The sequence below is a fragment of the Eleutherodactylus coqui genome, chromosome 6, assembly GCF_035609145.1.
Source record: "Eleutherodactylus coqui strain aEleCoq1 chromosome 6, aEleCoq1.hap1, whole genome shotgun sequence".
Classification (NCBI taxonomy): domain Eukaryota; kingdom Metazoa; phylum Chordata; class Amphibia; order Anura; family Eleutherodactylidae; genus Eleutherodactylus; species Eleutherodactylus coqui.
The window spans coordinates 31789825-31861913 of NC_089842.1; the positions used below are offsets into that span (position 1 = coordinate 31789825).

The 72089-nt window shown below is 44.4% G+C and overlaps 1 protein-coding gene across 1 annotated transcript; it reads left to right on the forward strand.

The window, feature by feature from the left end:
- Positions 1-12125: 12125 nt before the first annotated feature.
- LOC136632010 (phospholipase A2 inhibitor and Ly6/PLAUR domain-containing protein-like) lies at positions 12126-23108 on the forward strand. The gene is made up of 5 exons (XM_066606544.1): positions 12126-12190; positions 13096-13209; positions 19141-19287; positions 22237-22377; positions 22815-23108. Exons 1-5 carry the CDS (start codon positions 12139-12141, stop codon positions 23000-23002), a joined length of 642 nt encoding a protein of 213 aa, XP_066462641.1. The 5' UTR covers positions 12126-12138; the 3' UTR covers positions 23003-23108.
- The last annotated feature ends 48981 nt before the right edge of the window (positions 23109-72089 follow it).

The window sequence follows — 72089 nt, forward strand, 5'->3', positions numbered from 1 at the left end:
AAATTGTAAGCAGAGCATTTTGGGCCACAGAAAAATTGGCAGTTCAGTGTGATGACATGATGTTTCAGGAGGAGGAGTAGGAGGACTAATATCCGAGAGGGATTGACAAAGCTAATTCCCCCTTTTTTTACGGTGATAGATAATGCTTTTTCTTGCGGTTGCAGCGAAAAGAATCTTTAGGTTCCGCTGCTCTCTGCCGCTGGAGAAGAGAAGTCTTGGGAAATCCAGGCTTTGTTCATCTTTATGAGTGTAAGCATGTCTGCACTGGCAGTTGACAGGTGGGAATGCTTATCCGTTATGATTCCCCCAGCTGCACTAAACATCCTTTCCGACAAGATGCTAACGGCAGGGCAAGCAAGCACCTCCAGGGCGTACAGCACAATTTCGTGCCACGTATCTAGCTTTGACACCCAATAGTTGTATGAAGCAGAGGCGTCACGGAGGACAGTGGTACGATCGGCTACATACTCCCTCACCATCTTTTTACAGTGCTCCCTCCGACTCAGCCTTGACTTGGGAGTGGTGACACAGTCTTGCTGGGGAGCCATAAATCTGGCAAAGGCCTTGGAGAGTGTTTCCCTGCCTGCGCTGAACATGCTGCCTAATCTCCGCGCCTCCCCTGCTACCTAGCCCTCAGAACTGCGCCTTCTGCCACTAGCGCTGTCAGATGGGAAGCTTAGCATCACTTTTTCCACCAGGGCCCTGTGGTATTGCATCACTCCCGTACCCCCTTCCTCTTCGGGAGTGAGAGTGGAAAGCTTCTCCTTATACCGTGGGTCGAGAAGGGTGTACACTCAGAAATCCGTAGTGGCCAGAATGCGTGTAACGCGAGGGTCACAAGAAAGGCAGCCTAACATGAAGTCAGCCATGTGTGCCAGGGTACCAATATGCAAGACATGGCTGTCCACACTAGGAAGATGACTTTCAGGATCCTCCTCCTCCTCCTGTCCCTCTTCCACAGCCCATACACGCTGAACAGATGAGAGGCAAGCAGCATGGGTACCCTCTGCAGTGTGCCCAGCTGTCTCTTCCCCCTCCTCCTCCTGCTCCTCTGCTTCCTCCTCCTCCAAAACGCGCTGAGATATAGACATGAGGGTGGTCTGGCTATCAAGCGACATACTCTCATCCCCTGTCTCCTGTTCCAACCGCAACCGCACGAAGGCTTGCCGCGAGGGGGTGCTTTGGGATGCATTTTCTGCCATCCATGAAAGGAGCTGCTCACACTGCTCTGTTTGTAATAAAGGTCAACGACGTGGACCCATAAATTGTGATATGAAGCTGAGGACCCGAGAAACTTGCCTCTCTCCTAATCCAGGCTGTGATTCACCTGGACCAGGAACTCGGCCTGTGCCCACACCATCAAAAGAAGGAGCTTTGGGGTTTTTGCACGGAGAATACGGACTGTATAGTGTATATAACTTTCCCTATAGAAGTGGCTGTTGCCCCAAACACTGCGTCTAATTCACTGCAGACAGAGAACGGTATAAATGAGGTAGTTTGCAGCAGGCTAGGAATAATTGGAGTAGACTTTCACGAGGAGAATGGTATTGTACGGCACTGCAGCCAGAAAAAAGTATTACTGAAAGGCTGCAAACAGGCCTAGCTGCGTTATACAAAAATGGAAGCACTACTAGTACTACTACTCCCACCAGGCCCCAAGTAAAATGCACGCGGTCAGATGTAGCCCTAAGAAGGACCGTTGGGGTTCTTGAAGACAGGACCTCTGCTAACACTTTCCCTATGTTAGCAGCAGCACTTTCCCTATACTTTGTATAATAGACTGCAGACTGAGAACGCTATAGCTGAAATGGCCTGCACAGCTGGAGATGAAAAAAAAATAAAATTGTGCACTACTGGTCCCAGCCAGCCACAACAGTAATGCACACTATAAAGAGTAGCCCTAAGAAGGACCATTGGGGTTCTTGAAGACAGGACCTACGCTAACACTTTCCCTATATCAGCAGCCGCACTTTCCCTAATCTCTGCCAGCGTGTGTCTAAGGTGAGCAGCGGGCGGGACCGCTTTAAGTACTCGGCGGTCACTTGATCTCACCAGCCACTCACTGCTGGGGGGTGAGATAGGGCTGGCACGTCACAGGAGGAAGTGGTAATGCCTTCACCGCATGTCTATTGGCTAGAAAATGGCGCTAAAGATGCGGGGAAGAAAATGGAATTGACTCGAGTACCGCGTGGTGCTCGTCTCGAGTAACGAGCCTCTAGAGTTCCCTAATGCTCGAACGAGCATCAAGCTCGGACGAGTGTGCTCGCTCATCTCTATTTATTACCCACCACCAAGCTGAATTCTCATTATGTTTTAAAAACCCATTATTGGTATTTGACCTCTGCTTATTTCTCCTGGATCGCAGGCATTGTGCGCTGCATCCTATATATTGCAGGCCACATGAGCATTCTAATAAATGAATAACATAGATTGTGGAACAAGTCATGAAGGATCTAATAGGGAATATTTTGTTTGTTTGGTTACTCTTGGACTCACTCTCTTATTTTTTTCATATTTCAACAGGACTTGCATGTCCCTATTCCGTATCTGTAGGACCCCACTAAATCGGGAATAAATAGAATTGTGTGCTCTAACTGTTTTTTATTACTATTTTTAAACTTGCTGGGGCAAAGAAGTTTTTAGCTTATGTGCTCTCTTGAAAGTTATTCTGGGGTTTTCTGGAATCTTGTCTTTTAAAAAAAGAGTCTTGTAGAAGGACATCTTAATGTTTTTGTTTCAGATTTTTCCTGACAATGGAATAGGATGGACTAAATGTAGTGATGAAATTATGATGAAAGATCTGGGAGTCATCTTTTTGCCCTTTTATATGCCCCTTTTACCAGGGATTTAGGATAACCTTAATCTTTTAATCTGGTCTTGATGAAAGAGCTCTGCTTTTGAAAATAGTCTTTACTGCAATTTCATCTTAATCAGTGAAATTGTCTAAACGGAATATTACTTTTTCATTTTTTTATTTTGGGCACTTTTATAGTGCAGTAAGCACTTTTTAGAAAAATGTTTTTATAAAAATTCTGTCATGTTTGTGAGTTAAGGTGAGGTCCAAATAGTCAAGAGGGGATTAAGAATTATGCTCAATGAATGTCAGGTTCCAATGATTCTCAAAACTTTGAGAACTCATCAGAAGATCAAATCCTATATAAATAATTCATCAATGTTCCATTTATACAGGATAATATTTACTTACCACTAGTGTGTGGATATTATATATGTTTTCTTAAATTCACCAAACGTAATTTTGCGAAGTCGCATCCCCGTTGCAGTCCCTTTAATTTATCTGAATAATTGAGAATCAAAACAAAAGTAATTATTAGGGTGGGCTCACACGAGCTTGTTTTTGTGTGTACTTAGGTGCGTACATACGTGTGGACCTAGTACGAGCAAAAACACGCGTAAACACAGCTGCTTGCTTGTTGTCAATGGAGCCGCGACTGCTGCCAGCGGCTCCATTGAAAACAATGCTCTGCTGGCCCACTGAATTCTTTTTCAGGGAAGGGCTTTACATATAAGCCCTTCCCTGAAAAAGAAACATTTTAGTGTATTAAAAAAAAAAAGTTAAAAAAAAAAAACTTACCTCTCCGCCGTTGCCATGTCCCGCAGGGTTGCAGAACACATCTGCCGTGTGCGGCAGATGTTTCCTGCAAGAACGCAAGAAAAAATAATTCCCTGCTGCACCTGCCACATCTGTGACAGATGCAGAGAAATTCTAAATCCCTGCGGGGAATAAAGGATTCCCTACTGCAGCTGTCACACATGACAGCTGCAGTGGAGAATCCAGCTGCCAGCACCCCTGAAATGTTTTTTCAGGAAAAGGCTTTAAATATAAGCCCTTACCTGAAAACAAGGAAAAGTGTTAAAAAAAAACTCCCAAAAAAACATACTCACTTTGGCTGCCGGGCTCGGACTTGTCTTCTCCTGGCTGTCTCCGGCTATTTAGATCTCAGCTATCAGCAGGCGGGGATTTAAAAAGTCACTTTATAAGCCCTTCCCTGAAAAGCCTTTTAAAATAGTGTTAAAAAATTTTAAAAAAAAGAATACTCACCTGCTGGAGCTCAGCGGCGACTTCAGCCACTATCCCTGGCTTATATGTAAAGCCCTTTCCTGAAAAAGATGGCAGGGGTGACGGCAGACCATTGTTTTCAATGGAGCCGCCGGCAGCAGCCGCAGGTCCATTGAAAACAATGCGTGCATTCCCTAAAAACACGCTCATGTGAACCCACCCTTAGTCAGGATGAACCTACTGGGGAAACATGGTATATACACATACTGAATATATACAAAAACATATTTAACTAGAGATGAGCGAGCACCAAAATGCTCAAGTGCTCGTTGCTTGAGTCAAACTTTCCGTGATGCTCGAGAGTTCGTTTCGAGTAACGAACACCATTGAAGTTAATGGGAGACTCAAGCATTTTTGTATATGACCCATGCTCCGCTAAGGTTTTCATTTGTGAAAATCTGGAAAACCCAAGAAAGTGATGGAAACGACACAGAAAGGGATAGGGCAGGCAAGGGCAACATGCAGGGCTGCAACTCAGGTCTCACTATTAAGCCACAACAGCGGCAAGAGTGCCCCCCCCCTAACAATTTTTACTTCAGACAAACCCTCATTAGCAAGGCACACCTTAGCTAAGCACCACACTACCTCCAACCAAGCACAATCACTGCCTGCGGGACACACCGCTGCCTCTTCTCCTGGGTTACATGCTGCCCACCCCACCCCCCCTCCCCCCACACGACCCTGCGTCCACAGCGCACACAAAAGTGTCCCTGCGCAGCCTTCAGCTGCCCTCATGCCACACGCTGGCTTCATAGCCACACCACCCTCATGTCTATTTATAAGTGCGTCTGCCATGAGGAGGAACCGGATGCACACACTGCAGAGGGTTGGCAGGGCCAGGCAGCGACCCTCTTTGAAAGTGGGGGCGATAGCCCACAATGCTGTTGAGAATTGATAATAGATTGACGTTCGATCTTCATTCCAATCCTGTGCCACCTCCGTCAGGAGCTGCAAACGTGGACATAAAAGGGGCTGAGCGGCCAGCCCAGCACTTCTACACATCTCCACAATGCAGCAATACTCTGTGTGGGAAGTATGTGAGCGGGCCCTGGGTCAGCCTGTGTCCCAGCAAACACCTTGTGTGGCCCAAGGTGCTGCGAGTGACATAGCAATGGGGAATCCATGTGTCCACACACTACTCATTCTGTTTGGGTGTCGGATACATCATCGACAACGCAAGGGGTAAACCAACTGCACTTTGCACCCAACCCAAGTCTGCCAGTGTTTTGGGGACAGACAAGTACAACTCCGCTATGGGAAGTCTGTGTGCACCCACAGCATGGGTGGCTAGCAGGAACCACAGACGGTACATAAAGAAATCCCATTGCAGTGCCCCGGAAAGCTGAGGTTACATGAGAGAAAATACATGTTGGCTTCGGCCCACGCTCCATGCCCTAGTCAGTCTGTTTTTTTTTTAAAGTACCAGGCAGGTACTCATAAAGATGAACAAAGCCTGGATTTCCCCAGACTTCTCTTCTCTATCGGCGGAGAGCAGCGGAACCTAAAGATTCTTTTCGCTGCAACCGCAGATAAAAGCACTCCTCTCTATCACCGGGAAAACAGGGCATTTCTTTTTGTCAATCTGTCTCTGACATTAGTCCTCCACCTGCTACTTCTCCTCCAGAAACAACATTTTTCTGCGGCCCAAAAGGCTCATCTACATCTACCAATGTTTTTACAATTTTTCAAAGTTTCAAAAGTATTGATACTTTAACATGAACCAATTCTTTCAACAGGGCTGCCTACAGGCTCTGTTACAAATTAAGCAACAGTGAGCTGTATCTTTCAAAAAATATTTATGGGTTTCACCTGCCCTCTCGGTTGATACATTTTTCAGAGGTACACTTGTACTCTTGGTACACTTATCTTTCGGGCCCATGCCTACACACTTATCCTACCAAATTTCCCAGCCTTCGCCAACTCTCATGGTACCCCAATGTTTCAGAGGTTGGCCTATACTATTACTACAGAAATTTTACAGTAACCGCGTTGGTGAGGGCACGATTGATGTTGCGGGAGACGTGCTGGTGTAGGGCTGGGACGGCACACCGTGAAAAATAGTGGCGACTCGGGACCGAGTAGCGTGGGACCACCACCGCCATCATGTTTTTGAAAGCCTCCGTTTCCACAAGCCTGTACGGCAGCATCTCCAGGCTGATCAATTTGGCAATGTGCACCTTTAAAGCTTGATCGTGCGGGTGCATGGCGACGTATTTGCGCTTTCGCTCCAACGCTTGCGCTAGCGACAGCTGGACGCTGCGCTGAGAGACATTGCTGGATGGGGCCGAGGACAGCGGAGATGAGGGTGTGGGTGCAGGCCGGGAGGCCCTCGTGCCTGTGTCCTGAGAGGGAGATTGGATCTGAGTGGCAGGTTGAGGCACAGGGGGAGAGACAGTGGTGCGACCCGGAGGCGGTGAACGGCCCTCGTCCCACCTTGTGGGGTGCTTGGCCATCATATGCCTGCGCATGCTGGTGGTGGTGGTGAGGCTGGTAGTGGTGGCTCCCCGGCTGATCTTCGCGCGACACAGGTTGCACATCACTGTTCGTCAGTCATCCGCACTCTCACTGAAAAACATCCACACCTTTGAACACCTTGGCCTCTGCACGGTGGCTTGGCGCGAGGGGTGCTTTGGGAAACAGTTGGGGGATTCTTCGCTCTGGCCCTGCCTCTACCCCTGGCCACCCCACTGCCTCTTCCAACCTGTCCTGCTGCTGCATTTGCCTCCCCCTCTGAAGACCTGTCCTCAGTTGGCTTAGCAAACCAGGTGGGGTCAGTCACTTCATCGTCCAGCGGCTCTTCCTCCGAATCCTCTGCGCGCTCCTTCCTCAGACTTACTGCCCTTACTACTACCTCACTGACAGACAACTTTGTCTCATCATCATCTTCCTCCTCACCCACTGAAAGCTCTTGGCACAGTTGCCAGAAGTCCCCAGCCTCATCACCCGGACCCCGGGAACTTTCCAAAGGTTGGGCATCAGTCACGACAAACTCCTCAGGTGAGCGAGGAACCATTTTTTCCCAATCAAAGCAGGGGCACGAGAACAATTCCGAGGAGTCTGTCTGCTCATCAGAATGTGACATTTTCATGGAGTGAGGAGGCTGGGAGGAAGGAGGAACAGCAGCGAGAGGATTCAGAGTTGCAGCAGTGGACGGCGTAGAAGACAGGGTGGTCAATACATTGCTGGATGCATTTTCTGCCATCCACGACAGTGCCTGCTCACACTGTTTTGTTTGTAATAAAGGTCTACCACGTGGACCCATAAATTGTGATATGAAGCTGGGGACCCCAGAAACTTGCCTCTCTCCTAATCCCGCGATTCGCCTGGACCAGGAACTCGGCCTGTGCCCACACCCTAACTTAGACATCCGCGTCCTCGCCTGCGTCCACGTCCACGTCCTGGAGCCCTACCCCTCAGCATGGTGGATTACGAATAGAGCAGACACAGAGCGGTGTAAATAATTCTGAAATTATTGGCGTACAGTTGAAGGCTGACAGCGGTTTTGTAACACTAACTCCAGGCAGAAGCAAAAAATACGGAAGGCTGCAAAGTAGCCTAGCTGTGCAATACTGATGCACTGCAACTCCCACAAGACACCCAGTCAATTTCAGATGGTCAGGGGTAGCCCAACGAAGGAGCTTTTCTTGTAATGTTTTTGAAAAAGAATGCAGGCTATATAGCGTGTATATGACTTTCACTCTATCAGGGGCTGTCGCCGTACGCTGTGCGAGAAGTCGACGGCAGGCACAGAGCGGTGTAAATAATTATGGAATTATTGGCGTACAGTTGGAGGCTGACAGCGGTTATGTAACGTAAACTGCAGCCAGAAAAAAATTATACAGAAGGCTGGAAAATGGTCTGACTCTGCAATAGTGATGCACTACAACTCCCACCAGACAACCTGTAAAATGCACACGGTCAGGGGTAGCCCAACCAAGGAGCTTTTATTGTAATTTTTTGTAAAAAGAATACAGGCTATATAGCGTGTATATGACTTTCCCTCTATCAGTGGCTGTCGCCGTACGCTGTGCCTGAAGGTGACGGCAGACACAGAGCGGTGTAAAAAATTAGGTAATTATTAGCGTACAGTTGGAGGCTGACAGCTGTTATGTAACGCAAACTGCAGCCAGAAAAAATATATACGCAAGGCTGCAAAAAGGCCCAGCTGCGTAATAGTGAAGCACTACAACTCCCAGCAGTGACGCAGTAAAATGCAGACGGTCACAGGTAGCCCTAAGAAGGACCGTTGGGGTTCTTGTAGACAGAATTCTATACTACCACTGTCCCTGCCTCACCAGTACTGCCCCTATACTCTGTATAATTGACTGCAGACTGAGAACACTATAGCTGTAATAGCCTGCAGAGCCCGAGATGAAAAAAAAAATTGGTGCAAAACTGCTCCCAGCAGCCACAACAGTAATGCACATGGTCAGATGTGGCCCTAAGAAGGATCGTTGGGGTTCTTGAAGATGCTAACACTATTCCTGAATGAGCAACAGCACCTTCCCTAATCAATGCCAGCGTGTGTCTGAGGCGAGCCGCGGGCGGGACCGCTTTAAGTACTCGGCTGTCACTTGATCTCACCAGCCACTCACTGCAGGGGGGTGGGATAGGGCTGGAATGTCACAGGAGGAAGTGGTAATGCCTTCCCTGCATGTCTATGGGCCAGAAAATGGCGCTAAACATGCAGGGAAGGAAATGGAATTGACTTGAGTACTGCGTGGTGCTCGTCTCGAGTAACGAGTATCTCGAACACCCTAATACTCGAACGAGCATCAAGCTCGGACGAGTATGCTCGCTCATCTCTAATTTTAACCATTTAAGTCATGAAACTGAGATTATTAACTTGTATGTCACTGCATACATTTTGCCTTGTATCTCTTAAAAATCTCCTAATAAAAAATTATTGTTCAAAAAACAAAACAAATACACACATATACTGTGTATCACACATAATATATACATCTTGTACATAGAGTGGTTAGATATATCAATGACAAGAGGTAAATCAGATCCATATAGCAACGTAATACTCATTGAGGGACAATTAAGAACATGCATTTTTCATAGCAGAAAACCTCGTGGCATAATTTGAGTAAAGCCATGCCTTCCAACCATCTTGAAATCCACAGAACAGTATGGGGATTTTAGAGCTGTCCTGCTGTGTTGGGAGGCATAAGAAATGAATTGCCCTGCACTATGATCTATCACCAGCCCTTCACCCAGCTGGCAGTAACCATCTTCTTTCTTCATCTCTCAGGACTCAGCTGTCACACAGTACTATTGTCAGGACTCGAACCGGGAACCTTCTGTACTCCAAGCAGTAGCCTATCTACAAAAGATTTATCAAGGACTTCTCAAAAGTCATCTTTCCCATCACCTTCCTAACAAAGAAAGCACATGTTTTTCTGATCCCCGGAGGCACAAAATTCTTTGTAGTAACTTAAGACTCTGTTTACTACAGCACTGGTACTGATCCACCCAAGACCACAATTGCCTTATTTCGTGGAGGTGGATGCTTCCGACTCCGCTGTGGGAGCTATCCTATTACAATGAATCAGAGATAAGATGCAACTGCATGCTTGTGCATTTCTATCCAACATCTTATCACCCAAGGATAAAAATTATGATGTTGGGAACAAGGAGCCTCTGGCCTTTCCTAAGTCATTCTTCTATAGTCGTGAAACTCTCTTTCAACAGTGGACTTTGGAGGCAAGAACACCAACTTTATGATCCCAAGTCTGGTCGACTCTTAAGTCCTCAAACTGGTCCACATTTTCAAGCTGACCAGTCACATTGAGGTCACAAGGAATTTGAAACTCCTGCTTTGTTCCTTCTGGTGGCCTCACTGCTGGAAGAATTTGAAGAGATATGTAACCTCTTGTGAGGTATGTGCTCAGAACAAGACAACACAAGCTCGACCTCTGGGTTTTCCATCCATGCCATAGGGATCTATATTGATATACTTTATAGTTGACCTGCCCCCCCTAGAAAGGAATGACTACCATCTTGGTTGTTGTGGAATGACAGATGGCTCACTTCATCCCCATAAATAAGATTCCTACTGCCAAGCACACAGTTGATGACCTGGGAAGTTTTTTGACTACATGGAATTCTTGATGATATCATCTCGGACAGAGGAATTCAGTTTTCTCGAAGTTCTGGAAACACTTTTGCATGGCCCTGTGAATCTATCCTTTCATACTTAGTCCAACTGCCAGGCCGAGAGAACTAACCAGACCCTGGAGCAGTATCTCCGCTGCTTCACCTCCCATCTTCAGAATGACTGGGTGGATTATCTACCAACAGCGGAGTTCATGTATAACAATGCCTAACATAGTTCTACCACCCATAGCTAATTCTATGCAACTACAGAAGGCACCCCGTTTTCATCCCTAGCCTTCCTGCCAACACTCCTATCCTGATGGTCCACCACAAATTGGCAGCATTGGCAGATACTTATAAGTAATTAAAGGAGGCCTTGTGGGAAGCTCAGGAGGCCTACAAAGAAGTGGCAGACTGACATCGTCAAGCGGCTCCCCTTTTCTGGGTTGGAGAGAAGGTATGGTTATCCAACTGAAATCTGAAAACCCACTTACCTTCCACCAAATTTGGGCAAAGGTTTATTGGACCTTTTCCAATTACAGAGAGGGTCGACCAGATGGCTTTCTACTTGAAGTTCCCGGGCAGCCTGAAAATCCACCCAGTTTTCCATGTGTCCCTACTGAGGCCTTTCCAGCAGACAGCAACTGCCTCCCCCTCCTGTGAAGGTCCAAGGGCATGACTACGTCATTGAAAGGAATTTGGACTCCTGAACATACCACGGAAAACTGCAGTACGTTGTGCAGTGGAAGAAATATGGGCCAGAGGAAAACTCGTGGTAGCCAGAAGAAAACATACTTGCACCTCGGCTCACAGTGGACTTCCACTGAAGGTACCAGGGAATGCCAGCCGCTGGGATATCTTGAACAGTAGCCCTTCTTATTGAGCCATCAGCTCTTTGGACAGTTCCCCTGCATACCTGTTGCCTTTTTCCCAGATTCTGTTAACCCAGCCCATGTCCTAGCTCCATTCAGTTCTTGATTAGACATCCTATAAAAGCCTGGCCCTGCCGCTGTATCAGCACATGATTAATATTCTTGACAGCACAGTCTAATCCAGCTCCATGTTACCAGCTTCTCCACTATTTCTGCAATACCTCCTGATACTGACTTCTGGCTTCCTCTCTGACCACGTTACCCGCCTGATGCCTCTGTACTGCAAACCGAGGCCTCCCATTGCTGACCTTTGGCTTTCCATTTGACTATATTATGCACCTCCTTCCCTTCCCGATAACGATTCCTGGCTATCCTGACTACTAATCTGTGGCTTCTATCCAGTGCTGGTAAGATGTAAGTCATTCTGTGCATGGTACTTACACAGCATTACTTGATTCTGCCCCCTCCTGACTGCTGAGTTTTCCTCTGGACTCCTGTGTCCTGCTCCAGGTGAAGATCCCTTTTATAAGGGCTGATAAATCATTCAGATTCCCACATCCAGTAGAAATTTTAATGATTATCATTCAGTTTAAATGCATGCCCTGACTGAATGAAAATTTGTTCGCTTCTTGTTCATCGTTTATGCATGCAGAAAACTGAATGACAGATTGGCCTGTATAAAAAGGCAGTCATTCCTTCTGGCTGGCCAGAGCCACCCCCAGCCAGCTCTGCTTCTATTCACTGGGTGATGATCGTTACTATGTAAATGCCCAGGAACAATTATGGCTGCGACAACCTGTTGGGCATCTACGCCAGACAGGTCGTTCTGTGTAAAGGGGTTTTTAGATGCCTCTTAGTTTTTATCTGTATAATAGAGAACCAGTATAAGATTTACTGGAGATACATTCTTTATTATCAAGATAACGGCATGATGGGAGATAACTTGTAACTTTCCTATACCAGTGAGCAAGTTTTCATTTCTTTGAAACTACTAAGCTCTTCCTGTGTCCCACCCCGAAAAAAACAGATAAATCAGGAGGCTCACCCAAGGTTTTCATTTCTCGAGAAAATCTATGCTGAACGATGATTTCTCTGATTGGATTTCTGAGCCTCTTCTCGGCTCTTACAGCAACAAGTAGGTTGAATTATTTGCCTTTGTATTTGCTCTATTTCTGTGGATTTCTCAATCACACTCCCATTAGTGCTGCGGGTCATAATTCCACCTCTGTTCCTTTTTTGGAGTAATGTAATTAAATTTGAAACAAGCATGTTTGTTTTTCCTCAGTGTTTTCAATGCATTTAAAGAAAAAAAGCAGAAAGAAAACTGAAAGTTTTTAGTCCGCTTCTACTCTATTAGGTTTCCGTGTTTCAATGGAACAAATGGCACAAAATGAACTAATAGAAAGGAAGAAAACTGAAAGCCTTACGTATTTTTTGAAAACCCCTTGAAATCAAAGGAGAAAAAACAAATGTTTATTTCCATTTTAATTCTGTACCTCTGCTCCAAAAAATGGAACAAAGAGATGGAATTACAACTGATAAATGGAAGTGTAACTACACCCTTAGGGTACACGCACACGGGCATTAAAAAAGTTGTGGCTAAGATTCTCTAGCACAACTCTGATCAGACATCCCGTCCGTGTGCTGTCTGATGTGTGGGACAATGATATTCTCATCTGAAAATCAGACAATATTAGGACATGCTGCATATACACATTCAAATGAATGGACGCTGTTCCTGTCCCATTTTCGGACTGCTTTTTGGATCCGAAAATCTTCCAGAAATATCCGTGTGCACATACCTTTAATAATGATAGAAAATAATAAATAGCAGGAATTGTGGCGGTAATAAGACATACTAATACTTCTACTATAGCAGTATAAGTCTGTGTGACAGATGTTACCTCTCCTGTTCATACTGGGAGATGAGCTTTTAGACATCTGTCTCCGATGCCGCTGATCTCAGTTACTTTGCAGCAGAAAACAAGAGTGTAATAAGTGATTAATGTGCTGACTGTGTGCTGTGTGACATCTCTCTAGGTTCTGCTCTCTTGTGTACAAAGTGTTCATCTACATCCTCAACCTGCTCAGGCAGCAGCGTAACTTGTCCGGATGGATTTATGTGTGGGTCTGAATATACACGAGTATTTGGCGGTGAGTTATATGACTAACGCTTTCATGACCAGGGCTATTTGGGTCTTGGTGATCAGAGTAAAATTTCACACACTGGAATGCCGAATTTTATATAGAACTTTTAATAGAGTTTCTTAGTCTACAAATCTCTCACTATATACATATATATCTATAAATTATCGGGCAGGACGCTAAGTACTTTCTAGTTTTTCAAAACTGGAGTAGTTATCTTGTTATTCTGTAGGTTATCCATAATTATAAACAGAAAATACAAAAGTATAGAGAAAATACTTTATTGTGCAAACACATCAATTAAAAGCACTTAACCCCTTAGTGATGAAGCCTGTTTGCACCTTAATGACCAGCTAATTTTTCAATTCTTTTCATCGTTGGATTCCTAGAGCCAGAACTTTTTAAATTCTCCATTGATATAGCCACAAGTTGTATTTAATGTATTGTATAACATTTATTCATTGTTTAGGGGGAATTGGGGAAAAAAATGAAATTTCATTTTTAAGGCCTTCAGTGTGCAAAATACATAAAGATATAGCATTATTCTCTGGTCGGCACGATTTCGGCAAAAACAAGTTTATACAGTTTTTTTTTTATGATTTGCTATTTTTATATAGAAAAAGAAAACATTTTTTGCCTTTCTGTCGCCGCATTCCAAGAGCCATAGCATTTTTATTTTTTCGTTGACAGAACTCTATGAGGGCTTGCCTTTTGCTGGATGAACTCTAGTCTTTATTTATCCGATTTTTGGGAACATATAACATTGTATTTGCTGCTTATTTCATTTTTGCTAGAGAATATAATAACAAAATCTGCAATTTCGACATACTTTTTATTTTTAACCGCATTGATCATGGAGTATAAATAATACTTCTGTGGGTCACTACAATTATGCCATTACCAAATTGATATAGCTTTTCTTTCACTTTTTCCCACTTAAAATATATATCTTTTTATCGCTGGAATTAACCCCTTAAGAACTCAGCCTTTTATTTTTTTACCATTTTCGTTTTTTCCTAGCCCCTTCATAACTCTTATTTGTTTATCTGAAAGTAGAGGAGAAAACCGCTGCGCCCAGAGTGTCCCAAACTATATTACAGCCCCAAGGCAAGGTAAAGTGTAGACCGGGTTGCTATGAGAGGTACCAGAACTTGAGGACAAAATTGGAAACTTATAGATGAAATAAATAATAGTTTATTAAACGTATACAAGACAGAGTGCAACGTCTTTCGGAGCCCGTATGCTCCTTTATCAAGTACAAAGCTACAATTTAGTGAAGCAAGGAATGAAACATAAATAAACAATAAAAGAGAAGACAGCAGAAACATGAAAATAAAAATGAAGTATGCCGTTAGCAATAGATATGACAGGATAGTCACGCTAAAAATACTGAAAAAAAAGAAGTTAGAATATATACATCATAAGGGCAGCTTCAGACAAACGTATATCGGCTGGGTTTTCACGCCCAGCCAATATACAGTGTCCCTCTGTGCAGGGGGAGGAGGCTGGAAGAGCCGGGAGCAGTGCTCTGAGCTCCCACACCCTGCCACTATTTGCAATGGGAGGGGGCGGGACAGGGCGAAGCTAAGTCCCAGACTTTGCTCCTCCCCCCTCCTATTGCAAATAGTGATGAGGGTTGGAAAGGGGGAGGGAGCTCAGCGCACCATATAGCCAAAAATGATGTCCATCATTGGCACATAGGCTAAGATACTGATCTGAAGACAAAAACAATTGCAGTGCCTGACAGACTGATTGAAAGTGACATAATTACAAACACGCAGAAGGAAATGATAATGGTTACAATTATATAGCGAACACCCAACAGTGAAAGAGCTTCTTTAGTTGAATCCATCTTCTGGATAGGCCAGACGTTGTCAGTAGCAAATGGGGGGGGGGGGGGGGACGTGGGGCGCTGGCTTCACTCCCACTGAAATTAATGGGAGCACCATGCTTCTATTGCACTTCCTGTTTCTCGTTTTGGATAAGACTGGATATCTGGCTTGATCAGTAACAAGAGCAGGAAGTGTAAATAGTACCACAGCGCTCCCATTGATTTCAATGGGACTGAAGACAATGCTCCCACTTCCTCTACTGTCTAAAGGATAGGTCATCAGTTGGAAAAATGGCAAAAAAACCCCCTAAGGACACTCTTTTGAAGTGTTTTGAAAGGGGTGTAGTTATGTATCAAAGTTTTTAATCTTTGCATAAAGTTTAACAACTTTCTAATAGACTTTGGAACAGAAATATTAAGACCGGAGCTCCATGTTGCCTGTCTTAATTGGCAGATCAGTGCAGGAAGATGCACCAAATGTATTAAGAGGCACAAGCAGTCTTGAACACAGAGGATCCTGGGCCATCCATGAGTCCCAAACTGACATCTATGCTAGGTCATAGGTGGAGCACATTTCTGCTATAATTTACAGCATTTTTAATTATTATAAAAATAAAAAATATGAAGTTAGAAAATCCTTCTTCCAGTAAGTAATTAAAATATCATATACTACATGGTTAACGCCATCAAAAATTGTGCCTTTTTTGTCACTTTGTCTCCAAGAAAAAAATATAATTAAAAGTTATTAAAAAACCCTATGCACTCTAAATTGATACCAATGCAAACTATAGATCACGCTGATGTTAGTCACAGTGGCATGGCTGCTCCTCTCCTATGGAAGAATGTTGCCTGGCTCGTGCGTTGCACAATGGTAAATTTAGCAGCTCTTATTTGGTGCTACCTGCGGAGTCAAACAGGGTACAGTGGTGAAAAATAAGTTACAAAAAGTGGACAACTGAACAAAAATAAGGGTAGAAACTCTTTACCATGGGAGCATGTAGTGTGGTACTTCAGTGCAGATCTTATGTTGGTGGGAAGGGACTCCAGTATTCAGGTTGTAACATAAACCATAACCAAATTTATTTTCAGTGAGAAGAGATTGGATTGCAGATTGACTTGCTTCAAACATTTTGCATAATATGATTTTAGAATCAACAGTTACAGTTGCAGACATTGATTAATTATGAATGTTTTTCAGGAGATTGGTACAAATAAACATTATCTATAGAATTTGTTTTTTCTTTCACCTTTTCTCCCTGGCTGTGCCTAGGACTGGCTGACTCCTCCTTCCTTGGCTTGGAATTCCTTTTTCTCTCCTCTCTCACTCCTCTTCTGACTTTACTAACAATTCTTGTTAATGAGTACTTCAACTTTAGCTATTTTCTCCTTCCCTCCACACTGGCTGATCCTAGATGTTGTCTCTTGACGCTTCTCGACTCTGCCATAGACCAGAATCAGCCCTAGACTGACTGTTGCTCAGCGCACTCCTCCTATTTATACTGTCACTAATTCAACTTGTATAGGGGCCTATTCTACCAATTCCAGGCTATCTTCTCTCGCTAAACCTGGCTAACCACTCCACAGACTGTTCCTAAGTGACCTAAACTCACTAAAGGCTGGAGAACCTTGTCAATATGCAATGTGCGACAAGAAGGAGGAAGTCTGCAATCTCTGAGTGGTTTCTAAGGGGTGGCTTAGGAGTCGAGTCATGGTGGTGATGAGTGCAGCGCGCTCTATGTAATTTTGAAGGTAGACCACAGGATAAAGACAACCAATAGAATTAGGCACAATTGCCTGAATTAAAAGATCTTGGTAGAGAATAAGACTAATATACACATGCGAGTAAACTGAAGGCACACCAGGTAATGTTAAACGTGGCAGTCTGCAAGAATAATAAACAGTAGAACTTGCATGTACACAGTTTAAACCTTCATACAATGATAAACAAGCCCAAAGGGAGGCAGCACCCGAAGTAAGGGAAAGCTATAGAGAAACTGACTAGGACGGAAAGCAAAACCCCTATCAACCCGACTACCAGCAGTTGCCATCCTGAAACACGAGCTATAATTTTCCAGTACTAACTCAGTAGGACTGTCTGGAGGATGTCTGATCTCTGCAGCTTGCAATTTTGTGTCTGTATTGACTGTTTGGTGGAAGCAGGGATGGAAGCCACAGCTTGGAAGGATTTCAGGTATTGAAGACAAGCGGAGCTTCTCTCAGCAGAGTGGGTGATTAGCTGTGCAAGTGGTTTCTTAAAGTTGTAAGTAAGCTTTTCTAGTTACAGGACAGGGGGAAAGCCAATGTGACGGCTTTACCTGGCTGCTGACATTCTCCTCACCCCTCCTTCTGTCTCTCTGTTTCACTCTCTCTCCACATTGACCCTCTTGTTTCCCCCTCTCAACACTTTTATTATTATCTACTGTGCCACAGATCAGGGAACAGGAAATTTCCAGCCAACTCCACTCAGTTAACTTGTTTGAGCGTCGCTGCGATTAGCAGGGAGCTTCTTTCTTCTGCTGGGTCAGGTCATCTGACAGTCCTGTCTGCTACATACAGAGTGTTTTCCCCAGGTCCTTCAGCCATTGTTTTACAGTGAAATGATCAAGTTAAATTAACTATTTGGTTCCCAAATCTGACCTCATCTTCTTATTAAACAAAATCCAGCATCACTACCCTTTACTAAATGGGCTGTAGTTAGAACAGTTGCTCTTGAGTTGCAATTATGTATTTTTACTGTTGTGTCACACTGCAGTTCACTACAGATTCTTCCTTACTAAAATAGTAGCTGTCCTTGATGTTTCCTCTACGAGTCTGACGGTCGGTTCAGGTTGACAGTTTAATCTGGCAGCTTGATATTAAAGAATGAATTAATTCATTTTTCCCAAGACAATAGATTACTCTTTCCAATCCAATTTCTATCCTGGTTTTCCAAGGGGCCTTACTCTTTTTCTGTCATTATACAACTACGCTATATGCTGGCTAAAGCCAGTACTGCATGAGGTGACACATTACAGCTGTGGCAGAGAAGAATGATTTGTCTTCTATATGTTCTCAATGGGGTCGGCGCTGCTGCCGCCGGCACCATTGAGCGCATATAGAGAAGAGAACAGGAATCGCAGATCGCACCTATGTGCGATCTGCGCTTTCCCTGATTTATGTCAGAAGGCATCTGTGGCGAGCCGCGGGAGGGCAGATTTTAATACTCGGGTGACACCTAATCTCGCCAGCCACTCACTGCAGGGGGGTGGTATAGGGCTTGAACGTTGCAGGGGGAAGTTCTAATGCCTTTCCTGTCTTTCTATTGGCCAGAAAAGTGCACAAATTTCTCAGGGAAGAAAATGAAAGTAACCCGAACATCGCGTGGTGCTCGTCACGAGTAACGAGCATCTCGAACACCCTAATACTCGAACGAGTATCAAGCTCGGACTAGTACGCTCGCTCATCTCTAATCTTTATTCATATAGCGCCAACATATTCCACAGTGCTTACAAGACAGGGGGAACAGAAACAAAACCACGGTTGGTTTAGGAGATATGTTATGCCTTCCTGAATAGGTGTGTTTTTAGAGCATGCCTGAAGATTTTGTGCGGGGGATTGCCCGGATAGTTTGAGGTAGTGCATTCTAGAGGACTGGCGCTGCTCTGCAGAAGTCTTGAATCTTCCTATTTATCCTCCTCATCTGGTTACTTACATCTTATGTCCTGTAATCTAACAGGGAATTAGATCTCGCGCTATCCCCAGGACGTAAGTTTATGCCCTGTTGCGGGAAGTACCCGGCAGTCAGGACGTAAACTTACGCCCTGGAGCTGGAAGGGGTTAATGCATTGTTTTATGACAAATTACAATTTGACACAAAATTGCATGAAGGCACCTGTGTACTATATACAAGAGTGGCATTTTGATAATGCACCAGGTGTTTACTCTCAGAATATATATAGGTACAGGGGGTCGGTATGATTTTTTTATTTAAAAATCTAGGTTTTATCTGTACATGTCAAAAATCTGAAAGTTCTCCTGAATACTGGAGGTGCAAAATGCACAGATGCCTCCGGCAAAAGAAGGGTGATATTTTAAAAATAAAAAAACATGTTTGATCTTTCTATTTGTAGAGGGAGTGAGGGCTAAATATCTGACCAGGACATGCACACCTTCATCTGAATGCAACTTCAGTGGCTCCATGACCATCACACAAAAACGATTTGCGCTTGGCATTTCATGCTGCAGCACTAACAACTGTACTCCTACTCTTCCAACTGGTAAGTCATCCATTTCTGCTTTGTTCTACATACAAATGAGATTTGGTTGATTCTTCATAGACTTTACTGCTCCTAGTTTAATAACAGAGCTTAATTTCCATTCTGTATACTTACGGATGCCATTGGTAATGTGATACACTTTCTCTCAGGTCTGCACAGTATTTGGTTAGTTACAATAGACCAAAATTTTGTACTCTTCTTTCAGTATCCCTCACGGCTCCCATGCCAATGGTTTGTTCATTCCCCACCCATCTGTTTACTCCACTCCAGAAGTCAAGCTTCATTTTGACATGTCACCACCGCAGCCAATCACTGGCCACAATGGTGACATGTCAATCTGTTATTAGCATAATCTGGTTATTAGCTAAAAAAAATGTACAAGCAGGCACAATTAAACTATATGAAAGAAAAATACCAAAATTAGTACCACATTTTATTATCAGCACATATAAACAATGACAGACTAATTAAAAATATGTGAAAATCATAATATCATAAGTAACATCATAAGTAAAATTACTTTCCTGTAATAAACAGTGACCCCATAAACTTTATCCCTTTACTTGGGACCACCTGTGCTTTGGGATCACATTTAATGCACACAGAATGGCTCCTTTATTAGAGTCCTCGGTCCTCTCACGACTGGAGCGTCCTTGTACGGATATTAGACATGGGACCCCAGAGTGCAGCAAAAAATCAAGTGACAAATTATCTCAATATCAGAATCCTCTGTTTGTTTTTAGTTGTTGTCACTCAGTTTCCGCCTGCATAAAAATCACTGCATGGAATCTGAAGCGCTTAACGAAAAGTGCGCACGAAGGTAGCAATTTTCAGCCATGATCTACCTGTCTAAACATTCTGCATGAGCGCAAACAACTAGCGGTGATGTCACTTGTGCGCTCATTTAAACAAGCGTCGTCCCGTGCAAATGGGACATAGGCGACTTCTAAAAAGGCCTGGTCATTGGTGCTAGACTAGTCGAGGGTCACATCTCCTTCATACGTGAACTAGTGAACCACAAACTGGACTCGCTAGCAGACATGGCACAATGACTGACAAACACCCCAAACACTTACCAGACATACCTGCACGCATAAGCACATGGAAATACTATGGTATGAGGTATTCATATTTTGGCCAATATACTTAAGTCCACTAGCCCATGACAAGGGTCCTCATTGTCTAGCGGGTCCCTACTCTCACGAAACAACTTACCCATGAGTCTTGCATGCAAGCGGAGTGATTGTCCTAATAGGGATGGCCCTATGCTGGAACCTAAGGACCTGGCTCGCTTTAGATGGTAAACGATCCAAGCAGCACAGGACACCATTCACACCAACATGCAAATGAATACACACCACACAGAACAGGACTGTTTAGACCACATTTTGTTCACACCAATTCACACTGAACAGGACTGTTCACTTCAAGTCTGGCTACCTGCTCAGACACACAGAACATTCACACCTACAGACAAACATGCATAAATACAAGCACAAGGGTACTGGGAGGAAAATGAGGAAACCAGCAACCTCTACCCGAGTGGCAGGTATTTATGTGCGGTGGTGATTGGCTTGCTGGAGAAATCTATACCCAGCCAACACAATTATCCCACACCTGTGGCAGTGTATTCCTGGAAAGCCACAAAACTATAGGTCCTAGGAGCACAAGGTGACAGTATTTCACTGCCAACCTTGTGGTTTTTTTTGTATAACACAGTTGCTGAGTATACCGAGAATGAAGAGATTGGGTAAATACTTCCTGTGAACAAAAACAACTCATTGCTAAAATGGGCCAGAAGAGGATGGCATGAATCATCCTAATGAACAGGTGCAGCACAGTCAAGAGCAGCCAAAAACAATACTGGTGCTCCAACGAACTTGTACAAATGTGCAACTCACTGTTCCTTAGCATAAATATATTATGACAGCAGATGAGCAGTTCCAGTACCATTCCGTCTAAGAGAAACAGAAAAGTGAGTCTCCAGGGCATATATGAGTAGAAAATTGTATCACTGAGCAGTGGAAAAACATCATTTGGTCAAATGAATCCAGATTTCTGTTGCACCATGCTGAGAGGTCAGAATTTTCTGCAAACAGCATGGATCGATGAACCTTTCCTGTCAGCTATTCAGAGCCCATCAGTACCTCTATCTAATTTGTGACAGCTCCAAGAAGCTTTCTGTCTGCATTGGCCAATATTCCTGTAGAATGATTTAGGTGCCATGTGGAATCTACATCGTAAGAAATTTCTGTGGTTTAGAAGGTCAAAGAAGGTCCAAAGCATTACTAGATGGGTCTCTAAGAGAGATGAGCGAGCATACTCGATAAGGCAAACTACTCAAGCGAGTAGTGCCTTATTCGAGTACCTGCCTGATCCAGGGGGGCGGGGAGCGGTGGGGAGGAACGGAGGGGAAATCTCCCTCTCCCCCCCCCCCCCCCCCGCCGCAACTCACCTCTCACCCGCGCCGGCAGCCGAATCTTTAGAGACGAGCGGGCAGGTACTTGAATAAGGCACTACTCGCCCTATCGAGTGTGCTGGCTCATCTCTAGTCTCTAATAAAGGGGACATTCAGTGTATATTATTGATGTGAATGATTGATTTAAATGGGACTTCTGCCCTGGAGAACATCTTTCCATCATTGCCCAGTGGGAATGTATAGGTAACACTGGTGGTTCATCTAGTAAAACATCTCTCTGTTGGTAGGTCAGAGACCGCTTGTATTGAGTTGATCTCGCTATAGAGAACCACTGGTGTCTGTGTATTGCATAAGAGATCACTGTCTTCTATCTACTGTATAGAGGATAATATTTTAAAGGCTCTAACAGAGGGACAACCGCTTCACCACTTAGAAGGGTGGATGATGAAGCTTCTTCATAGATTCATACATTATGGTTTTTGTGCTATGAATGCAAGTCATCTTTTTATTTCTTTCTCCTGTTCTTCTAGTTCCAACAAAAGGCCATAACCCCAATGGAGTAATCTGCCCATCTTGCGCTTCTGCCAAATCTACCTCGTGTTACACCTCAGATACTATCCAATGTACAGCGGATGAGAATATGTGTCTTCTCGAGGCAATAGAAATAAAAGGTTTCAATAACTAATTTTTGTACTTCACTTTATTGAGAACCTTGGACTATGATTGATCTCTACATAAGATTTCATACCAACACTAAACTAGTGAACTAAATAGTCCTCGACTGCCCATTTAGGGGCCAGTAAAAGCATTTGCTGTTCCTAGTATGGCCAACTGAAGAAAAAAGTTTTCCATTTTCACATGCAAACATCTTAAAGCTTATTGGGTTTTTTAAGTGGAGTAGAAAACATACTAAATAAACCTCATTTTTGGAAGACATAAATCTGAAAAAAATCTGTTCAATTGCAGCAAAGCTTTTATTTCCAGGATCATTTATGAAAAAGTTGTATTTTGCTCGGTTGTTATGGTCTGTAAGGACAGTGTTTGTTTGACCATCTTAATTTATGAGGCCTCATATTGTGGTATATGAAATATTTGTGTATCTTTGCAGGATCAGCCTCAGGAGCCATGCGAGGATGCGGAACAAAGTCCTACTGTGATCTTGGTAGCCAGTCCTATACTGCTGGAGGATCAACAATCAAAACTACATATACCTGCACTAGTAGTGCAATAAGTGCCCATAAAGTCGTCCTGACTCCAGCCATTGTGTGTCTTCTAGTGCTGAAATTGTTTCTCTAACAGTTGTAAAGGATCCTGAAAGAAGAGAAGTTTACAGGATGGAATATTTTATAGGGTTCCTTTATGTTGTCAGGTTTTTGTTTCTAATAACCCTTGGCTGACAAATATCTTTAATACATAAATAAACGCTTTTGCTGTATTTATTGTTTTTTTATTCTTTAATTTTATTATTTCTTCTAAAAGGCCTTCCACTGATAATTCAATAATTTGTGAAAGTGGTATTGAGAGAGGGGAGTGGGAAAGAGAAGTGGCATGGAAAGAGAGGGAGTAAGAGAGGAGTGGAGAGTGATAGAGAAGCAGCATAGAGAGAGATGGAGGGGGGAGAGGGAGAGAGAAGTATCATGGAGAGAAGCGGCATGGAGAGAAAAAAAAAGAGAGAGAAGTAGCATGGAGAGAGAGAGGGTGAGCAGGGGAGAGGGGGGAAAAGGGAGAGAAAAGAAGCATGGAGAGGGTGAGAGGTTGAGAGAAGGAGAAAGAGAAGAGGGAGAGAGGAGGGAGAGGGAGAAGAGAGAGAGAAGTGGCATGGAGAAAGAGGGAGAGGGGGGCAGAGAAAGACATTGGGAGAGAGAAGCAGCATGGAGAAAGAGAGAGATGAAGGGGTAAAGACATGGAGAGAGGGGGAGAGGGAGAGAGAAAATACATGGAGAGAGAGAAGCTGCATGGAGAGGAGGGAAGGGAGAGAGAAGCAGCATTGAGCGGGGGGGGGGGGGAGAGGGAGAAAAGTTGCATGGGGAGGGGCTAAGTGAGGAAGAAGCTACAGATAAGGAACAGTTGAAGTGGAGAGTCAGCATTGAAGGAGAGGAACAGTTGAAATGAAGGGTCAGTGCTGAAGGAGAAAAAACAGTTGAAGCAGAGGTTCAGAGAGAGAGACTGTGAGAGGGAGGAGTGGGAGAGAGAAGCGGCATGGAGAGGGCAAGAGGGAGAGAGAAGCGGCATGGAGAGGGCAAGAGGGAGAGAGAAGCAGCATGGAGAGGGTAAGTGGGAGAGAGAAAAAGCAGGGAAAAAGGAGAAAGAGAGGAGAGGAAAGAGAGAGAGAAGCAGAATAGAGAGCGAGGGAGAAATAGAGAAGGGGAGAGAGAGAAAGAGAGAGAGAAACAGCATGGAAAGAGATGAAGGGATAGAGGGGGAGAGAAATGGCATGGAGAGAGAGGGAGAGGGGGGAGAGAAGTGGCATCGAAAGAGATGGAGAGGTTGATTTGGATTTAGTCTGAGAAAGTTTTTCATAATCCTTTCCACATGGACATCAGCAGCTGGAACCCATGTCCTCTACTCAAGTGCATAACCACACCAATGTACTAAATACTGTAAGAATCTCCTAACTTGATGAGAGTCCACTATGCGACTTATCTCAAATTGAATAATCCACCAAAACTGGGGCTGATGGAGATGAAGCATTTCCTGAATCAACAAACTTCTTTAAGAGATATTTGTGAAACACATTAGATATTTTCATAGAACTAGGAATCTTCAAACGAAACAATACAGGATAAAAGTTTTTTAAATGATTATGAAAGAGCCGATAAATCGTAGGTCTAACTTGAAGGACTGTTGTTTGAGTTTTATGTTCTTAGTTGATAAGCACACCAAGTCTCCCACCAAGAAATTAGTCCCCTTAGAACGGCTATTATCCACTACCAGCTTGAAATTTTGAACCGTCCTCTGAAGGTTCTTCTGAATAACCTCCCACAGTGCCTCAATATTAGAGGAAAACGCTTTTTCCTATGGCACATCTGACACCCTCTTGGAAAAGGGACCAAAACATGGATGAAAGCCATAACTACAAACGAAAGGCGATACCCTTATAGATTCAAACAATCTATTGTTAAGTGCAAGTTCAGCCAAAGGCAAATACCTGACCATTCGTCCTGCTTCTCTGAAACATAACAGAGCAAATATTGTTCCAGACTCTGGTTACATCTCTTAGTTTGTCCATTAGTCTCTGGGTGATATGCCGAGGAAAAAAAGAGCTGAATTCCCAACTGAGAGCAAACAAAACACCAGAACCTGGAAACAAACTGGACCTCATAATCGGAGACAATATTTGCTGGTAGGCCGTGCAATCTCACAATATGAGTAATGCACAATCTGGACAAGGTTTTAGCATTGGTAAGACTGGGAAGAGCCACAAAATGACACATCTTGCTAAAACGATCTACCACAACCCAGATGACAGTATTACCTTCAGAAAGCAGCAAATCTGTAATAAAGACCATTGAAAAATGAGTGCAAGGTCTCACTGGTATCGGCAAAGACATCAAACTCTCAGCAGGGGCAGCTCGAGGCAATTTTGTTCTGGCACAAACCTCACAAGAAGAGACAAAACTGAAAACATCTCATCATAATGACGGCCACCAAAAAGTTCTTGTTAGTAATTTTCGGGTTACCAGCCAACTTGAAACTATATACTTCAGACAGCACCTGCAGCCTCAAATGAACAGTGACAAAACACTTTCCCAGCAAAAGGCTTGCTAGGGCTAAATCCTGTGCCTTACGAACCTGTTCCTCCAAATCTGGTGAAACTGCTGACACTACAACCCCCTCAGAAAGAATGGACACAGGGGGACATCTGAAACCACCGGGACAAAGCTCTTGGAAAGCACATCGGCCTTAACACTTTTAATGCCAGGACAATATGTAACCATACTAAAGTGACCACCATGCCTGTCGTGAGTTAAATCTTTTGGCTGACTCTTAAATAGATCAGGATCTTGTGGTCCATATAAACTGTCACCTTAGGCCAAGCCCCTTTTAAGAGGTGCCGCCCTTCCTCAAAAGCCCACTTAGACTGCAACTTCTGCCCCCTCCTGATGTTGCCAACTAATGCTTTGCCTTTCTCTAATCCGACAGCCAGCTTTGATGACCAAGAACATGGCTTCATCAAGGCTGCGAGGCATCAGATAGGCAACCAATAGGTCTTTAATATTGTTAGCCAGACCACAGTAAAAACCGGCTTCACAATGCAGGGTCATTCCGCTGAGTATCTGTCTCTCAACAGCGGAATTTGGCACAGAAATCCTCAACAGGAGAGTCTCCCTGATGCAAACCTCTGATCTTTCCTTCTGCCACGGACACCCTATCGGGATCATCATAGATAAATTTAGGGCACAGAAAAAACTATTTACAGAGGATAAGACCTGAGAGGAGGGAAGCAAGGAAAAAGCCCATGCCTGAGGAGCCCCCTGCAGCCTGGAAACGATGATGCCCACCCTCTATGACTGTTCACCCGTGGAAACAGGACGTAACCTTAAAAAAAGCCTGCAAGATTCTCTAAAGGAAACTAATTCCTGCCTGTTTCCAGAGAATCTGTCAGGTAGCTCAATCTTAATCTCCTTGCCTGGAGCCGCAAAGTCAGATGCCACTGTTTACGCTCAGCAACCTTGATTGTCAGCGCGTTTAGCTGACCTGACAAATCCAAGATGGGATCCATCTCCGATGTAAACACAGATCCCACCGAGAAAGTATGGGCCATTGAATATGTCACCTTTAGCCTACCATCAAGGCCTGAGGCTCTACCTGTTTTTTGTTTTCTCTCTCTCCCTGAAACTGGACAGACAGCTGGGGGCTGGGTTCAGGGCTACTATCTAGCAGACATTGCCTATTAACCCCTTGCTCTCATGGGAGCTGTGAGGCAGCACTCTTTTATATTCTGTAGCATGGGATACTTATAAAAATACCTGTGGGGTTGCACACCCTGAGCTATCAATATATCGAACTGCTGCGATACTGGTGCACTGAAAGTAGGCTGCTGCTGCTGCCTAGACATGTAGGAACACTAGTGAACCACATTTAATATGCTCCCAACTGGTGTTTAGCCCATAGCCCAGAATGTTCAACTGAACCTAGGGAGATTGTATACCCGGCAACTGTTATGTTGAATAAGAGGCTCTGTATTTCAGTTTCATAGGGGGAGAAGGTTCAAAAATTTTTCCTTTGGAGAAACATAGCTAGAAAGGTTCCTGATGAACTATTACTATCAACAGAGAAATGTGTCCAACCTGTCCTGCTGTTGGTCTTGAACCAAAAAATTGTGTTATTGCTTCGTTAACCTTGAACCTTGCAAATAGCTTTTCACTTTTATGCCCACCCTGGTTGGATGGTTGTTGCCATTGCATGCACTGTTGTCAGGGAAATTCTGTGTACAGCACCAATCAGGCCCACCCCAATGCCCCACTGCCGGCGGTAAAGAAGAAACACCACACACGGAGATCTGGTATACTTCCTCACACGGGGACATGACTGCGCGCTTTATTACAGATTACATGGGGTCTTATACCCTTTGGTCACATCACTAGGAATAGGTAATGGTCTCATTGGCTCAAATTCACCTCATAACCATATATGTAAAGTCCGCATTTCTGCCTGAGACAGTGATAATCATATACGTAGTTGAACAATCGTTATCTAGATACGGGGCTTCTGGGAAAACAGCCAAGCACGCGGCCTTCGTATCCGGTTCTTCCTTGCGGTGTTCAAGATACATTTTGTCTTCACCCTGCAAGGCCTTTGGAATATCTGATGTAAGGCAACGTATTAAGTTTTTCTCATTTTAGAATTGAATAGAACTTGCATACAGGTATAAAAGCATAAAAAAACATATGGCAATATATACATATACCCTCACACTGTCATTAAAGATTGACTCTATTGTTTTATAGCTATAATAGAAGTCAATTAGGCCCCTGTTTATCATTTGCTTCAGGTCTCCCTCCATTCCCCTCAAAACTTTGAAAAATTTTTTTGATTTGATTGTCCTGACGGAGGAAGTCCATTGCTATGCCACTTGGGCTCTCGAATCAATTTTTCAACAGGGTGAGCTGAAATACATTTGGAATCCTCATAAGTCGACTTAGATGGGCCTTCTTAGTTATTGAGGATCATATGTATGAGTTTATGTGAGTTTATCCATGTTAGCCCCTATTTTAACGTTTGTTTAATAAAGATTGAATCTTGAAGTTGTCTATAACTGTGAAGGGCTTAGTGTTTGAAATATAGACAAATACCGCCTCAGTGAAAAAGACTATCAGCATGGCAGCAATCCAGAACCACCATAACAAGGACGCTCTGGCTCCTAGTCATGCTGATTTACTCCATCCGTGCTGCATGTTGCATTCATGAATACAGCAGGCTGCGGGTTATTTATTAGGTAGGCGTATCTGGGAGTATTCCCGGTTACAAGATAATCTTCTGTACTTACATAATGGTAGGTCTGATATTTAATTTTACCCATTTTGTAAGTATTCTAATTGGTGCCTTTGCTCTATGGACTTGATGCATGTCAGATCACATCTATATATAAAAAGCGAAAGCCGTGCAGCACAGAAGTGGATGGAGAGACTACAAGGAGGTACTCCTTAAATGTTATCTATTGCTGCCTGCTATCAGCCATTTTAGACTGTGTGATTGATAACACAGGGTGGGCTGTAGAAGAGTAGGCCGGCACTACACTCTTCTGAAAGCTGTCTAAAATAAAATCTGTCTTTGTTGCCCATAGAAACCAATCACAATGCAGCTTTCACTTTACCTCAACAGCACAAGAAATAAAAACTGCACTGTGATTGGTTGCTATGGGCACCACACTCTTATGAAATCTGTCTTTGCTGCCCATAGCAACCAATCACAGCACAGCTTTCATTTCTTATACTGCTGAGTTAAAATGAAAGCTGTGCTGTGATTGGTTGCTATGGGTAACGAAGCCAGATTTTATTTTAGACAGCTTTCACATATTTCATTGACAATGGTTGTTGAAGTTTTAACCACAGACAGCACAATGGTGCCTCATACCGTGGTACCTATTATTGGTGATGGTGCTTGCCTGTTTAGAGCAATATCCTATACTCTGTAATAGAGATGAGCAAGCGTACTCACTAAGGCAAACTACTCGAGCGAAATTTGGGTGCCAGCGGGGGAGAGCGGGGAGGAACGGGGGTGGCGGGGTGGGGGGTAATCTCTCTCTCTCACTCTCCCCCCCCCCCCCCCGCTCACCCCTGCTCACTCCCGCAACTCACCGCTCTCCCCCGCTGGCACCCGAATCTTTTGAGACGAGCGGGCAGGTACTCGCATAAGGCACTACTCGCTCGAGTAGTTTGCCTTAGTGAGTACGCTCGCTCATCTCTACTCTGTAAGATACTCCGGTCATTTCCAGAGATGTGCGTGAGGAGATATTGGAGCAAATGGTGAATTACTAGGATGATCTCAACATTTTCTCTCATAATAGTGATGGGAATAATTCTAACAGCGATGCTGACTATATTGCTGATATGTCGCGACCGCACACTTATGGAGGTTTGTGCAAATTAGTAGCAGACGACAAATATTTAGGGCAGTGTTTGAAGTAGATAGAAACCCAGCCATTGCTCATAGGGCACGTTTTGATGCACCTACAGCAAGTGAAGTGGCTCTGGTCATAGTTGGACAGCAGTTTGAACAATGAGATATTGTGCTACAAAGCCATGATAGCAGGTTGGAATGTATCAGTGAGTTGCACCAATCGTACGATGCCTTACAGTATCCACTGCTATTCAGTTATGGTGAGGATGGTTATTCTATTGGTATTCCCCAGTGTGACTCTAAAACAAAGTTGCTTCTTAAAAAAAATAGTGTCTGCATTAAATTTGTATTCCTACCATATCATAAACAGAGAAACTGACTGTTTGCTGTACTATCAATGTCTTTTCAGTCAATATTGTAGTTGAGATGTCCCCCAAAATAGAGACAGAGTGATTAAATTATATTAAAAGCAACCAAGCGCAACTCAGAGCAGGCAGCTATATACATCTTAAAGATGCTGTAGGAAGGCAGCATACTGATTCCGCTCGACTTGGACAAATGGTGATGCTCCCATCCTAAGTCACTGGTTCTCCTCAATATAAGCATGAAAAAACTTAAGATGCCATTATGTACGTCAGTTATTAAATTCCGAAGGATGGTGGTTTCACCGTTGAAATCAATGGCATAACCCTGGACAACCATTGGGTGGTGCCTTATAATCCTGTTCTTTGACATATATTTATTGCCCATATTTACATAGAGTATTGCAGTTCTGTAAAATCTATTAAATACATATGTAAATATGTTAATAAAGGCAACAACCAGGCTTCATTTAGTCTTGAAAATGATAGTGATAGAATCATAGAATGGTAGAGTTGGAAGGGACCTCCAGGGTCATCTGGTCAAACCCCCTGCTCAGTGCAGGATTCACTAAATCATCCCAGACAGTTGTCTGTCCAGCCTTTGTTTGAACACTTCCTTTGAAGGAGAACTCCCCAACTCCCATGGTAACCTGTTCCACTCATTGATCACCCTCACTGTCAGAATGTTTTTTCTAATATCTAATTTGTGTCTCCTCCCTTTCAGTTTTATCCCATTGCTTCTAGTCTTTCCTTGTACAGATGAGAATCGGGCTGATCCCTCTGCACTGTGACAGCCCTTCAGATATTTGTAGACAGCTATTAAGTCTCCTCTCAGCCTTCTTTTTTGAAAGCTAAACATGCCCAGATCATATAACCGTTTCTTATAGGACATGATTTGCAGACCTCTCAACATCTTGCTAACTTCTCTGACCTTGCTCCAGTTTTTCGTGTATTTTTTAAATTGGGGGTCCAGAACTGGACACAGTATTCCACATGAGGTCTGACTAAGGAAGGAAGAGTGGAGTTGGATAATTACCTCGTGTGATCTAGACTATATGCTTCTCTTAATAGATCCCAGAATTGTGTTTGCCTTTTTGGCTGCTTCATCACATTATTGACTCATGTTCAGTCTATGATCTATTAGCATACCCAAGTTTTTTTCACATGTGCTGCTGCTTAGCCCAATTTCTCCTATTCCGTGTTTGGTTTTTACATTTTTCTTGCCCAGATTGTAGGTCTTTGCATTTCTTCTTGTTTAATACCATACTGTTATTCGCCGCCCACTGTTCAAGCTTTTCTAGATCTTTTTGAATACTCTCTTTTCCCTAGGGTTAGCCATCCCTCCTAGCTTTGTCTCATTAGCAAATTTGATTAGTTTCCCATCAATTCTGTCCTCCAGATCATTTATAAAAATGTTGAACAACACTGGCCCTTGTGGTACCCTACTTAATGCATTCTTCCACTTGGATGTGCAGCCCTTTATGACCACTCTTTGAGTACGATCACTCAGCCAGTTGTGAATCCACCTTACAGTTGCCTTGTCAATCCCATATTTGGTCATTTTTTCAATAAGTATGGTATGAGATACTTTGTCGAATGTTTTATTAAAGTCAAGATACACTATATCCATCACATTTCCCTGATCAACCCAGTCGGTGATATTGTCATAGAAGGAAATTAGATTCATCTGGCATGACTTGTTTATTACAAACCCATGCTTTTTTGTGTACAAAAATAGCAACATAAGAAAAATAGTATAAAATTGGTGTCAGCAGAATTATGCTGACGCAGAAAATAAAGTTATCACATTACTTATTTTGCAAATTCTAATTTAAAAGAGAAAGGTTGCAGCACACCACAGTAAACCACCTAGTGGGGGAGCTTACTTATTTTGCACACTAAACGTGGTAAAAGGAAATCCAAAAAACAAATGGCAGAATTTATTTTTTTCCAATCCCCCTAAAAAAAAGTTAATAAAAGTTATAGATATGTTCCCAAAAATAATACCAATTAAAAAATCTAACTTGTTCCACAAAAAAAACAATGGATTTATCAATTGAAAAATGAAAATGTTATGGCTCCTGGAATGCGAGAGTGAAAGACCACTGAAATATTAGTTGGCCATTAAGGTGTATACAGGCTTTGTCACTCAGGGGGTTAATAAAAGTTTTATGCTTTATTCATAAGTTGTTAAAATTCCATGATAGATGCAACAGGATAAAAACACTCAAATGTTTACACGTTTCAGATCTAAATTTGGCCCTTACTCACAGTAAGCTGTAAAGCCCCATTTACACACAACAATTATCGCTGAAAATTCCTTCAAACGATGGCATATAAGCGATAATCGTTGTGTGTAAATGCTACCATCGTTTACTCTTCGGCTGAACGATGATTTTTAGGTGAGCTTAAAATCCATCTTTCAGACAGAGAGTAAATAGCACAGACCTCATGCTGAGTACTCAGTATTGTCCATGGGCTGTAAGTGATTATATTTTATTTAGCTGAAAGCCCTGTGCAAGAACAAAGGAGCTGACTGCACGGCTTGTGTTCTGAAAGCAGTTCCTGGAGGCTCATTTACATGCAAATTAAGCTGATAAAGCACTAATAAACATTAGTGTATATTAGCACCTTATGTAAAATGATTGCTAGAACTGTCAATCTTTCAATCATTTGAAAGATTGACTTTGCATGTAAATGAGCCTTAACACAGATAGAAAGATTAAATAAAGTATTGGAGGAGAGGCAGAGGCAGAGGGGTTATGGGATACAGAGTTAAAACAAAGAGCCACCATGGAAGAGGGAAGAAGAGAAATTACAGATAGAAATAAGTGGGTAAACATATAAAGCACATATAATCAGGAAAATTATAAATATACAATACTGTGCAAAAGTTTTAGGCAGGTGTGGAAAAAATGCTGCAAAGCAAAACATTCTTTTAAAAATTGAGGTATTGATAGTTTTTTTGTCAATTAATAGAATGCCAAGTGACTGAACAAGGAGAAATAAATCAAATCCATATTTGGTGTGACCGCCATTTGTCTTCAAAACAACATCAGTTCTTCTAGGTACACTTACACACAGTTTTGGAAGGAACTCGTCAGGGAGGTTGTTCTTAACACCCTGGCGAACTAAGCACAGATCTTCTGTGGATGTTGGCTCGCTTAGATCCTTTCATCTCTACATGTAATCCCAGACAGACTGGATGATGGTGAGATCAAATCATCACTTCCAGGACTCCTTGTTCTTTTTTACTTTGATGATAGTTCTTAATGACATCGGCTGTCTGGTGTCATTGACCTCCTGCAGAAAAACATTTTGAGTCATAGTAACATAGTATGTAAGGCTGAATGAAGACAATGTCCATCTAGTCCAGCCTGTCTATCCTCCTGTGTTGATCCAGAGGAAGGCAAAAAACCCCAAGGGCAGAAGCCAATTAGCCCTTTTGGGGAAAAAATTCCTTCCCGACTCCCTAATGGCAATCAGACTGTTCCCTGGATCAACCCCTAATAGTTCCTACCTGCCTGTATACCCGGATTGACAATTAACCTAAGATTTATATCCTATAATGTCCTTCCTCTCCAGAAAGACATCAAGTCCCCTTTTAAACTCCTTTATTGATTTTGCCATCACCACTTCCTCCAGCAGAGAGTTACACAGTCTAACTGCTCTTACAGTAAAGAATCCCCTTCTATGTTGGTGATGAAACCTACTTTCCTCTAATCGTAGCAGATGCCCTCTCGTTACCGTCGTGGTCCTGGGTGTAAACAGATCTTGGGAGAGATCCTTGTATTGTCCCCTCATGTATTTATACATAGTTATTTGATCACCTCTTAGCCGTCTTTTTTCAAGAGTTAATAATCCCAATTTGGATAGCCTCTCTGGGTATTCCAGTCCCGTCATTCCATGTATTAGTTTAGTTGCCCTTCTTTGAATCCCTTCAAGCACTGTAACATCTTTCCTGAGCACCGGTGACCAGAACTGTACGCAGTATTCCATGTGAGGCCTGACAAGTGCCTTATATAATGGAAGGATAATGTTCTCGTCCTTCGCCCCTATACCTCTTTTAATGCACCCTAAGACTTTATTTGCCTTTGCAGCAGCTGACTGGCATTGGTTACTACAGTTTAGTCTACTATCCACTAATACCCCCAAATCACTTTTCCCTAGTGGTACCCCATTTACTGTATATTGGTGACATCCGTTTCTCCTGCCCATGTGCATAGTCTTACATTTTTCAACATTGAACTTCATTTGCCATTTTCCTGCCCAAGCCCCCAGCTTATCTAGGTCCGTTTGTAGCCGCACATTGTCCTCCGTTGCATTAATTATATTGTATAATTTTGTGTCATCTGCAAATATTGATATTTTGCTGTGCAGTCCCTCTATCAGGTCATTGATAAATATGTTGAACAGAGTGGGGCCTAATACTGAACCCTGTGGCACCCCGCTAGCGACTATGGTCCAATCAGAGTATGAACCATTTTTTACCACCCTCTGCTTTCTATCATTGAGCCAATTTTTTAACCCACTTACACACGTTTTCGCCCAGTCCGAGCTGCCTCATTTTGTATATTAGCCTATTATGTGGCACGGTGTCAAAGGCTTTAGAGAAGTCCAGATATACGAGATCTATAGATTCTCCCTGGTCCAGCTTAGAGCTTACTTCATCGTAGAAACTGATCAGATGTGTCTGACATGAGCGACCCTACATGAATCCATGCTGGTGAGGATAAATTGAACAATATAGGTCAGAAGCGGCGCTCCAATGGTATGTGGAATTACAGTAGAAACCGTACTGGTGTAAAAGGTGACTCACCGCAACTGAACCGGTCCTACGTTTTAGGACTCGGTCAGTTTGTTGGTCCACGTGAGCCTCTCAAGCCAAGATTTGATGAGATAGAGGTTAACAGTCCTAGGACATCCCAGGGGGAGAGCAGCAAAAGACAACTCCAAACAGATGCGTTTAAGGAGGAAAAGATATGCAATCAAGATAAAAAGAAAAAAACTTTTGTGCTCCGTCAAACTATATCAATGTATGTGGGGATCTTACTTGTTAGGGGGTGCCTGGACTCCTGGCACCCCTTACATCCAAGGAAGCAGAAAATCCAATAGAAAAGGCGTATTCCTGTAGATCAATTTATTGCATTTAAAACGAATTAATGGTGCTGCGACGCGTTTCGGCTTATACCAAGCCTTTTTCAAGCATAAGAGACAAGTAGCAAGCTGCCTCTATTTATAGTAAGCATACAATTGAAAAATGGGAGGGGAGGGGGGAGGGGAAGGAAACAGTCTGCTCTGTCACTCTCCTAAAATAGACGTGGTCTTCCAATAGTTAATGCATTATAGTATATATGGTGTCTTATCCCGATAATAATGGCATCCTCTTGCTAATATTACATAATGCAACAATAAATAGAGATTAGGCTGTATTGAACGGCGTCCGCGTGGTAACGCGGCACCGTTCAATGACGTCCATAGAGTCATATGGTAACCCAGGGTGAAAGAGGAGTGTCGTAGAGCCAGGGGGAAAGGGCATTCCATAAAGCGTAGATATGGGCGCTTGGTAACCTTAGTTACAGATAGGGGGCGTGGTGATGTTACGTCACTAATAGGAGTTCACTTCCAGTGACGTGGATAAGGTCACATGGTGCCACATGGAGCGTAATAACGTTCAAACGTGAAGGCGTTATGTCACATGACCACACAGTCAAGATCACATAAGAGAACGGGGAGGAGGGCGTGTGTTGACTGAAACAAATCGGCTATATATCATGTGACTACCTAATGGTAGCCCGATCGGGTCAAACCTACAAGGGAACACATGTTGACCGGAACGAGTCGGCGCTGCGTCACGTGCCTACCCAATGGCAGCCCGGTCGGGTCAAATACACAGGGGAGGGCACCCAAATGTATAGCCACGTCCAAATGAAAAAAACCTAACATCACATGACCGCACGATCCGGGTCACACGAAGGGGGGAGGGGGATGGGGTGACAGGATATGTTATGTATTATAATTACACAATGGGTATAGAGGGTGAACAGATATGCCACAGATATACATACATGTGTACATAGAGTATATCAAAATACATTCAATGGCCACTAATTATTAAGGATAGAACCATATTGCATAAACTATATACTATACATTATACAGTTAAAATCTGATTACTAATTAAAATAACTAATCCTATTAGGTAAGTCTACTAGTACAATACATAAAAAATAAATAAATATCCTCATAAAATTTCCTATTATTATAGTATAAAAATAACAAGGTAAAAGGTTATCCTCAATAAACTTTCTCTAAAGTTTCATTTAGACCAATAGGATGTAATGTGTTAAATTTATATATATAAAACATCTCTTTTCTTTTTAATCTGGAATGTTCGCCTGACGTAATTTGTTCAAGAGGAGTGATGGATAGTCCTGAGGGATCTGTATTATGATGTAATGAAAAATGTTTGGAAACACTATGTAATAAATATTGTCTTTTGAAGTTATAACGGTGTTGATTTAACCTGCAACGTAGTGTGTTTGAAGTGCGCCCTATATACCGTAGGGAACAGGGGCATTCAATTAAATGATCTTGACTGTGCAGTCATGTGACATAACGCCTTCACGTTTGGACGTTATTACGCTCCATCCGGCATCATGTGACCCTATCCACGTCACTGGAAGTGAACTCCTATTAGTGACGTAACATCACCACGCCCCCTATCTGTAACTAAGGTTACCAAGCGCCCATACCTACGCTTTATGGAATGCCCTTTCCCCCTGGCTCTACGACACTCCTCTTTCACCCTGGGTTACCATATGACTCTATGGACGTCATTGAACGGTGCTGCGTTACCACGCGGACGCCGTTCAATACAGCCTAATCTGTATTTATTGTTGCATTATGTAATATTAGCAAGAGGATGCCATTATTATCGGGATAAGACACCATATATACTATAATGCATTAACTATTGGATGACCACGTCTATTTTAGGGGAGTGACAGAGCAGACTGTTTCCTTCCCCTCCCCCCTCCCCTCCCCTTTTTCAATTGTATGCTTACTATAAATAGAGGCAGCTTGCTACATGTCTCTTATGCTTGAAAAAGGCTTGGTATAAGCCGAAACGCGTCGCAGCACCATTAATTCGTTTTAAATGCAATAAATTGATCTACAGGAATACGTCTTTTCTATTGGATTTTCTGCTTCCTTGGATGTAAGGGGTGCCAGGAGTCCAGGCACCCCCTAACAAGTAAGATCCCCAAATACATTGATATAGTTTGACGGAGAGCAAAAGTTTTTTTCTTTTTATCTTGAATGCATGCTGGTGAGGAGTTATTCCCTTATTCTCCTTGAGGTACTCATCGATGGCCACTCTCAGAATCCCCTCGAAGATTTTTCCCGTTACTGAAGTGAGACTTATTGGCCTGTAGTTACCAGGCTCACTTTTGCTCCCTTTTTTGTAAATTGGAAACATGTTTGCAATACGCCAATCCAATGGTACTACACCGGTCTTGATAGTGTCTAGAAATATTAGATATAGCGGCCTAGCTGTCACTTAGTTCCCTTAGTATCCTTGGGTGTAATCCATCTGGGCCCGGCGATTTATCAATTTTAGTCTTCTTTAGTCGCTTCCGCACCTCCTCCTGCATCTCGTGTGGCATTTCCTTTTCGTTTGTGAATACACTTGAGAAGAAACTGTTTGGTAGATTAGCTTTCCCTTCGTCATCATCAATGATTACTCCTGCATTATTTTTTAAAGGGCCAGTGCTCTCCCTGCAAATCCTTTTGCTGTTAATATAGTTGAAAAATAGCTTTGGGTTATTTTTGCTCTCTTTGGCGATCAGTCTTTCTGCTTCCTCCTTGGCAGTTTTGATCTTTTCTTTGCATATTTTGTTTTTTTCCCTGTATGATTTTAGCGCTTCTTCGCTGCCTTGTTGCTTTAGTAGTTTGAACGCTTTCTTTTTTTCCGTTTATTGCCCCTCTTACCGTCTTGTCGAGCCACATTGGTTTCCTTTTAGTTGAGTTTCTTTTATTTTTAAAGGGAATGAACTGCTCACATGAGGTGATTAGGATCCTTTTAAACTTTTCCCATTTGTCCTCCGTACTGATATTTTTGAGGATGTTGTCCCCATTATTGTTACCGATAGTAGTTCTAAGCTCATCAAATTTTGCTTTACTAAAGTTTAGTTTCTTTGTTGCTCCCTGATAAGGATTCCTATTGATTGACAGCTGGAAATTGATTATATTGTGGTCACTGTTCTTCAAGTGCCCCTCAACCTGCACCCCCTTTCTACGTTCTGGTTTGTTGGTTAGTACTAGGTCCAGAATGGCTCTCCCTCTTGTTGGTTCCTGCACAAGTTGGTTCAGGTAATTGTCTTTAATTACTCTCAAGAACTTATCACCCCTGTGAGATTTGCAGGTTTTATTCTCCCATGTTATATCTGGATAATTAAAGTCCCCCATGATAATTACTTCGCTGCGCTTTGACACCTCTTCTATCTGCCTTAGTAGTAAGTTTTCAGTTTCCTCTGTTGCTTTTGGTGGTCTATAGAAGACCCCTATCAGGATTTTGTTATTTTTTCCTCCCTGTATTTCTACCCACAGAGGTTCCACCTATTCGTCTCCTACCCCTATATCCTCCCGTAGTCTCGGCTTCAAGTTCGATTTGACGTACAGACATACCCCTATCTGTCCCCCTAATAATTGAGTCCCCCACCACTAGGACCTGTCTAGCCTGCCCTACACTCCCCGTCCCCTTCTCACTGGAGCAGTCATCCCCCTGGCGTTCAGAGGGCGTGTCGTGCTGCAGCCGTGCTGGCTCCGTAATGGCATCGCCCTCATCTGCCAACGTTGCAGACATGTTGGGTTGTGCCAGTTCAGGACCAGCCTCCCTGGATCTATTCCCTCTACCCCTCCTTCTATCTGTCACCCAGCTGACTGCCTGCTCCACCTGCTCTTCCGTAGCACCATCCGTCCCAACCTCTACCCCAGCGAGTGTCTGCTCAGTGAGCAGCAAACTCCTTTCCATGTTGTCAATGGCTCTCAGTGTTGCCAGTTGCTCATTTAGATCCAGAATTTGGGCTTCTAAATGTGCGACGTGCATGCATCTTACGCAACAGTATGCACCCTCGATCGGCTGATCAAGGACCGCATACATTGCACAAGTAGCACACTGGATGACATTGCCAGACATGGAGCTCATCCTAATGGGGATCTACAATTTACTTGTGGAAGTAGTGAAGATAGACTTGTTCACACTCTGCTCACCTGCTGCTGCAACCGCTCACCTGCTGCTGCAAACACTCACCCGCTCACCCGCTGCTGCAACCGCTCACACGCTGCTGCAACCGCTCACACGCTGCTGCAACCGCTCACACGCTGCTGCCTCCGCTTAACCACTCACACGCTGCCGCTCTCGCGCAACCGCTTACCCGCTGACACTTATGCGCAACCGGTCAAAATTCCCCCCCCCCTCACAAACACTTAGACCCCCAGACACACACACACACAGAAGACACAACTAGGGCACACCAGATACACAGAAGACACACACTTAGCTCACAAACACACACAGAAGATACTTATCGGCTCCTCCACTCCTCCTGGTGACGTCACCTGATCTCCCGGCAGCCGCTCATTCTGCCCTCCTGTCTCAGCTGCTCTGCTGCTCCGTCCTGGCCCACTCCGCTGCTGCTGGCGCTGGACTCCTGGTGGCCTCTTGGCTACTGCTCTGCTCCGCTCCGGTCTCACCTTACTGCCCCGGCTCCTGCGCTGCTGCGCTGCTTCGATGTCCCCTTCAGCCCCCCGCTCGTGCCTCTGTCTCGGCGCGCTGCTCCTGGCGTCTGACGTCACTTCCGGCTGTCAGTACCCGACATGTACAAACATGTTTTTGACAGCATTTTTTCAACACCTGCCTATGTATACTGTGACAATGCAGTAGTAAGACTGGCCTGTAGGGGGCCTCTGAGTTTAGTTTAGTTAACCTGCACCTGCTAGAGTGTGGCTACACAGGTTAAATTTCCCCTCCCTCAAAAACTCAGTGTCCTTGAAGCCTGTGGAGCTTCGGTCCATTGGGGCCCTGAGGTCTATAGACCTGGTGCTGGTCTGTGAGGGACCCGGAAGCCCGGAGCGGAAAGGGGGCAGTCGGACCCTTTTTCCTCACCTATTGGGGTGAAGTCAGCTTTTTGGAAGGTCAGCTGAAAGTAGCGATATGTGTTGCCATGTGCATTGTGACATACAGCAGTGCAACATTGTATATGATATGCTGGACTTTATTTACATGCTGAATACATTTGCTGTGAAATAAACGCTGGAGAAACAGCACTTGGACTTTACCTGGTGTTTCCGGACGTCATTGTGGTGCTGCCACCCCTGGTGAGGGGAAAGTAAGCGAGAGATGCCGGGCAAGTAACCCCCACTTGCCACAATACTCGTAAAAAAAATCACGCACCTAGAAGGAGTTGTTAGAATCTACTGAAACTTTCCATGTGTGATTGTAACATTGCTATAAGTGATTACAATGTCAATGTCACTTGTGATGGCAGGGCACAGTGATCATGTGCTGCCCCCTGCTTCCTGCTGAACGGGAAGCTTCTGAGTTTGCCTCTCCTGCTGCTGTCACATGGGGGGAAAAGTGGACCGCGCCCTGGGGTAAGTGTATATATGTGTGTGTGTCTGTGTGTATCAGTCTCCCTCCCTCTATCTATCTATCTATCTATCTATCTATCTATCTATCTACATACTATCTATCTATATACTATCTATCCTATATCTATCTATATACTATCTATCTGCTATCTATCTCATATCTATCTATATACTATCTATCTATCTCATATATATCTATACTATCTATCTGCTATCTATATACTTTTTATCTATCCATCTATCTATATACTATCTATCTATCTATATACTATCTATCTATCTATCTATTGTATCTATCTGCTATATATATATACTATCTATTCCTCTATCTATCTCATATGAGATAGATTGATAAAGATAGTATATAGATAGCAGATAGATAGTATATAGATAGCAGATAGATAGTGTATAGATAGCAGATATATAGATGAATAGATAGTATATAGATAGCAGATAGATAGATAGATAGATAATATATAGATATGAGATAGATAGATAGATAGATAGATAGATAGATAGATACATAGATAGATATGAGATAGATATCTATCTATCTGTCTAACATCATATCTATCTGTCTGTCTGTCTGTCTATCTCCTATCTATCTGTCTGTCTATCTCCTATCTATCTGTCTGTCTATCTCTCTATCGCTGGTATAAGTTATACAACCCCCTGGATTTACTGTATTTATTTGCACACTTTACACACAATTAAAAAACGCATCAGAACCACATGCAGTTATTAATAGTGTCTGCAGCTTCTTAATAACGTACGCGGTCTTTAAATACCGCCTGCAGGTTTTTTATGTGTTTTTCTTTATTGTGGTTCTAAAGTGCAACAAAACCATGACCCCCCCCTAAGGCCGCTCTCACACACGTGTTCAGAAAAAGCAGCTTGAAATCAAGGCATTTTTTACCAGAATTTCGAGCAGCGTTTTCAAACACAGATTACAGCGTTTGACAGCGTTTTTTAATGCACCCCATTGTAATGGGTGATGAGATGTGTTAAAAACCATGAAAATGCAAAAATAGAACAGACGGCTCTCGAAAATCACAGCGTTAGAAACATCGCGTTCAAGCGCAGATTTGAGTAAACTCAATCAAAAATTGGGAGTGTTGTACCGCGGTTAGTACGGCGCTCGGGACGCTGTGCTAATAGCAGTACAAAGCAGTGTGTTATATAATACAACTGCCTTGCTTAGATTTATTAAAAAATTGTAGAGTAAAAATATGCAGTACACCCCTAGATGAATTCATTAAGGGATCTAGTTTTCAAAATGGGATAATTTGTTGGGGTTCTCTGTCGTTTTGGCTGCTCAAGGGCTCTACAAGTGGGCAATGGGCCTAAATCACCTTCATGCTAAATTTCTGTTCTGAAAGCCACTGACTACTCCTTTCATTTTGGGCCCCGTTGTGCATCCAGACATAAGATCAGGGCCGCAATGGGTATGTCTCTGAACACTGGAAAACAGGGGTATACATTAAGGGGTATAGTTTTTAAAATGGGGTCATTTGGGGGGTGGGGGGGTATCTAATGAGCCTTTGCAAACTTGGCTTGCTGTAAGAAAGCAAAGTGTTCCTCAAAATGCTGAAAAGTAATGTTAAATTTGTACGTCATCTAAATGGTTAAAAAAACACAAGTTTTTCAAACGTGCATTCAGAATAAAGTAAACAGATGGAAATATATATACTATCAAAAATTTGTACAGTATGTTTGGACATATTTGAGATATTACAGTTGAAAATGTGAAAAAAATGACAATTTTTTCAACATTTTTCCAATATTGGCACTTTTAATAAATATACACAAATTCTATGGGTCTATTTTTACCACCTAAATGAAGTACAATACGTGGCAAAAAAAGAATGTCAGAATCACTTGGATATGCAAAACCTTTACGGAGTTATGCTATGTTGAACGACACGTCAGATTTCCAAAATTTAGCTCCGTCACTAAGGCACCAACAGGCTTCGTCACTAAGGGGTTAAAGATAACAAAAAAACACGTAAGTAAAATTACAAGCCAATATGGTTTTAAGAAGCAATAAAATAAAATTCTCTGAAAAGTACTAATATGCAGGTCGAGTCTGTGGAGTGCACATCAGCGGAAGGGATAGATAAGAAGAGCATTTGGCATACTGAATCGCCAATAAAATGTGGGCCAAAAGAACATTTCAAATTGGCATATATTGCACCAAATTGTGACTAGCATGACTTGTATGGTATAATTGATATATAATTTTTACTTGGAAAAAAAATCAGTAAGACGAACTAGCAAGGGAATGGGGCAAATAGGATGGTAAGAGGTTAAAAATCAGGTGATTTTAATGAATGTTGGTTTTTAAGGGAACGGGATATGATGTTGAGACGAGGTGAACAAGGTTCTGAGCAATCGAAATATGTTCTCCATTCATCCTGATGTATGAGCACTAATTGTTAAATGAAGCAGGAAAATATGTCACACAGCCCATGTTACCAGATTTTTCGTGCTTATGTAGTTAATAGGCTCTCTTTTAGACTCCTTTTTGTAAATTGGAACCACATTGGCAATACACCAATCCAGTGGCACAACCCCAGTCTCAATAGAGTCACTAAATATAAGAAATTGCGGTTTATCTACCATGTCACTTAGTTCCCTCAGAACCCTTGGGTGTATTCCACCTTGGTCAGGTGATTTGTCGATTTTTAATCTTTTTTAGCTGGCTCTTTACTTCTTCCTGCGATAGGCAGGTGATATTTAGTGGGCGTTCATTTTATCCATTTGCATCTCGTGTGACATTTCTTTTTCGCTTGTGAATACACTTGAGAAGAAACTATCTTATAGATTTGCCTTTCCCTCATCATTATTTGTTAAATGGCCGGTGCTTTCAGTGCAAATCCTTTTACTGTTTATATAATTGAAAAATAGTTTAGGGTTATTTTTGCTGTCTTTGGCGATCAGTCTTTCTGCTTTCTCCTTGGCAGTTTTGATCTTTTCCTTGCATACTTTGTTTTTTTTCCCTGCATGTTTTTAGCGCTTCTTCACTGCCATCTTGTTTTAATTTAAACGCTTTTTATTTCACTTACTGCCCGTCTTGCAGTCTTGTTGAGCCACATTGGTTTCCTTCTACTTTTAGTTCTTTTATTTTTAAAGGCTATGAACTGCTCAAATGAGGTAATTGGATATTTTTGAACTTCTCCTATTTGTCACCTGTACTGTTATTAGTAGAGATGAGCGAACACGTTCGGCCCCGCCCCTTTTTCGCCCGAACACCGAACTTTGCGAACACTTCAGTGTTCGGGCGAAAAAAGTTCGGGGGCCGCCGTGGCAGCGCGGGGGGTGCGGCGGGGAGTGGGGGGGAGAGGGAGAGAGAGAGGGCTCCCCCCTGTTCCCCGCTACTGCCGCCCGCGCCGCCGCGCATCTCCCCACCCCCCGGCGGCACCCGGACCTTTACGCGCGAACACTGCAGTGTTCGGCAAAGCCGGTGTCCGGGTGCGGATGTGTCCGTAACGGACATGTTCGCTCATCTCTAGTTATTAGGATTAGCCCAAAGCCAAATGGGTTGGTTGGCACAGTGGGTCCACGCTCGCTGTCTGCGACAGTACATTTAGGCCATGGACCCTACTAATCCCTCCTGCAGGGGACCCCTGGAATTGTTACCTACTGACCGTGCTAAGTGGCTTGCATGATATCTTACCTTTATGGACAGGTGCTGGCCTTGATAAACCCTGTCTGGGAGAGAGACGATCCTGTGGTCAATAGCCTAGGTATGTTTGTGGAAACGTCCCGGAGGGTTTTAGATAAGCCCTGTCGTACAACTCTGGCTGCCTCCTCCTTACTGTGTCTACATTAGGACAGTCTCACTGTGGGCCAATATGCCAATCGATTTTGAACCCTGGCCTCAGAGTTGAACTAGAACAATGCGGCCCTGGTAGTGGCATTTTGGGAGGGCCTGGCAAGTCGCATTAAGTATTAATTGGCGGGTTGTGAGAGTCCATCTTCCCTGGACAGCTTGATGTCTTTGGCTAAAAGAATTGATCTTCAATTTCAGGAAAGGATCAAAGAGGTGGCCCAGGAGAAGATATCTATTTGACTGGCACCCAAGTTCCAGGCACCGATTTGTACCTCTCCGATTACCCCATTGGCTACTGATCAAGAGGCCATGCAGGTCAATAGCCTCAAGCTAACAGAGAGGAAGCACATGCTCAGACATTCCAATAATCTCTGTATGTACTATGGGATATTACATCCCTACCTGTCCTCTTAAGCCGGGAAATATTCGAGCCTAGGGTCAGTAGGAAAGGCTACCCTAGGTGAAGATCAGTCCTCTCCAAGATTGAATTCATTTGTGACTTTGTCCATCTTCAGTACTAGGGTCACTGTGTTGGCTTTCCTAAATTGTGGTTCATCAGGAAACTATTTGCATCAGGCTGTGGTAGGCCACTACCAAATTCCTATTTGAGACCTTTTGTGGTGACAACTGTGAATGGAAGTACCCTTTCTGAGACCATTCAGTTTGTCACAGAGCCACTGGGTCTGAAAATAGGCGTTCTCCACTCAGAGAAACTTTCCTTACTGATCCTTCCGAGGTTCACCAATTTCCTGTTGTTCAGTCAACCTTGGCTTTGTCTATATAGTCCCACCTTGAATTAGAGGTCTGGGGAGGTTTTACATTGGAGAAAATTCTGTTATTCCAAGTGCATGATTCTAATACAGCTGGTTTGATGCCTTCCGGTGCCTCAGGATCCCCATGGTCTGACGGAAGTCTAATACGTTTTTTATGATTTCTTCAATGAGGAGGCTAAATATCTGCGACCGTATCATCCCTATGACTATTCTGTTGATCTGCTGCCAAGTACCTTACCTCCTCGAGACCCAAGCTATGGCAAAATGCATCAAAGATAATCTTGACAGACGATTCATTCACAAATCTTCGTCTCCTGCTAGGACTGGATTCCTCTTCATTAAAAAGAAAGATTAGTCATCCAGGCTCTGCATAGGCTATCAGGGCTTGGACGCTATTACAATTAAGAAAAAAATATTTGTTACTAGAGATGAGCGAGTATACTCACTAAGGACAATGCTTGATCGAGCAATTGTCCTTAGCGAGCATCTCCCCGCTCGGGAGAAAAGGTTCGGCTGCCGGCACGGGTGACAGATGAGCTGTGGCAGTCAGCATGGGGGAGTGGGGGGAGGAGAGAGCGATCTCCCCTCTGTTCCTCCCCGCTCTCCCCCGCAGCTCCCCGCCCGCCGCCGGCAGCCGAATCTTTGGTCCCGAGCGGGCAGGTACTTGCTAAGGGCAATGCTCGCTCGAGCAATTGCCTTTAGCGAGTATACTCGCTCATCTCTATTCGTTACCCTTAATTTCTGAACTATTTGACCGCTTGGGCGGTGCATGTATCTTCATTAAACTTGACCTATGAGGAGCTTACAAACTAATCTGCAAAGGGGACAAGTGGAAGACTGCCTTTAACACTCTGGATGGGCACTATGAGTATTAAGTAATTCCCTTCAGTCGGAGTAATGCTCTAGTCGTCTTTTAGGAATTTGTGAATGACCTATTTGGATCTTCCCTTTATGCGTGTGTTGTCATGCATCTTGATGATATTCTGAACTTCTCGCTAGATATCCACTCACATCGCAGACATGTTCGTACAGTACTCCAGCAATTAAGGGAGAACATATCAAGTTAAAAATGGCCTCCTATAAACTAGCTCCTCTATTTTTCGGACCATTCGAGGTATCCAAAAAGGTGAACCCCCGTATGCTACAAGTTGCCACTTCCTGCCTTTACTTGCGCATACCCAATTCCCTCCACGTCTCACTTCTCAAACTTTGCTTCTTTACAAATATTTAAAATGGATGAAATTACTTCAAAGAGATTCTTTGATAGGATTAGGTGTACAAAAAGAAGACTCCAATGCCTTTGCAGTATCTCCTGCATGTCCCTCCATTGAGAATTGAACTGAGAGATATATCTCACCTGCTCCTCTTTAATGCTTTTCTGTTTCTTTATCTGTATTAACCATTCTCTGCATTTCTTTTATTGGGCCTTATTGTAGCCTTTAGTGATGGTTCCATCCCTGTATCCACCATTTCTAAATCTCCAACTCGGCTCTAAAGCTCCTTTTTTCAAAAACATCCTCATTAGAACAGATGCATTTTAATCTTAGAAACTGCTCAACAGGAATGTTCTTATTTAAATGTACAGGATGCGAGGAGTTAGCATGCAGAACTGAGTTGACTTTAGTATTCTTTTGAAAGATATCAGACTCAATAAAAAACCTAACAGATACATCTAAGAAGTCAACATCAGACAGACCATATTTATATGTCAGCCTGATATTGTATGTGTTATTCAAAGTAATCATAAACCAATCCAGTTCTACTTTGGTACCCTGCCATATAAAAAAAAATGGCATTGATATAGCAGGTCCACAGGTGGATTCTGTCAATAAAAGGGAAGGGATCTATCAAAAAATGTGTCTTTCCTATAGTCCCAGGAACAGATTTGTATAGGAATATGCACAAGGTCTCCCCATCGCTGCACCCTGGAGCTGTAGGCTGTACCTTTAAAGAAGAAATTATACCCCGGGAAAAAATCCAACAAGGACAGGATAAAGTGGCCAAATTTTCTATTCCAGTTTGAACACCAGAGAAAAAAACTCTACTGCTTCCAATCCATGTTGATGAGAAATGGAAGTATATAAAGATTCTACATCACATACAACTAGAATCATGCTCGGCTCAATCTGTATGCCTTCCAATTTGTTCAAAAAGTCAGTTGTATCTTTAGTGTATGAGGAAAGTGTCCCAAATAGAGGATGAAGAACATGCTCCACCAATTTACCAATAGGTTCACATAGGCCATTTATCCCAGACAATGATCTGTCCTGGTGGATTGGCACTGTCTTTATGTATTTTGGGAGCACGTTGATGACTGGTACTGTGGGGGAATTCAAGATAAGACCGTTAGCTTCATGTTGATTAATCACAATACTTTTTTAAAAATTATTCCCACAAATTCTTGCTTGTAAGAGAGAAAAGAGTTAAACGTTGGATGCTTATATTTGTTACTGTCTCGTGGCTGTCAAAACATTTCTCTTTCATACATTGTTGTTGGCCACAGAACTAAATTTCCTTCCTTGTTTGCTGGCTTACTGATAACATCATCCATTTTCAGTTGTTTTAAAGCTGCCCTCTGTTTGTGCCTCAAATTACACCGTGCAATACATTTTTTTTTAAATTTTCATAAATGAAAGTAATTGATATGTTTCTGTAAAATGAAAACATACTGATTACATCGGTACAACTGAATAATAGCAGCACGTCTCATTTTCAAGTTATTTTACACTTTAGTGACTAAGCCTTTTCTTTTCATATTAAAAAATCGTAACTCCTTTATTTATCCATCGACGTAGCTATATGAGGGCTTTTTTTTTGTGGGATGGGTTGTGTTTTTCAATGTTACTATTTAATGTACCAAATAATGCACTTAAAAGTTTAAAGTGAAGTAAAATGAAACAAAAAAAAAACCCGAAATTCCAATTGCGTCTTGTTTCTGCGACTCGAGCATTTTTGTATGGGACCGATGCTCCGCATAGCTGATGACTTGTCAGACACTAGAAAACATCAGAAAGTCATGGAAACACCACAGAAACAGATAGGGAAGGGCAGGGGCAGCATTCATGGCTGCATCTGAGTCTCCCAGGTCCCACTATTAAGCCACAATGGGGGCAAGAGTCTGGCGTCACCCCCCTAACAATTTTTACTTCGGACAAACGCTCATTAGCAAGGCACACCTTAGCTAAACACCACACTACCTGCAACCAAGGACAATCACTGCCTGCGGGTGACACCGCTGCCTCTTCTCCTGGGTTACATGTTGGGATTGCTGTCCAACCCCCTCGCACGAGCCTGCATCCACAGCGCACCCAAAAATTTCCCTGTGCAGCATTGAGCTGCCCTCATGCCACACGCTCGCTTCATAGCCACACCACCCTCATGTCTATTTATAAGCGCATACTAGATGAGGAGGAACCGGAGGCACACACTGCAGAGGGATGGCAGGGCCAGGCAGCGACGCTCTTTGAAAGTGGGGGTGATAGCCCACAATGCTCGTGTTAATTGATGATAAATTGACATACGATCATCATTCGATTCCGTGCCACCTCTGTCGCAAAATTGTCAGGAGCCGCATACATGGGCATAAAGGGGACTCAGGTGCCAGCACTTCTACACATCTCCACAATGCAGCAATACTCCGTGTGGGAAGCACATGAGAGGGCCCAGGGTCAGGCTCGGTCCCAGCCTCCATCTTGTGTGACCCAAGGTGCCGCGAGTTATATAGCAATGGAAAATCCATGTGTTCCCACATAATTCATTCTGTGTAGGTGTTAGATAGCTCAGCACCGCAATGGAAAGTCTTTGAGTTCCTTGGGCTTGCCTATGCTGTCGGTGCACAAAGATGGTATTACACAAGAAGAAATCAGAGCGCCCAAACATGGCAGAGTTTCACCCCGCCAAGGACATTTCTACCTGAGTCAGTCAGTGTATTTGTGCCAGACAGGTAAAGCAATGCAATGGGAAGTCATTGTGCACTCACAGCATAGGCGAGCCCAAGAAACTCAAGCATGGTATTACACATGAGGAAATCAGAGTGCCCAAATATGGCAGAGTTTCATCCTGCGAAGGGCCTCGGCCTACTTTTCTGCCCTAGTCAGTCAGTGTATTAGTGTCAGACAGGTAAAACACCGCAATGGGAAGTCTTTGTGCATTTACAGCATAAGCTAGCCAAAGGAACCCAAGGAAAGTATTAAACATGAAGCAATTACAGTGCCCAAACATGGCAGACTTTCACTCCGCTGAGGACCTCAGCCTCTGCACACACCCTCAGCAATCGTGGGCATAAAGCGGACTCCGATGCTAGTACAGCTGTGAAGGTCTCATTAAATCAGTTACAGTTGCTTTCACCGCTCCAAAGACTGGATTAACCAGGAACAAGTTCCACAGGCCCAACCTGGCACAGTTGCATTTCCCCCAGGACCTCGACCTCTGCACAGACCCTCAGCAATCGTGGGCATAGAGCGGACTCCGATGCTAGTACAGCTGTGAACGTCTCATGAATGTAGTAACACTCCTTTTGTTTGGCCCAAACCAGTGCCGTGAATAACTGTGGTAACACGAGAGAAAATACATGTTGCCCAGTGCTGATCCCATGACCCCAAGTAGGAGAAGGAGGTGGCATTATAAGGCCAAGAAACCAGGACCCGCTATAGCCTGTGTGGGAAGTATGTGAGCGGGCGCAGGGTCAGGCTCGGTCCCATCAAACATCTTGTGTGACCCAAGGTGTCGCGAGTTACATAGCAATGGAGAAATCCATGTGTCCACACACTATTCATTCTGCGTAGGTGTCGGATACCTCAATCAACACCGCAAGGGAAAAGCCATCTGCACTCTGCACCCTACCCAAGTCAGTCAGTGTATTTGTGCCAGATAGGTAAAACACCGCGATGGAAAGTCTTTGTACACCCACAATATAGGTAAACCCCTGTAACATTCCTGTAGCAGAAGTATAGGCAGACCCCAGTAACATTCCTGTAGCTAAGGTTTAGGCAGACCCCTGTAACATTTCTGTAGCAGAAGTATAGGCAGACCCCAGTAACATTTCTGTAGTAAAAGTAGAGGCGGACCCCAGTAGCATTTCTGTAGTAGACATAGTGGCAGACACCAGTAACATTTTTGTAGCAAAGATTTGGACAGACCCCTGTGACATTTCTGTAGCAGAAGTAAAAGCAGACCCCAGTAACATTTCTGTAGTAAAAGTATAGGCAGACCCCTGTAACATTTCTGTAGCAGAAGTATAGGCAGACCTCTGTAACATTTCTGTAACAGAAGTATAGGCAGACCCCAGTAACATTTCTGTAGCAAAGGAATAGGCAGACCCCTGTAACATTTCTGTAGCAAGAGTATAGGCAAACTCCTGAAACATTGGTGTACCGTGAGTGTAGGCGAGGGCCAGAAAAATTAGTGTACCAAGAGTATAAGTGTACCCCTGAAAAATTGCTCAACCGATAGGGCAGGTGAAACCCATAAATATTTTTTGAATATACAGCTCGCTGTTGCTTAATTTGTAACAGAGCCTGGAGTCAGCACTGTGGAAAAAACTGTAAGCAGAGCCTTTTGGGCCGCAGAAAAATTGGCAGTTCAGTGTGATGACATGATGTTTCAGGAGGAGGAGTAGGAGAACTAATATCCGAGAGGGATTGACAAAGCTAATTCCCCCTTTTTTACGGTGATAGATAATGCTTTTTCCTGCGGTTGCAGCGAAAAGAATCTTTAGGTTCCACTGCTCTCCGCCGGTGGAGAAGAGAAGTCTGGGGAATTCCAGGCTTTGTTCATCTTTATGAGTGTAAGCATGTCGGCACTGACAGTTGACAGGTGGGAACGCTTATCCGTTATGATTCCCCCAGCTGCACTAAACACCCTTTCCGACAAGATGCTAACGGCAGGGCAAGAAAGCACCTCCAGGGCGTACAGCGCAATTTCGTGCCACTTATCTAGCTTTGACACCCAATAGTTGTATGAAGCAGAGGCGTCACGGAGGACAGTGGTACGATCGGCAACATACTCCCTCACCATCTTTTTACAGTGCTCCCTCCGACTCAACCTTGACTTGGGAGTGGTGACACAGTCTTGCTGGGGAGCCATAAAGCTGGCAAAGGCCTTGGAGAGTGTTTCCCTGCCTGCGCTGAACATGCTGCCCTCCGCGTGCTCCCCTGCTACCTAGCCCTCAGAACTGCGTCTTCTGCCACTAGCGCTGTCAGATGGGAAGCTTAGCATCACCACCTTAGCTTTTTCCACCAGGGCCCTGTGGTATTGCATCACTCTCGTACCCCCTTCCTCTTCGGGAGTGAGAGTGGAAAGCTTCTCCTTATACCGTAGGTCGAGAAGGGTGTACACCCAGAAATCCGTAGTGGCCAGAATGCGTCTAACGCGAGGGTCACAAGAAAGGCAGCCTAACATGAAGTCAGCCATGTGTGCCAGGGTACCAATATGCAAGACATGGCTGTCCACACTAGGAAGATGACTTTCAGGATCCTCCACCTCCTCCTGTCCCTCTTCCACAGCCCATACACGCTGAACAGATGAGAGGCAAGCAGCATGGGTACCCTCTGCAGTGTGCCCAGCTGTCTCTTCCCCCTCCTCCTCCTGCTCCTCTGCTTCCTCCTCCTCCAAAACGCGCTGAGATATAGACATGAGGGTGGTCTGGCTATCAAGCGACATACTCTCATCCCCTGTCTCCTGTTCCAACCGCAACCGCACGAAGGCTTGCCGCGAGGGGGTACTTTGGGAAACAGTTGGGGGATACTTCGCTCTGGCCCTACCTCTACCCCTGGCCACTCCACTGCCTCTTCCAATGTGTACTGCTGCTGCATTTGCCTCCCCCTCTGAAGCCCTGTCCTCAGTAGGCTTTGCAAACCAGGTGGGGTCAGTCACCTCATCGTCGTCGACCTGCTCTTCCTCCGAATCCTCTGTGCGCTCCTCCTCATCACCTGGACTCTGGGAACTTTCCAAATGTTGGGCATCAGTCACGACAAACTCCTCAGGTGAGAGAGGAACCAGTTTTTCCCACTCATGGCAGGGACCCGAGAATAGTTCCTGGGAGTCTGCCTGCTTAGAATATGTCATTTTAATGGAGTGTGGAGGCTGGGAGGAAGGAGGAGCAGCAGTCAGAGGATTCAGAGTTGCAGTCCCTAAGCCGGGAGTAGTGGACTGCGTAGAAGACTGGGTGGTCGATACATTGCTGGATGCATTTTCTGCCATCCATGAAAGGAGCTGCTCACACTGTACTGTTTGTAATAAAGGTCAATGACGTGGACCCATAAATTGTGATATGAAGCTGAGGACCCGTGAAACTTGCCTCTCTCCTAATCCCGCAGCAGCCGGCTGTGATTCACCTGGACCAGGAACTCGGCCTGTGCCCACACCCTCAAAAGAAGGAGCTTTGGGGTATTTGCGCGGAGGATACGGACTGTATAGTGTATATTTTTTATTTCCCTATAGAAGTGGCTGTGCCCCAACAGTCTGAGTCTAATTCACTGCAGACAGAGAACGGTATAAAATTATTACTGAAAGGCTGCAAACAGGCCTAGCTGCGTTATAAAAAAATGGAAGCACTACTACTACTACTCCCACCAGGCCCCAAGTAAAGTGTACACGGTCAGATGTAGCCCTAAGAAGGAGCTTTGGTGTTTTTGCACGGAGGATACGGACTGTATAGTGTATATAACTTTCCCTATAGAAGTGGCTGTTGCCCCAAACACTGCGTCTAATTCACTGCAGACAGAGAGCGATATAAATGAGGTAGTTTGCAGCAGGCTAGTGTGAGACAGTGACTGATAAAGTGCTGGAGGGCGGATACGTGCCACCGAGCGGCCTGGGCTCGGTGGAGGAAGCCAGCATTTGTGTGTCAGTAACACTAAGTTACTGACACGTTGTAGTTTTGTAAGTGGCTCCAAGCCGCATAGTCCGGGCAGGCTTTTCCTGGAGTGGTCAAAGCGAAGGGAGGGATGGCCACTCCCACATACCAGGTGAGGCTGGTACCAGCCCTTATAAAGCCTGGGCCTGCAGGTCTTGTGAGAGTGTCTGGCTGAGAGCCAGGAAAGACAGCTCGGTGGAGCTGCAAGGGCTGCTAGCCCAGGGTCTGGTGCAGACCAAGAAGGCCTGATGTTTACAGAGAGACGCCTCTAACCTCCACACCTAGGAGAGGTGACCTGAGACCTTTGCAAGTCTGAGAGCCTGGCTGGCTGTGCGCAGGAACCATTTGTTTTTTCAAGTATGTAGACAGGGACGATCCATGTCTAGTAAGTGCTCAGACGAGCAGGTGTTATTTAGTGTTGGCCTGTTTTGTTTTCTTTATGCTGCAATAAACCCAGGCGAAGCCTGGACTAAAGAACTTTGTTGCCCGGTGTCACTGTCTCTGGCCGCGGACACAGCCCTCACCAATCAGAGGCAGCTCTCACTCACCCATTCATGAATTCATGAATGGGTGAGTGAGTGCTGCCTCTGATTGGTCCTTGCACTGAGCCAATCAGGGGCAGCTCTCAGCTATTAAATGACAGCTGAGAGCTGCCCCTGATTGGCTGAGCACAGGGACCAATCAGAGGCAGCACTCACTCACCCATTCATGAATTCATGAATGGGTGAGTGAGAGCTGCCTCTGATTGATGAGGGCTGTGACCAATCAGTGGCAGCCCATTCAGCCCCCCCTGCTGAATACTACACAGAGCAGTTCAGGAGAACTGCCGGCCGGCCGCGGCTGAACTCCGGCTGCAGGGACAAGGTGAGTATATATTTTTTTTTATCTTTACACATTTTTGAATGGTTTTCAGGGAAGGGCTTATATGTTTAAGCCCTTCCCGAAAATTCATCCTGCGCTTGCCGGCAGCCCATTGCTTTCAAAGGAGATGGCTGTATTGCCGGCTCCATTGAATTTCAATGGGCGGACAGCGCTCCTTTGATCAGGCCCATTTCGTGGAAAACGCTGCTAGCTGCAGATTTTTCAGCGAATCGTCGGCCCCGGTCACGCGATTTGCGGATGCGCATCCGTCATGCGATCCGGAAATCGCGGCAAAAAACGGTCGTCTGACCGAGGCCTTAAGCAGTGAAATTGTCTATACAGAGTATTCTATTTTTTTTATTCCTTTTTTCTATTGTGGGCACTTTTATAGTGCGGTAAGTTATTGCTGTCCACTTTAAAAAAAAAGCATTTGTGTAAAAACGTTGTCATGTTTGTGAGTTAGGGGTCGAAACAGTCAATCGGGGATTTAGAATTATGCCATATGAATGTCATGTTCCAATTGTTCATATTGAGATACTCAGAAAACTTTGAGAACTCATCAGAAGATTGAATCTTATATAAAGATCAGGTCATCGATGCACCATTTATACAGGATAATATTTGCTGACCACTGGTGTGTGGACATTAGATATTTTTTCTCATATTGACCATATATAAGTTTGCAAAGCTGGGCACAAATCGCACCCCCATCGCAGACTCTTTGTCTGAATAATTGAGAATCAAAACAAAAGTAATTATTAGTCCGGATGAACCTACTGATTAAAAATTGTTTTTGTGACTTTCTCTCTGACCATATTACCCACTGTACTGCAAACCGAGACCTGCCGTTACTAATCTCTGGCTTTCCATCTGACTATATTACCCACCTCATACCTTTGTACTGCAAACCGATACTTCCTGATAATGACTCCTGGCTATCCTGACTACTGACTTGCACGGCTACTACACCCGTGGCTCCTATCCAGCGCCGGTAAGACATCACCAGTGTAAAAGGGCCCAAAGGGTCTCAATGATTTTGTTTGTATAATAGAAAACCAGTATAAGAATTTTCTGAAGAACATTCTTTATTATCAAGAAAAAGGGGGATGGGAGGTAACTTGTAACTTTTGTTTCTTAGTGAAGAGGTTTTCATTTCTTTGAAACTAATCAGCTCCTCCTGTGTCCCGCCCCCAAAAAACAGATAAATCAAGAATCTCACCCAAGGTTTCCACTTCTCAAGAACACCAGTGCTAAATGATGACTTCTCTGGTTGGATTTCTGTGCCTCGTCTCGGCTCTTACAGCAACAAGTAGGTTGAATTATTTGTCTTTGTATTTGCTTCATGCCTATGGATTTCTCAGTCACGCTTCTGTTAGGGCTGCCAGTTATAACTCCGTCTCTCTGTTCCTCTGTTCCTGCAGCAGAGAAATGTAATTAAATTGGAAACTGTATATTGACATGTGAGATTCTCATCTGAACATCACACAATATTAGGACATGCTGCATATACCCATTCACATGAATGGACACTACTTCTGTCCCATTTTAAGGTTGACTTTTTCGATCTGAATATTTGCCAGAAATATCCGTGTGCATGTACAATTAATAATGATAGAAAATAATAAATATCAGGAATTGTGGTAAGAAGATATATTAATACTCATATTTAAAATCTGCAGCGTTTTTCCCGCATGCGGATCCGCACCCCATAGGGATGCATTGGACACCCGCAGGTAGTTAAATACCTGCAGATGTCATTTTTCCCTTCAGCCGCGGATCCGCGAGTGGGAAAAAAACCGTGAGATGCTCCATTTTAGTGCGGGTCTCCCGCAGGGACGGCTCCCGGAGGCTTCTATTGTGGCCTATGGAAGCCGTCTGGATCCGCGGAACACCCGTACCAGAATTATAACTCACCTGTCCGGACGCTGCGAATCTTCCCTCCGTCGCGGCCGGATCTTCTTTCTTCGGCCCGGTGGATGTGTCCAGTGCATGCGCGTGGCACGCTGCCGGCATGCCGAGCACATCCGCCGAGCTGAAGAAAGAAGATCCGCAGCGTCCGTACAGGTGAGTTTATTCTTACTTTTAGCCTCATATCCGCGGGGCAGGAGGGACCTGCTGCGGGATTCTCCATGAAGAATCCGCGGCGGGCCTGATTTTCCCTGTGGACATGAGGCCTAAGTCTGTGTGACAGATGTTACCGCTCATCCTCTTCATACTGGGAGATGAGCTTTTAGACATCTATCTCTGATGCCGCTGATCTCTGTGACTTTGCAGCAGAAAACCAGAGTGTAATAAGTGATTAATGTGCTGACTGTGTGCTGTGTGACATCTCTCTAGGTTCCGATCTCTCGTGTACGGAGTGTGTATCTATATCATCTTCGACATGCTCAGGCGACAGCATAACTTGTCCGAGTGAATTTATGTGTGGGTCTGTATATACACGAGATCTTGGCGGTGAGTTATATGACTAACACTTTCATGACCAGGGCTATTTCACATACTGGAATGCTGAATTTTAAGTAGAATTTTTAATAGAGCTTCTTAGTCTACTCAAATAAATATAATCTCTCATTATATATATATATATATAATTATTTTTTGGCAGGACACTTAGCGCTTTCTAATTCTTCCAAGCTGGATTGGATACCTTTTTATTCTGTAGGTTATCCATAGTGATAAATGGGCATAAACAGAGAAAAATACACTCTCACTTTTGGTTTTTTTTCTTACTAAAGTATTTGGTTCAATCTATTATATTTACCCCCTAAATTAATTCTCCTAGTTCTCCTGTGCGCAGCGATGCCAAATACGCGTACATTGCCTAACGTATGACGCCAATATAGCGCCGCCAGAACACAGCCTTTACTTTAGTTTCTTATGAGTTGTCTCTCCAGGAGTTTTGCAGGCAAGAAAACTACATTTTCCTTCCCTATCACAGAACAGGGTTTATCTGTCGTGACCCAGCGGGTGTTTCTGTATACCGGAGCGAGCAGAGCGTCCAACAGAGCATATAGAATAGTGAGGAGAGCGCCATTCGTCTAGTAATAGAAGTGAAGCAGGCAGGAAGGGGTTAAAAGCCAATTCATTTCTCTCATATATACGTGTATGCTGTGTAAAAGCCTGTCTCCTTCCTCCGATCTCAGCAGCAGAATGGACAAAAATATGTCAGTTTTGCAAAACAGCACAAAGCTCTGATGCATATTTACAGTTGGTGGTCCTGAAGGGGTTAAAGGGGTTTTTCGCCCTTTTTTCAACTCGTGACCAATCCTCTGCATAGATGAACACAAGAAGAAAGTGTGCAGAAAATACTTAATTGTACAAACATATTAAGCTACAAGCACTTAACCCCTTAGTGACGAAGCCAGTTTGCACCGTAATGACCAGCTAATTTTTCAGTTTTTTTCATCATCTGATTCCTAGAGCCAGAACTTTTTAATTTCTCCATTGATATAGCCATGTGAGGGCTTGATTTTTGTGGGGCAAGTTATATTTTTAATAGCATCATTATTGGGTACGTATAATGTACTGTAACTTTTTAGGGAAAATAGGGGGAAAAAATTAATTCTGTCATTTGTTTTTTGGATTTCATTTTCACAGCCTTCAGTCTGCAACATAAATAACATGATAACATTATTCTCCGGGTCGGGACGATTCCAGCAAAAACAGGTTTATACAGTTTATTTATGTTTTGCTATTTTTGTACATAAAAAAACACTATTTTTAAAAAATAAGATTTGCCTTTGTGTCGCCGCATACCTAGAGGCAGAACATTTTTATTTTTCAATCGATAGAGCTCTATAATAACTTGTTTTTTGCTGGATGAACTCCAGTCTTCAGTTACATATGCTTTAACCCATTCCCACTGCAGGGCGTAAGTTTACGTCGTGGGAGCGGGGTACTTCCCGCAATAGGGCATAAACTTACGTCCTGGGGATAGCGCGTGATCACATATGATCCCGCGCTATCCCGCAGCGGGAGCCGGCTGTCAGTCACAGCCGGCGTCCTGCTGCAACAGCGGGGGGGCATCGGAGATGCGCCCCCCGCTGTTAACCCCTCCCCTGCCACGATCTAAGTAGATCGCAGCAGGGAAAGAGTTCACAGAGGGAGCGCGCTCCCTCTGTGTCTTCGGCCGGCTCTCGCGATGTTACCAGTGTAAGCGATAAGGCAGTGTATACGCGATAAGGCATGGCAGAGCAGTAGCTCTGCCATGCCTTATGACAGCGATCATCAGGGCTGTGGTCAAAGTCCCTCAAAGGGACACAAATGTTGTAAAAAAAACAGAGATTAAAAAAATGTAAAAAAAGAGTAAAAAAAATATTTTTTATGCTTTTTCTCAGATTAGCATAAAAATAGGAAAAAAAAACAATAAAACCCTACATATTTGGTATTGTCGCGTCCGTAACGACGCATACAATAAGTTGCACAGGCTTTTGACTGTGCATGGAAAAAATTGTTTAAAAAAACGCTAAAAAACTGAGGCAAAATGCTAATTTTTAGCATTTGGCCTCACTAAAAAAGCAATAAAAGTGATCAAAAAAGCTGTATGTACCCCAAAATGGTACCAATAAATACTACAGCTCGTCTCGCAAAAAATAAGCCCTCATAGAGCTCAGTACATCAGAAAATAAAAAAGTTGCAGGACTTTGAATGCAGCGATTTAGAAAAAAAAGATTTCCAAAAAAAGGGGTTTTATTGCAGAAAAGTGGAAAAACCTTTAAAAAAAAATGTAAGAATTTTGGTATCGTTGTAACCGTACCGGCCCACAGAAAAAATGGAATGTCTCATTTATGCTGCATGATTAACGCTGTAAAAAAAAAAAATCTATGGTAGAATTGATGTGTTTTCTCTCCCTGCTATCATAAAAAAAAAAGTTTTACAATATAGTTAATGTACCCAAAAATGACGCCAATAAAAACTACAGTTTACCATGCAAAAAACAAGCCCTTACTCGGCCGCGTCGACGGAAAAATAAAAAAGTTATGGCTTTTGATAAACGGAGAAGAAAATCCACCAAAAATTGTTGCTTCCTAAAGCCCAAAATAGGCCATGTCATGAAGGGGTTAATAGCTTTTTATACCATTTTTTCTAGAGAATAGATTCTGGCATGTTTTTTCATTTTTAACAGCATTGACTGTGAAGTATAAATAATATGTTAAGTTACTTCTGTGGGTCACTACAATTATGTCAAAACCAAATTTTATATAGATTTTTTTTACTTTTTCAAAAATCCTAACTCTTTTTTATTTATTTAACAACATAGATGTATGGGGGCTTGTTTTTTTTGCGGGACAAGTTGTATTTTTCAATAGTACTATTTAATGTATCATATAATGTACTGAAAAACCTTTAAAAAATTGTAAGTGGAGTGAAATGTAAAAAGACCCCCTAAATTCCGCCATCTTTGGGGGGGGGGGGTGTATTGTTTCTACGGTGTACACACTGCAACAAAAATGACATGATAACTTTATTCTATGGGTCAGTACAATTACATAAATGCCAAATTTATATGGTTTGTTTTTTGCTGTACATGTGAGGCTGAGCCTCATAGGCCGCTGTAGCTGACAGAACTGGAGACAAATTCAAGCCTCCGAGTGCCATAGCAACCCATCGGGACCCAGCAAACACCTTGCGAAAGTCCTATGAATGAAAGACGGAGCCCCCTTACTCTACCAGCATTTTACATGCCACGGTCACACTGAATAGGGTTCCTATACAAAGAAATATAATCGCCTGAGTGTCTTCTGATTTTCCTATGTCCCTGGAATGCTCAGAGATGCTCTATTCAGCGCACTGCATAGGCGGAAATTACATCCCACCTACTGCTGGCGGAAGCCAGTACTGTAATGGTATTTTGCCCATTTCCAATTTGGAGCAAACGAGTGTGCAGGTGCTGTAGTAACCCACATGTTCAATGAAGAGAAAAAGCGTTCAAATCCACTACAGGCAATAAATAGAGATGAGCGAGCACCAAAATGCTCGGGTGCTCGTTACTCGAGTCGAACTTTCCGCGCTGCTCGAGGGTTCGTTTCGAGTAACGAACCCCATTGAAGTCAATGGGCGACTCGAGCATTTTTGTATATCGCCGATGCTCGCTAAGGTTTTCATTTGCGAAAATCTGGGAAATTCAAGAAAGTGATGGGAACTACACAGAAACAGATAGGGCAGACGAGGGGCTACATGTTGGGCTGCATCTCAAGTTCCCAGGTCCCACTATTAAGCCACAATAGCGGCAAGAGTGCCCCCCCCCCCAACAACTTTTACTTCTGAAAAGCCCTCATTAGCATGGCATACCTTAGCTAAGCACCACACTACCTCCAAAAAAGCACAATCACTGCCTGCATGACACTCCGCTGCCACTTCTCCTGGGTAACATGCTGCCCAACCCCCCCCCCCCCCCCGCACGACCCAGTGTCCACAGCGCACACCAAAGTGTCCCTGCACAGCCTTCAGCTGCCCTCATGCCACACGCTGGCCTCATAGCCACACCACCCTCATGTCTATTTATAAGTGCGTCTGCCATGAGGAGGAACCGGAGGCACACACTGCAGAGGGTTGGCAGGGCCAGGCAGCGACCCTCTTTAAAAGGGGCGGGGCGATAGCCCACAATGCTGTACAGAAGCAATGAGAACTCCAATCTTGTGCCACCTCCGTCAGGAGCTGCAAACATGGGCATAACAATGGGGAATCCATGTGTCACACAGTATTCATTCTGTCAAGGTGTCGCATAGCTCAATCCATACTGCAAGGGGAAAGCCGTCAGCGCTCTGCCCCCTACCCAAGTCAGTCAGTGCCTTTGTGCCAGACAGGTCAAACACCGCAATGGGAACTAAGTTTGCACCAACAGCATAGGTGGGTCCAAGGAAACCCAAGACATGAACAATAAATTGATCCGAGCGGCCAAACATGGCAGACTTGCACCGCGCCCACGGCATAGGCCTTGGCCCACAGATTCAGCAATCCTAGGCTGGAAGCGGACTTTCACTGCACCCAGGACATAGGCCTCTGCACAAACCCTCAGCAATCGCGTGCCTACAGCGGACTCCAATGCTAGCGTATCTGTGCACGTCTCATTAGCGCTGTATTGCTCCTGTAGTTTGTCCCAATGCAGTGCCCCGGATAGTAGAGCTAACGTCAGATTAAATACAGGTGGGCTTCGGCCCACACTGCATGCCCCAGTCAGACTAGGGTTCGTTATAAGTAGACACAGGCAGGTACAACTCTGTGTGGACCGACAGCATGGGTGGGTCCCAGGAAGCCACCGGCGTTACATAAATAAATCCCATTGCATTGCCCAGCACAGCTGAGGTAACGTCAGATTAAATGCAGGTCGGCTTCGGCCCACACTGCATGCCCCAGTCTGACCAGGGTTTTTAATACATAGACACAGGCAGGTACAAATCCCTAATGTGAAGTCCGTGTGGACCCAAAGCATGGGTGGCTCAACTGGAACCCACCGGCGGTACATAAACAAATCCCATTGCCGTGCCCTGGACAGCAGAGCTAACGTCAGATACCATACAGGTGGGCTTCAGCCCACAGTGCATGCCCCAGTCAGACTGGTAATATGTACCTTAACAGTAACCGCGTTGGTGGGAATGTGGTGGCGACTGCGGACCTAGTAGCGCGGTTTTATTTAGTTGGTTTTCGGAATGTGGCCAGGATTAAGTGGGCCGTGGCAGGGGGATGGTGGGGGGGGGGGGGGCTCACTTGTTGTGTCGTTAAAGGTGAAATTCTTGGACTGACACCAGACCGACCAATGCAAAGCTATTTGCCAAGAATGTTTTCATTGTTGGAGGAGGAGGGGGATGTTTTTGAGGCACTACGTGTCCGTGGTTATATGCACCTTAACAGTAACCGCGTTGGTGGGAAATGGCCCCGCCGCCATCATGTCTTTGGGAAGCCTCCGTTTCCACACCCCAGTGACATAGCATTAGCAGCGGTATAGGCAGAGCCCAGAATTAGTAACATTTCAGCGGTAGCATTAGGGTCAGGCCCCAGTAACATATCACTAGCAGCATTATAGGGGGAGCACAGTATTAGTTCCATTTCAGTAGTAGTAGCAGTCCAGACAGGCCCCAGTAACAATTCCGGAGCAGCAGTATAGGGGAGCACAGTCTTAGTTCCATTTCAGTAATAGTAGCACTCAAGACAGGCCCCAGTAGCAATTCCGAAGCAGCAGTATAGGGGGAGCACAGTCTTAGTTCCATTTCAGTAATAGTAGCAGTCAAGACAGGCCACTGTAACATTCCCGTTGCAGCAGTTTAGGGAGATAACAGTCTCTTTCACATTTCAGTAGTTGCAGTATAGACAAGGCCCCAGTTACATTTATGTAGCAAAAGTGTAGGCCAACCCCACACACCTTGCTGTACCATGAGTGCAGGCGAAGCCCATAAAAATTACTAGGATTACACTGTAGGCGAGGGCCCAAAAAATTGGTGTACCAACAGTACCAATGTACCTCAGAAAAATTGCCCATGCCCAACCAAGAGGGCAGGTGAAACCCATTAATTGCTTAGCTTACTGTGGCTTAATTTGTAACTAGGCCTGGAGGCAGCCCAGCTAAATTAAAAAAAAGGTTCAGGTGCAACTCTCAACACTTTAATGAGAATTGAAACGTATAAACATTGTTTACAAAAGTAATATGACTGAGCCTTGTGGGCCTAAGAAAAATTGCCCGTTCGGCGTGATTACGTGAGGTTTCAGGAGGAGGAGCAGGAGGAGGAGGATGAATATAATACACAGATTGAGGAAGCTAAAAGGTCCCCGTTTTTTATGGTGATAGAGAACGATGCTTCCATCCGCGAGTGCAACCTACGTATTGTTTAGGTATCGCTGCTGTCCGCTGGTGGAGAAGAGAAGTCTGGGGAAATCCAGGCTTTGTTCATCTTGATGAGTGTTAGCCTGTCGGCACTGTCAGTTGACAGGCGGGTACGCTTATCTGTGATGATTACCCCAGCCGCACTAATCACCCTTTCTGACAAGACGTTAACCGCAGGACAAGCAAGCACCTCTAACATACAGCGCGAGTTCAGGCCACGAGTCCAGCTTCGACACCCAGTAGTTGTAGGAAGCAGAGGCGTCACGGAGGATGGTCGTGCGATCGGCTACGTACTCCTTCACCATCCTTTTACAGTGCTCCCGCCGATTCAGCCTTGACTGGAGAGCGGTGACACAGTCTTGCTGGGGAGGCATAAAGCTGGAAAAGGCCTTGCAGAGTGTTCCCCTGCCTGCGCTGTACATGTTGCCTGATCTCCGCGCCTCCCTTGCTACCTGGCCCTCGGAAATGCGCCTTCTGCCATTAGCGCTGTCGGATGGGAATTTTACCATCAGTTTGTCCGCCAAGGTCCTGTGGTATAGCAGCACTCTCGAATCCCTTTCCTCTTCGGGTATGAGAGTGGAAAGGTTCTCCTTATACCGTGGGTCGAGCAGTGCGTACACCCAGTAATCCGTAGTGGCCAGAATGCGTGTAACGCGAGGGTCACGAGAAAGGCATCCTAACATGAAGTCAGCCATGCGTTAAACGTGCACATACCTAAATTGATCAGCCTGGAGATACTGCCGTATAGGCTTGTGGAAACGGAGGCCTTCAAAAACATGATCGCGGCGCCGCCATCATGTTTTTGAAGGCCTCCATTTCCACAAGCCTATACGGCAGTATCTCCAGGCTGATCAATTTAGCTATGTGCACGTTTAACGCTTGAGTGTGTCGGTGCGTGGTGGCGTACTTGCGCTTGCGCTCAAACAGTTGCGCTATCGACGGCTGGACGCTGCGCTGAGAGACATTGCTGGGTGGGGCCGAGGACAGCGGAGGTGAGCGTGTGGGTGCAGGCCGGGAGACGGTCGTGCCTGTGTCCTGAGAGGGGGGTTGGATCTCAGTGGCAGGTTGAGGCACAGGGGGAGAGGCAGTGGTGCAAACTGGAGGCGGTGAACGGCCTTCGTCCCACCTTGTGGGGTGCTCGGCCAATATATGCCTGCGCATGCTGGTGGTGATGGCTCCCCGGCTGATCTTGGCGCGACAAACCTTGCACACCACAGTTCGTCGGTCGTCTGCACTCTCAGTGAAATACTGCCACACCTTTGAGCACCTCGGCCTCTGCAGGGTGGCATGGCGCGAGGGGGTGCTTTGGGAAACAGTTGGTGGATTATTCGGTCTGGCCCTGCCTCTACCCCTGGCCACCACACTGCCTCTTCCAACCTGCCCTGCTGCTGCACTTACCTTCCCCTCTGAAGACCTGTCCTCAGTAGGCTTAGCAAACCAGGTGGGGTCAGTCACCTCATCGTCCAGTTGCTCTTCCTCCGAATCCTCTGTGCGCTCCTCCCTCGGACTTACTGAAATTACTACTACCTCACTGATAGACAACTGTGTCTCATCGTCATCGTCCTCCTCACCCACTGAAAGCTCTTGAGACAGTTGCCGGAAGTCCCCAGCCTCATCTCCCGGACCCCGGGAACTTTCCAAAGGTTGGGCATCGGTCATGACAAACTCCTCCGGTGGGATAGGAACCATTGCTGCCCATTCTGGGCAGGGGCCCGAGAACAGTTCCTGGGAGTCTGCCTGCTCCTCAGAATGTGTCATTTTCATGGAGTGAGGAGGCTGGGAGGAAGGAGGAGCAGCAGGCAGAGGATTCAGAGTTGCAGCTGGGGATGGCGTAGAAGACTGGGTGGTCGATAGATTGCTGGATGCACTTTCTGCCATCCACGACAGGACCTGCTCACACTGCTCAGTTTCTAATAAAGGTCTACCGCGTTGACCCATTAATTGTGAGATGAATCTGGGGACCCCAGAAACTTGCCTCTCTCCTAATCCCGCAGCAGTCGGCTGCGATACACCTGACTTGGGCTTCCGCGTCCTCTAGGCCTACCCCTACCCCTCCTCATGGTGTATTACAAGTAGAGCAGAAACAGAACGCTGTAATTAAATGTGCCGCTTATTGGCCTGTGGTTGGAAGCTGACTTCGCTTACGGAGCATACAGCAGAGCCGGGAAACAATTATGCGCAAGCCTGTAGTGAGACCTAGGTGTGTATGACTGAGCTACTGGAATTCACAGCGCAGAACCAGTCAAGTGGCCAAAGGCCAGTGGTAGGCCTTAAGTATTTTGCTTCAATTTTTTAAAATGGTGAGGTGAAAATCCAGACAGACACCGTATGCAGCGTATATATATATATATATATATATATATATATATATATATATATATATATATATATACTGTTTCCCTCTGGCGGGATGACGGCGATCATGTAACGGACACAGCAGAGCCAGGAAACTAATATGCGCAAGCCTGCTATAACGCTTAGCTGGGTATTAATTCGCGACTACTACCCCCAGCAGACACGCAGTAAACTGAAGACGGTCACAGGCAGCCCAAATATAGTATTTTTCCCCAATTTTTTGGGGAAAAAGCCCACTGCCTATATAGCCAGTATACCTCTTTCCCTGCCTCACCAGTACTGCCCCTATACTCTGTAAAATGACTGCAGACTGAGGACGCTATGGTCTGCATGCCCGATATAAAAAAAAAATAAAATTGTGCAACACTGCTAAAAGCAGCCTCAACAGTACTGCACACGGTCAGATGTGGCCCTAAGAAGGACTGTTGGAGTTCTTGAAGACTAAGATAACACCTAACACTCTCCCTATAGCAGCTACAGCAAGACAGCACTTTCCCTGATCTCTCTTAGCGTGCATCTGTGGCGAGCCGCGGGCGGGGCAGATTTTAATACTCCGGTGACACCTGATCTCCCCAGCCACTCACTGCAGGGGGGTGGTATCGGGCTGGAATGTCACAGGAAGAAGTTGTAATGCCTTCCCTGTCTTTCTATTGGCCAGAAAAGCGCGCAAATTTCTAAGGGAAGGAAATGTAATGGAGTCGAGCACCGCGTGGTGCTCGTCTCGAGTAACGAGCATCTCGAACACCCTAATACTCGAACGAGTATCAAGCTCAGACGAGTACGCTCGCTCATCTCTAGCAATAATCAATAAAGATTTTATACAATGTAATATGTTAATGATGGTACGATGTCATAAGCATTGGTTCGTAACAATTACATATATTGTAGTCATTCCCATGTGCTCCTCTCATATAATTAGGGCAATTTATCATATCTATTCCCAAAAGCCTTACCAGCAAGACTAATAAACACACATAATGTTTCCTCTGCTCCATGTATCATATCCTCAGACATAGAGTGATACAAGGTAGCCCCTTGTGATGGATGTGCAGGGCCCACACTGAGGAGCCAGTAGGGTAGAAATAGCACTTGTCATGGTGACTCTACCAAACTCCTCTCCTGGAGGGAACACGTGCAACCTTTTGCTAAGGCCCTGACAGGCCTTTTCCAGGCAACGCTGACCTAGCGGTTACCTGTATATGGGTCTTCTTCTTTAAATGTGTACTTGTCATGGGTGATGCCAGCACTTCCATTGGACTTTCATCAAGATGACGGAAATAACTTGATACGAGTCCAGTAATGTGATTTTTAGCAACTGGAAGTGCACAGTTTACTAAACACTATTGCCGGAGGCAAAGCAATACAGCATAGTCCAATGAGAGCACAACACAGTTCCAAAGATACACTAGTACTAACAGAATAAGGCCTCCTTCCCACGAATGGATTTCCACGGCGTAATTCGCGGCGAAAATCCGCTGCGTTGCCCGCAGCTATTAGGTTCTATTGAACCTAATAGCTCAGGGCACACAGTGCGGAATTCCACCGCGGAATTCTGCACCGTGAAATCTCCCGTCCTCACCTACGGCATGCTCTATTTGCTGCGGGTGTACGCGCTGACTGCTTCCATTGCAGTCAATGGAAGCCGTCCGTTCACGCTATCTCCCGCTGTAACACACGCTTTTTCGCCTGCCGCCGCGTCATATGACGCGACCGGCGCGTCACATGACACGGCCGGCCGCGTCATGTGACGTGGTGGGTGTGTCATGTGACGCGGCGGCGGTGGGCAGGGAAGTGTCATGCGGGAGCGAAAACGCCGGATCCGCTGGTAAGTATGGGATCTCTGGGGGGCACCGAGACGGCCTTCGCCGCGGAATATTCCCGGCGGAGCCCGTCACGCTCGTGTGCAGCCGGCCTAAAGCAGGAATACAGTTGAATTCTCACTGACAATCTCTTCAACGCTCTCTCTTTCTGCACTTTAACAGTAGGTAAGCTAAAAGCTGATCCTCCCTCTTTAGGTAACTGATGGGATGGATTTAATAGTTTAGTTGAAATTAGACAGTTTAGGAGGGGCCCTTATAGAAACTCCTGCCTTTGGCTTTCAGAGAGGGTTTATATAACTCACGATTAAGAGGACAAGGTGGTTTTATTCTTTTTTCTGAACTCCACTTATCTCTGGGTGGTGTAGATTAGATAAGGCTCTCACTCCCGGAAACATTATCTCCAAACTGTAGTGACTCTCTTCTCTGGAAACTGGCTCTGACACACTTTCTGACCTCCTCCGATGACCCAACTCACTCTCTTCCCCCTGTCCTTTCTTTTTCTCCCACCCCTCCCTTCTGCCTCTGGTGTTTTCCACGCTCTTTCTCAGCTTCTGTTCTCTCCACCAATCAGGGAAAGCCACACAAACAGCCAATGGTAGGTCAACTTTTGAGAAACAGTTTTGCTGATTTTTAAAGTAAGGAAGGGGGAAAAGAGGGTTCCTCTGAAGGATGACACCTTCTTTGCCTCCTTACAGCTCATAGCAAGATGGAACAGGATGCTGATATAGTGGTTTATTCTGGAAACCCCACCCCCACCCCCCCGGGGCCACTGCAGATGGATAGATAGATGCAAAGGCTAAGATACTGATCACAGGACAAAGACCAACTGTAGTGCCTGACAGACTGATTGAAAATGACATGATTGTAACCATATGGAAGGAAAAGATGGTGGTCATAATTATATAGCAAATACCCCACAGTGAAAGAAGCTATCTTCTGGATAGGCCATCAGTAGTTGATGGACAGGAGTCTGTCGCTCGGGATCCCCATCCATCAACTGATCAATGACCTTTAGTCATGAAAAAGTTAATGTCCCCCTAATCCGTTTACTTCCACTTTTGGCTGGCAGATGTCTGCGTAAAGCTTCGCATCCTGCAGTGTCAGGACGAATGCTAGGATTATGGCCTAAGTTATAGACTTAGAGCAGAATGCTTTGCCTTTTAAGTCTCTTTTTGCCATCAACAGGCTAATAATTCTATGGTAGGTAAAATGAGTGCTGGTCCTACAGAAGAAAAGTAGGAATAGAAGCTGTCATCAGAATAGATTTCCACTGCAGAACAATGTATACTGTAAGAGAGGAACAGGGTAAAAGCAGCAGGAGCTATTAAATCATGCTTGTCAGGATCAGCGGATGCTTTTGGCCAAATCCTGAGGTACAACGGTTTTCACTCTTTAACCCCAGCAGTCAGGATGTGGGTTTTGCTGTGGGATCTCGAGACAGTTATTCTGGAAGTCGTCCCAGTACTGTGGCAGCTGAAGCTACTAGAAGCTAGGTGTGGTACCTAATAGTGTGAACAGTTCAGGTCAGGGCAGATGGCCCACTTCATTATGAGGGACACACCAGAGATCACATTAGAGATCCAGGCTGGCAGCGGGCAGTAGCGTAGTCAGTATAACAAGCCATGGTTAGAAGTGGAGACAGGACATTGTCAGGAATAGTCAAATATTGAGAACCAGAGAATCAGAACGAACTTGTAATAGCACCATGATAAGACCAAAATGATCACCATTTTCGGACATCTTCCAAACCTTTCACGCTGGTGTTATGATCAGCACAAATTCTTCTACTGGACCATTATGTTCTGTTTTCTAACCTCACTGCTTACTCAGTCTTGTTTAGAGACCCCAGTAGTTCCTCATTGGCTAGAATCCCGTGATGTATCCTTGGCTTCTGCAGTGTGCTTGCTGGTAATAGTAGTAACAATGTGCATGTATATCCAATATTCCTTGCTTAGTTCTAGTGCCTTGTTTTAGTCTAGATTGTTCTTGGTAGTGTGAATTTGTTCCTATGGTTGTCTAGACCCATCTTGTTTCCTAGATTTGTGGCCTTTGTCTTTCCATTCCCTGTTTGATTCTGACTTCCCTTGTTTATTATTCTGCTTGCGTGTTTGGTTTCTTACCTGGTTCCTAGTGCCATCTTGTTTTCAATGACAGTATTTCAGATAGGGATTACTGAGGGCTACTTAGGGACATGGGTGTCTGGTGTTAGCGACAGTATCAGGAAGAGCTTAGATAGATAGCATTAGGGACAGGATTCCTCTAGTTATTTCTGTTCCATGTGATCTTTGTTAGTCTCCTTTGTCAGTTTCAATTTAATCATCTTCATCCTCCTCTTCTGGTTACTTGCATTTTATATCCTGGAATCTAATAGAGAGTTCTTAGTTTTTGTATTAGTGTTTGCTGTGCTGATTCTTGCTTCTTAGCTATTATTCTTACTGACTGACCACTTATTACAATGTTGAGCTTTACAGGAAATCCTGGCATACCTGGGAACTGGGAGAAACTGGTACCAAGGAACGGCAACTGATAACAATATTTGACACAAAATTGCATGAAGGCGCCTGTGTTCTATATACAAGAGTGGCATTTTGACAATGCATCAGGTGTCTACTCTCAGAAGATATATAGATACAGGGGTTGGTATGATTCTTTTATTTAACAATATAGGTTTTATATTCACACGTCAAAAATCTGAACCCTGGGGGTGCAATTTGCAAAAAATGCTGCCAGTAATGGAATGGTGAAATTTTAGTAAGAAAAATGTTTGATCTTTCTATTTGTAGAGGGAGTGAGGAGCGAAATGCTGCAAAGGGGATGCCTACCTTCATCACAATGCAACCTCAGTGGCACCATGAGCATAATGAATGGACAATTTGGGATTGGCAGTTCATGCTGCAGCTCTGACGACTGTACTCCCACTCTTCCCACATGTAAGTCATCCATTACGGTTTTGTACTACATACAAATGTGGATTGGTAAATTCTCCATAGACTTTACAGCTCCTAGTTTACTAACACAGCTGAATTTCCATTCCGTATGATTACAGATGCCTTCGGTAACGTGGCACACTATCACTCAGATGTTCACAATACTGAGCTAGTTACAGTAGCCAAAAATTTGAGAATCTCCTTTCAAAATCCCCCATGGCTCCCATGCCAATTGTTTGTTAACCATCTGTTTACTCCACTCAAACAGTTGTGCTTCATTTTGATGCGTCACCGCCTCAGCCAATCACTGCCCACAATGGTGACATGCCATTCTGTCATCAGTAGAGATGAGCAAACGTACTCGGTAAGGGCGATTTCGCAATCGAGCACCGCGATTTTCGAGTACTTCACTACTCGGGTAAAAAGTACTCGGGTGCGCTGTGGGGTGGGGGGTTGCAGAGGGGAGTGGCAGGTAGCAGCGGGGAAAAAGGGGGGAGCCCTCTCTCTCTCCCTCTCCCCCCCCATTCCCCACTGCAACCCCCCGCTCACCCACAGCGCACCCAAGTACTTTTCACTTTTTCTAGTCCTCAGCATTGTGTGTGATTATCAGCTCAAACAAAATGTACAAGAAGGCACAATTAAACTTTATAAGAGAACAATAAAGAAAAGCACCAAAATCAGTAGTACATTTTATTATCAGCACATGTAAAAAACCAGAGACCAATTAAAAGCATGTAAAAATCCTAAGATGGTGTTATAAGGGGAAAAGCAGACTTCTTTAATAAACAGTGACCCCTATAAACTGTATCCCCTTAAACATCACTTACAAAATCTCTGGAAAGACGTTAGATATCTGGAGCCATGCACATTATTATACACCAAAGTGCAAAATATTACTAACATGAAAACACAACTCATATCTTAGGTATGTATCACTTACAAAGTCACTACAAAGGTGTTAACGGGATTCTGTCACCAACATTATCCATACTAAACTGGCCCATAGCACTCCCCGGCATATTACACATAAACTGCACATATGTCTATTACAGCAAGCAGTTACCTTATTTTTGTAAAAGCTCAGTGTGCCTTGCCCTATATGCAAAGCAGCCCACCTCGAGTCACGGAGTCAGCCAAAGCATGGTCAGTCAAACTGCATAAAGTATTAACCAGAGCAAAAGGGGGGTGCGGCTAAGACCCCTCACATATCACCACTATACAGTGTCTTCCTCAAGGGTGACCAGAGGTGGTTCATGGACTCATATAAAGGAGGCTAAGGAGGGTCACCTGGAACAAGTAGCTCAAAAAATGGCACGGACAGATCGATGTAAGGTCCTGAGCGAGGTTCTTGCATCAATGGAGAATATGAAAGGTCTGAAGGAGGTCAGGAGAGGTGTCCTTGGAGAAAGGGGGGTTACCCTGTGGGGGGGGGGGGGGGGTGAAGGGTAGGAGACACCTGTGGGTGAAAGGGGAGGAGACACCTGGAGGGTAAGTGGGTCAGGGGATGGCATTGTCTCTCCCCAATGAGAGCACCCAGAAGGGCTGCTATTCCTAATCATTGTTCTTCAAACTTGGTAAAAAGTCTTACATTGATTTGAAGGAATGCTGCCATCCAATAGGTGGCAATACAGATGTATTGTTCCATCTTCCTTACGTGCAGGTCCGAAGGAGAGACAACACACAGACCTGTGACCCCTTAACAACAGTTTGGAGATCATTAAACTGTCACATTGCATACCAGGGAATGTATTTACTTATCTGCTCATCTTGTCTGGTATTGTTTTAAGTGCAAATTAGTCTCACTATGTCTGTACATTTGTATAAGTATGCCACATCGAGATCTGTTTCATTATGCCTTGATGAAGGACCCTGAGTAGGTCTGAAAGCTTTCAATAACATCATGTATTTTTGTTAGCAAGAGAAACCAATTAATCTTGTAGATATTATACCTTTTTAATGGCTAAGAACAATCACAAAAATATAAGCATAATCTTGCAAAAACAGAAGGTAAAACACAATATGTCACCAATTTTGCAGCCTTATTAAATGCTACTGTAACCCCAGGGAACTATCAGTGCAGCAGAATCTCAACTGTTATCAAAGGTTTATGCGATAAAAGTTTTAAATAGACCTAAAGTTATATCACTCACAGAAAATGGCCGTTACTTACTGGGTGTGGAATGCATACAGATGCATCCTCCTCTCACCATGGAGGTAGCTGACTACCAAATGGAGGAGCCAATAACACCTGTGAGGGCACCGATAAAACACCCACTCACACTGCCTTTTGATAATGAGGGGGTGGATGCTTGGTGTACACTCCCACACATAGTGGATACAGGGTGCCAGACCATTCTGATATATGTAGTTCACCATGCAGACCAGCGACCTATTAATGACGCCATGATAATTCGGCGGGTTGCCCTGCATTTAAAACAGTGAACCACATTGGTACTGCCACCCTGGGCTCCCCCTGGAGTCTTAATGCCACACTGCATGTGAATGATAGATAATAAATGCAAGGCATTGGTTGGATGTTGGCCAAGATACATGAGCTCACTAAC

Excerpts from the sequence above, each read along its gene's own strand:
- LOC136632010 (XM_066606544.1), top strand. The coding sequence starts at position 12,139 with ATGATTTCTCTGATTGGATTTCTGAGCCTCTTCTCGGCTCTTACAGCA. Across the intron at positions 12,191-13,095 it reads CTCGGCTCTTACAGCAACAA|GTTCTGCTCTCTTGTGTACA; the intron begins GTAGGTTGAATT and ends ACATCTCTCTAG. Across the intron at positions 19,288-22,236 it reads TACTCCTACTCTTCCAACTG|TTCCAACAAAAGGCCATAAC; the intron begins GTAAGTCATCCA and ends CTGTTCTTCTAG.